The sequence below is a fragment of the Alosa alosa genome, chromosome 7, assembly GCF_017589495.1.
Source record: "Alosa alosa isolate M-15738 ecotype Scorff River chromosome 7, AALO_Geno_1.1, whole genome shotgun sequence".
Lineage (NCBI taxonomy): Eukaryota > Metazoa > Chordata > Actinopteri > Clupeiformes > Clupeidae > Alosa > Alosa alosa.
Genome location: NC_063195.1, coordinates 16985294 through 17039600, shown reverse-complemented (window position 1 = coordinate 17039600; position 54307 = coordinate 16985294). Strand labels below are relative to the sequence as shown.

General features: G+C 41.2%; 4 protein-coding genes across 7 annotated transcripts in view; 2 read left to right on the top strand and 2 right to left on the bottom strand.

Annotated features, from left to right (window-relative positions):
- sh2d3a (SH2 domain containing 3A) overlaps positions 1-629 on the top strand; it is a 19031-nt gene extending 18402 nt beyond the window's left edge. The window contains exon 15 of the mRNA XM_048248981.1: positions 417-629. Coding sequence (XP_048104938.1) covers positions 417-598 — 182 coding nt within the window. The 3' untranslated portion in view covers positions 599-629. The remainder of the gene's footprint in view (positions 1-416) is intronic.
- A 2400-nt stretch (positions 630-3029) lies between these two features.
- trip10b (thyroid hormone receptor interactor 10b) lies at positions 3030-27091 on the bottom strand. Of its 2 annotated transcripts, XM_048249457.1 has the most exons (16): positions 26753-27091; positions 16773-16888; positions 16417-16467; positions 15729-15876; positions 14894-14956; positions 14520-14624; positions 14033-14161; positions 12453-12530; positions 12046-12114; positions 11333-11494; positions 9635-9658; positions 8002-8111; positions 7520-7652; positions 7320-7387; positions 6907-7043; positions 3030-6044 (listed from the first exon to the last, which is right to left on the bottom strand). In XM_048249457.1, the coding sequence occupies exons 1-16, from the start codon at positions 26774-26776 to the stop codon at positions 5902-5904; spliced, it is 1560 nt and encodes a 519-aa protein (XP_048105414.1). In that variant the 5' UTR covers positions 26777-27091; the 3' UTR covers positions 3030-5901. The 2 variants fall into 2 exon arrangements, with proteins under 2 accessions (XP_048105414.1, XP_048105415.1); XM_048249458.1 differs by lacking the exon at positions 9635-9658.
- On the top strand, positions 25968-33004 carry LOC125298648 (microfibril-associated glycoprotein 4-like). 2 transcript variants are annotated; one of them, XM_048249485.1, is made up of 6 exons: positions 25968-26236; positions 28239-28366; positions 28623-28808; positions 30389-30485; positions 31130-31297; positions 32214-33004. In XM_048249485.1, exons 1-6 carry the CDS (start codon positions 26212-26214, stop codon positions 32477-32479), a joined length of 870 nt encoding a protein of 289 aa, XP_048105442.1. In that variant the 5' UTR covers positions 25968-26211; the 3' UTR covers positions 32480-33004. The 2 variants fall into 2 exon arrangements, with proteins under 2 accessions (XP_048105442.1, XP_048105443.1); XM_048249486.1 differs by lacking the exon at positions 25968-26236 and having other exon boundaries at positions 28206-28366.
- A 21267-nt stretch (positions 33005-54271) lies between these two features.
- The window catches only part of LOC125298650, a 16067-nt gene continuing 16031 nt past the window's right edge, over positions 54272-54307 (bottom strand). For both annotated transcript variants that reach the window (XM_048249488.1, XM_048249490.1), the window contains one exon: positions 54272-54307. This exon is cut by the window's right edge and continues 58 nt beyond it. The gene's annotated coding sequence lies outside the window, so the exon portion shown is untranslated.

The following is a 54307-nucleotide window of genomic DNA, read 5'->3' as shown; positions in this document are numbered from 1 at the left end:
ACACAGCCTGCTGTCAGGTAACACACACACACACACATACACACACACACATACACACACACGGTCTGTCAGATAAGCCGCACACACACATACAGACACACCACACACACACACCCCAACTTGACGACGATTGAATGACGATTACTATAAATAAATATCGTTCTCGTTAACATGAATGTCAGCGTTCACACATAAACTATAACGATAACGACACGAAGAACAATATCATTGGGGATCACTTTCAGAGCGATTTTCAGAACGATAAAAAGCTAATAGCCAATCAGAACCCATCGAATATTAACTGTCAGATAAGGCACACACACACACACACACACCACACACACACACACCCCAACTTAGCATTAGCCTAGCATAGCCGACCCATTCATTTTCATTATTATTTCATTTTATTGCAGCCGGCTGGGAACCAATCCCGGAGCTCCTGGAGGCATTCCGGACGGAGTTTGCGCTGCGCCTGTTCTGGGGTCAGGCGGGAGCCGAGGCGGAGCGCCAGCAGCGCTACGAGAAGTTCGACAAGATCCTCACCGTCCTCTCTAGCAAGCTGGAACCACTCGAGGTGCCCACCGACACCCTGTGAACTGTGCCCTGTGACACTCCTGGCTGGTGTGGACGCCCCCCATGATCTTTGGAACTTGGATCGTTTCTGGGTGGATCTTTCCGGAACCCCTTCGGAGTGGTGTTCCTGTTGGTGTATGCGTGCCAGTGCGCCACTCAAACTGACTTGGAATCAGCCACGCCAGGCCACTCCGTGGTGTTACTTGTAAGCTAAAGCAGCATCTCTGATCTGGCCATAGAGGAGAAACATACCGTCTGTACATTCATAGTATACACTCTCAAACGTGTGAGGCTTGCGTCTCCTTTTGACTAAATAACTTAAAGGGTGGGGCTGGAGAAAGTTTGTTGATATTTGAGCTCAACAGCCAAACAAATAGACATTTCCCTTCAACAGAATGTGATTTGGCTTAGAACTGCTTGGTATATTTAAAGTTTTTTTTTTGTTTTTGTTTGTTTAAACCATCAAAAATGATGTGGAAACAGAATGTGAATACACTGTTTTGATGTGATGTCATAAAGGCCTTTGTTCCATGTTGCCCAGACATCCACTGAAGGACACATGGTCAGGTTGGATTTTATGCTCATAGACTCATGCAGAAGTCTTATGTCACAATCATGCTCTTAGATCCAACGCTCTTAGATGCAACATCACAAGAGGGGAATTTCACTCCCATAACAAAACTGGCAAGGCAATTAATCACTAAATTACACTAAAGTGTAATCTAAATAGAAATCTGAAACAATATAATTCCTTTTTGAATTAGAATGCAGTTCTAATAAACTGTAAGGACAACACAAAAATGAAAACATGTTACTGCGGGAACCCATATTTGTTTTCCGAGCTGACCTTGTCGTCATGAACGCAGCCTTGGCAGGAGGTTACCTCTTGACTAGTGTGTAAAAGGTCAGAACTGCTGACAGTATATGGGGAGTTTAAATTAAATTCAGGCAGTACCACTCAAAATGGAAGTGGGGGAGGTGGGTAACCAATTTGCGGAGGCAAATACATGGTAGGAACCAATACATGGTAGGACTTTTACTACAGCTCTGCAAATTTGTTTCACCCTGCCACCATTTTTGTAGTTCTTACTTGTGCACTTTGTTTCCTTTATCCCTTCCTTCTCTTTGGGCGGCATGGGGTGTCTTGTCTGCTTGACACCCACCTGTGCAAGACACTGTCACGGTTTCGACACCCTTGTTAAAGACCCTAATAGCCAAGCATACCTATCTCCTGCCGTACTCGAGGCCACCTCAGAACTGGGGGGTAATTCCAAGTGCGTGCATTGTAGGAGGTTTACCACTGAGTTAACTTACCCAGGTTTGTCACTAAACCACACACTTGGAATACCCCCCCTGGAGCTTGTGAATATAAACACCATTGTGTGTCAGTGTGGGCATGGAGTATTCAGTGTACAGTGTCTTTATCTTTCATTAGGGTGTGTGATGATGCACTCTGACTGACTGGATGGGTTTGGCCACATGCATGCTTTTTGGGGTAATGTTTTGGTGTGAAATGTCAAAAATGTGTTTACATCTATTTTGGCGTATTTGTGTGTGTGTAAGTGAGAGAGTGAGAACTAAAGTGTGTACAAAGATGTGTGTTTATTTGTGTGTGTGTGTGTGTGTGAGAGAGAGAGAGTGTGTGTGCAAGTGTGTGTGTGTGCAAGTGAGAGAGTGAGAACTAAAGTGTGTACAAAGATGTGTGTTTATTTGTGTGTGTGAGAGAGAGAGTGTGTGTGTGCAAGTGTGTGTGAGAGAGAAAGATGAGTGTGGGGAGAGGTGCAGTACATTTCACAATCCCTCTGTCATTAGTATTGTTTATGATTTACTGTGAAACTTCATGTCAAGGTTTCATCACTGGAGGGTTTCAAAATAAAAGCTTGTTGTAAAGAACATAATCATCACACTCATTAACTTAATCTATGACATACACGCACATGCACACGCTAACGCACACACGATTAAACATTAGACATTTTATTTACCATGACAGTTTATATGTTACATAAAAAAACAAGGGGAAATGACAGCATCCATTTTGGCTGTAGACCCACTATGTACATTACAGTAGTGTTTCTAAGGCACAGTGACACCTCTAACAGGGAGCAACACCCCCCCTCTGGCTCAAAGACCATCAGCGCAAAAAACACAGAAGAAGACAGACACTACAGAGGAAGAAACATAAATCACATAAACACACACACAAAATTACCTCATATTGAGTTAAAAGCAAAAAAAAAGAATCTAACACCAGAATTAAAAAATGGAATACGGAAAAAAGGCATTAAACCATGAACCAAAATGATCCTAAACCCAAAGGTCCCTTTCCAATACAGAAGTACGAAGGACAGTTTATATTAGCTATATTACTATATGATATATCAGAGTTTCTGGAAGATATATATATATATATATATATATATATATATATATATATATATATATATATATATATATATATATCAAGATATATATTACAAATTTGATAAATACTATAGCAATATGCCATTTACACACACTGCACAGCAACTCTTTACAGGGCAAGTATGGATTATAAACATTCACACACTCATTCTCACAAACTCACACATTTTAAGATGGAGAAAAGAAATTACTTGGCACACACACACACATACAGAATGGACATTATGGAGATATGACATTTAAAAAAATGTTAATCCCTCTAATAAGAAGTGATCAGTTACACAGTATCAGATTGAGCAGATAAAGTTACTTTAAAGTTCAAAGAATTATCATTTAACTAGAGCACAGCCGGATATACCTTTCGATACAAGATCTCCTATAATGACGTTCAATGAAAGCTAACAGAAGAGGTGTCGACTATTTCAACATATGTAGTACTAAAGAGATAGTCCTAAAGAGTGTTGAAAAGAGATTATTGTGAAACTGTTTAAAGGTATTTTTGTTCAAAGTATTTGTATGAGATGATGGATCACTGGCAGTCACAATGGGCATACTATGAGGCAAACCCAGGCCTTTCCTCAGCTTGTAGATATCTGTATTAGATGAGTATACCAACAGATTTAGATGCACTAAACACAAAATATTACATTTTTATTTACTTACAAAAAAAGATAGCGGTTAATGCCAGTCAAGCATAGGCCACTGCATATGATGCTATTTAATGTCCGTAAATGCCGAAATGATTGTCTTCATGATTAAGCATTAGCAATATAGCATGAGTGAGAGTGGGGTTGCTAATGGATATTCCCACCGGTGTTGTTCGGCCGTAGCCAAGTTGCTTTCATGCCGGCTCTTTTCAATACAGTCCAGTTGGTCTGCGCTGATGGAGACGCACCTGGAAGACCTCCCGCTTGACTGTCTGTTCCTCCTCGTCATCTGACATTTCATATATTAACTCAACAGTTATTTTGGGGAAATCAATCTCTATTTTTTCTCCAATTGCCAAGGCTAGTCGCTTTTTTAAATTATGTAACTTAATTATTTTGATTTAATGGTTATGGCTACATTGTGTCAAACGTTATGTTGAAATGTCCAGGGATATTCCAACTCATTGAACGTCTCTCTGCCAATCATAAACAAATAAATAGTTCCATAGAACCCATTTGTTGTATAATGTTCATTAAATGAATAATGTCATTATCCAATCATTAACATATCAAGCCATAAATCTGAATCTGACTCACTGACAGTGATAAGTTCACAGATGTCCATGGTAATTAATGTTAGTTAAAGAAAACCGAATGTAGATTATTATAAACAAATATATGGTGCATGCATTTTAGAATGGGACAAACGTTTAGAATGGAACAGTAACCCTAATGGGGTTCACAACCAAAAAGCTGAGTTGAGTAATAAATAATAAATTAGATTTCTACAGTGCTTTTCAAGGTACCAAAGGTCGCTTTACTCATAGGGAGAACTGCAATGTCCACAACTGAAGCACTCCATTCGTGGAGTGTAAATTAGGTTTAGAAGATAGGTGTAATTTTTACGAACGTACGTGCCACTATCTTGTCTGGTGTAGCCAGATCCATTGATTATTTGCGTTAGCTAATTGTGGCAGCAGATGTTCCGCGAACGGAACGCTTCAGTTACTTGCTCAGTGTAGCCTCCCAGGTAGACGATAAGCCTTGTAGAACTTGTAGGTACTAAAGGTTCTTAAAGAAGCTCAAAGAGGGGGTATTGCAAATGGGGAGATGGGCTTGAGTTCTGGGTTTGGGCAGCAACACTGAATGCTTGGTCCCTATAATGATGTCAAGATGAATCGTGTAAGCTGTTAGATTTAAAATGGTGCTCACTGGCGAATACACAGTCTGATGTTTATGTATTTGGCTAGTTGATGATTTTCTCGGAATTGGAGACATTGTGGAAAGTCTTGTGACTTATCTGAGGTGCGTGAGGAGATGATCTGAATTACAATATTTGGAAGAGTGAGAAGAATGCTGCATTCTGCACAACTCGTTAGTCGGAAATCAGACTTCAATTTTGACTTCAAAGTTGGGGTAGATCGACTTGCCCCGAGTTCAGAAGTAAGAACTCTGACTTCGTGTGGCATTCCATTGTACTTTTTTCCAGAGGGAGGTTGGAATTTTACAACCTCAGTTTGTTTGGAATGAAGGTCCAAATATAGGTACCATCTAGGTCTTTTGGTAGGCTACTGGAGTTCAGTAGTATCCATAAACTGTGCGTGCAGTTTTGCACTGTAGTTGCACAGTGCAGAAGGAAAAGTTAACTTTAAAGCTAATGGCAGGTATACAACTTGTAGTCAGGTACAAGAGTATACCTGCCATTAGCTTTAGAGAGTTTCGTACAGTGAAGTAACATATCTGGAATATCTTAAGCCATGTTATCAGCCAACTGTCACTTAACTTGAGGTAAGCAGTATGAATGAATGCTTAACTTGAGGAAAGCAGTAGGATTTCATTTTAGGCATGTTAGCCCAATATTAAGTGTATTTCAATGTAGCCATAAGCTGGATGGATTCCATGTTACAGGACTGATTTAGTTCCGTTTCAGGATCTTTTCGAGACCCCAAATGTTTATTAATGAAAATGTTATGCATAACTCATGGTAGGTCTATAATGGGTTTTTTTTTGTCCATCCAATGTAAAAGTGATTTTTTCTTGAGGGAAATGTTAGCATTAAAATACTAATCCTTGCTAGCCCAGTGTCTGAAATCTAAAATCCTAATATGACGTTTGAGGAGGGAGATGTTAGCACTAGCATGCATGCTAATCTGGCAGTCCTACAGACAAAAGGTGAGCCACGATGCATTAGCATTAGCATTAGCATTAGCCAGGAAGCCGTGTGCCCCGTCCCCTGGACTCCCTCCTTCCCTCCTCAGTTCATATTGATGTAGGACGCGGGCACGTAGCCCTCGTCTCCGTTGGAACGTCTCACACGCATCCAGCCGTCGCCCTGGTCCGACTCCATCACACTGAGCTGCTCGCCCTCTTGCATGCAGATGGTGCCGTCGCTGGTGCCTGTGGTGCAGGTGGGGGTATTACATACAAGTTAAGAACAAAATTATTCATACCCCCTGGAAAATATTGATTTAATGTTGATTTTCTCTTGACCAATATGTTTGTTCTGACTGAAAATCACACTGCCACATGCCAAAAGGTTGTAAGACAATGTGGTAGAAACATGGAATCAAAAAAGAAGTTTTTCTTTGTATCTTTTTTTAACATTTCAACTCATAAATCGTATATTACATAACATTGCGTATTTAATTAATGAAGATTTAACTACAAGAAATGTCTACGAATGACACAAAAATCAAGTAATAAATAGTGTTAAGAATTACAGTCATGAGGGAGTGAATTAAGGGAAAGTAATGCCTTAGTTTCTTTAAGTAATGAGCAATTTGTTAGACTACTTGTACTTTTTTTTTTGAGTAACGACTCCAACATTAGTCATGTTCATGTCCATGACTGTTTTTGTGTGCATAATCAGGTTTGTGTCTTTGTCAGTGTCAGTCTATCTATACATCTGCTTGTGTGTGTGCGTGTGCGTGTGTGTGTGTGTGTGTGTGAGAGCGAGTGTGAGGGTGTGAGAGAGAGTGTGAGAGAGAGTGTGAGTGTGAATGTGTGAGTGTGAGTGTAGTGCCAATGTGTAAGTGTGAGTGTGTGTATGTGTAGTGTCATGTGTGAGTGTAGTGCCAATGTGTAAGTGTGAGTGAGTGTGTGTGTGTGTGTGTGAGTGTGTGTGAGTATGTGTGAGTGTGTGTGAGTGTATGTGCATGTGTGTGTGTGTGTGTGTGTGTGTGTGTGTGTGAGAGTGTGTGTGTGTGTGTGTGTATGACTGAGTGAGTGAGTGTGTGTGTGTATATAAGCTTCTGCTCACCGTCAAAGTGGTACAGGGCAAAGCACTGGCCCAAGGGCACCTCAGGCTCGTCGTCATCAAACTCCTCATAGAAACCGTCCTCGTACACCCCAGGGTCTTGCAGAGTGGGGCCAGCAATGACAATACTACCAGCGGAACTGAGGAGTGTAACGCCACACACACACACACACACACGCACACGCACACACGCACACACGGAAACAGATGTTGCAACTCATGGATAAATATACACTCAGAGACACAAAAAGATCAACTCATGTGATGTGAGATGAACTCATACTGATGTGTACCCAGGGGTAAACAACACAAACACACACACACACAGACACAGATACACAGACACACCGACACACAGATACACACACACCCCCCTAAATAAACAAACACACATACACACACAGATGGACAGCTACCTGTTCAAGTTGTTGTTGATCTGGGAGTTGATGTTGTCCAACACTCCACCTGCCTCATTCAGCCAGGTCTATGGAACAGTCACAATGTTCACATTAGTGACTGTAGCGCGTGTGTGTGGTTGTGCGTCTGTCTGTGTGTGTGTCTGTCTGTCTGTGTGTGTGTGGTTGTGTGTCTGTCTGTGAGTGTGTGTGTCTGATACCTCATATTTGGCCAGTTCTCCCTTCAGCCTGCCCACGTTTTGGGCCGTCTGATGAATCTGGGGCTCCAGGCTGGAGGGGTCGCCCAGCGCAGAGTTCTTCTCATACACACCCCGCATCTTCTCCAGGGCCTCACTACGCGCGCGCGCGAGAGAGAGAGAGAGATGCTTTGGTCATGCCAATAAAGCTCAATTGAATTGAATTGAGAGAGAGATACAGAGAGAGAGAGAGAGAGAGAGAGAGAGAGAGGAGAGAAAGTGAGAGAGAGAGGAGAAAGTGAGAGAGAGGAGAGAGGGGGGCAGCAGAGAGAGGGGGAGAGAGAAGAGAGAGAAAGAATGGGGGGGGACAGTACGATTGTACTTCCTGACTAGGAAGTAGAGTAGGGAGGAGGGAGTGATTCATCTTTAATTGGCAAAGTTATGCCAAACCGCAGCCATGGCGACTGTTGACGAGGGTGCTTGCATGTAACCGTGGCGATGCCCACCTCTGGTCCATCTCCTTCTGGAGGTCTTTGGCGATGTCGTCCACCTTCTGCTGCAGGCGCTTCTTCCTCTGCTCTGGGGGCAGGTGAGAGAAGTCCTCGGCTGCAGGGGGCTGTATGAGCATATACACACACATTAAACACATATTACACACGCACCTGCACTTAATACATAACACACACACACACACACACACACCTGCACTTAATACATTAAAAACGCACACACACACATTTAACACATACCGGTAATACACACACACACACACACACACCTGCACTTAATACATTACAAACGCACACACACACATTTAACACATACCGGTAACACACACACACACACACACACACACACACTCTCACTTAACATACGTAATTCACACACATATAACTCACCTCCCTAACCCCATACACAGGCACATACACTTAAATACACATACACACACACACACACACGTTTCATGATTCAATTCTGTATTACAGGACTAAGTACTCACCTGCACACGCAATGGTATAAACACAAATGGGACACAAAAACCCACACACACACACACACACACACACACACACAGGTGGACAATGCGGCTTCAGAGAGAATCTCTAGATCAGCTCATTAAGGGCATCACCTGCCTTAAGTGCACAGGCAGAACGAATACATGATGGGACTTTCTCTTTCTGAAGCCAGATGGTCCATCTATGCAACCTGTGGAAACCACAACAGACCACGAGAAACCGCGAGACCAAACCACCCGAATGCCTTTGTAAGTAATGCCAGCGGATCGCTAGGCTCCTGAAGCCCTCTTTCAGTCACAGCGTGATCCCGCCTCGTGTCGTTCACTCCCAACAATGCTGCTTGCTTACTGGTCACCAAGGCTGCCAATCAGACTACACCCACCACCCCAACCCACCAATGGGTCGCCAGAAGTGCTAAGAGGGACAGCAGCATGCAGCATGTTAGCCAGGAGTGAAGACTATGAGGTGTGTAATTAAGCAACAGAGTACAGTTCACTTACACACAGTAGATGAGGGTGTCAATCGAGAGTTAGAATGCGGAGAGTGCGGAGAAATGGAATTCTAAAAATCTGAACACACCAGTGACCCCAGTTTTTATTCCCCCTTTTTTTTTGATTGGCTAGATAGAAACCTTTTTTCCAAAATAAAAGTCCTAGTTCTGAGGAAAGCACAGTGGGTAGGTACTGTGTGTGTGTGTGTGTGAGTGTATGTGTGAGTTTGTATATGTATGTATGTGTTTGCGTGTGTGAATGTGTGTGAGAGATGTGCATGTGTGTGTGTTGTATGTGTGTGTTTGTATATGTATGTATGTGTTTGTGAGTGTGAATGTGTGTGTGAGAGATGTGTTTGTGTGTGTGTTGTATGTATGTGTTTGTGAGTGTGAATGTGTGTGTGAGAGATGTGTATATGTGTGTGTTGTATGTGTGTGTTACTATATGTATGTATGTGTTTGTGTGTGTGAATGTGTGTGTGTGTTGTATGTGTGTGCGTGTGTGAATGTGTGTGTGAGAGATGTGTATGTGTGTGTGTGCTGTGTGTGTGTGTGTGTGTTGTATGTATGTGTTTGCGTGTGTGAATGTGTGTGTGAGAGATGTGTACGTGTTGTATGTGTGTGTTACTGTACCGTCGACTTGTCTTCTCTAGAGTTCTAAGGAGGCAAGAGGAAAGAAACACACATCCATCTGGTAAATTTTGTGTGTGTGTGTGTGTGTGTGTGTGTGTGTGTGTGTGTGTGTGTGTGAGAGGGAGAGGGTGAAACACACATCCATCTGGTAAGTTTCCTTGTGGTGTGTGTGTCTGAGAGAGAGAGGGTGATAGAGAGAGAGAGAGAGAGAGAGAGAGAGGGGTGAGAGAGAGAGTGAGAGAGAGAGAGAGAGAGAGGGTGAGAGAGAGAGAGAGAGAGGGGTGATAGAGAGAGAGAGGGATGATAGAGAGAGAGAGAGAGAGAGAGAGAGAGAGGGTGATAGAGAGAGAGAGAGAGAGAGGGTGATAGAGAGAGAGAGAGAGAGGGTGATAGAGAGAGAGAGAGAGATGTTTTGCCATTTCATTTTATTCCCCCTTTTCGTCATGTTCTACTGTGAATGCTTTGGCAAAAAAACAAAAACACATTGTCATGTGAAGCAAATTTGATCTGGAGAGAGAGAGAGAGAGAGAGAAAGAGAAAGAAAGAAAGAGAGTGAGAGAGCGAGTAAGGAATAGCTTCATACAGAAATACAGTGACCTAATTGACTTGACCTACAGTGAGTTGTAATTTGAAAGAGAGAGAGGCAGAGAAAGAGAGCGATTGATGGTGGTGGTGGTGGTGTTGAGAGAAGTATATCTCCCTCTACAATTTCCTTTTTGTACAATTTTAATCTCGCTGTATCGACTGCAACATTTAACCACCCCACCCTACAAACAAAACCTTTGATTGAACAAAACCTCTCGAGCCATGTAACTGCGTAGACATAGGACAGCCAAGCCATTCAGTGAGATGGAAATATAACGCGTTGCATTATAACAAATATTACCACTCACAAACAAAACATGACTCATTGATTGGTGGAGATTCTGAAAGCATGCCAACTCTCAACCAATCAGCTGGCGCCCAGAAGCTCTCAACCAATCAGCTAGTGCCCAGAAGCTCTTTTCTGCCAATGGGACTCTGACCTACGTGGCTCACCGTCCAGTGAAAGGCAAAGCGAGAGGTCCTCCCCGATTTGATTGGGCGACGCAGGGACTTCAGGCAGTAGGACAGGGGGGCGTGACTAAATTTGGACAAAACCTGTCCGTTGGGGAGGGAGTGGGCGGGGCAAGGAGGTATGTGAGGAACGGGTGGGAGCTGGAGGAGAGAGGGAAGGACAGATGACAGGAAAGATTATAAAGACAGTATAGGTCTGAAGAGAAAGAAAACTGATAGGAAAGAAAAGCATTTCAGGGAAAGCACTTTATTCTGTGCAGGCAACCACCCACACAGTTGATCTTCTCTCTTTCTCTTTAAACCTCAAACAAATGCATGCACACACACACACACACACACACACACACACACATTTGCACCCCCTCCCCTCCCCACCCTACCCTTTCAGGTTGTGTACGTGTCCAGACAGACTTGGGTAACTGTGGGGTCTTGTTGAAGAAGGTGTGCAGGAATGTGTGTAGGAATGTGTGTCTATCAGACAAAGGCACATAGGAAAATCACACACACAGTAACATGCTTGTAACGAGGGTATATTTGTCTATTATCTGGCCTTTACCGTTTGTATGAAGGTTTAGGAGCTGGATGTGTCTGTGAATGTGAACGTGCAAATGATTGATGTGTTTGTGTGTGTGTGTGTGTTACCTTGTGCTTCCTCTTGTTGAAGAAGTCCTTGATGCGGACTTTGGGCATGTTGAGCGTGTTCTCTGAGCTGGCAGCCTTGATGCCCTGGCTGTAGTCCTCAAACTCCACTTCAGCAGGGGGCACCAGACCCGACTTGTGCTGCTCGATGAATGCCTGCGAGTCCTGACAAGCCCCCACCCACAACACAGATGTAGTAGTACACACACACACACACACACAAGTATGCACACACATACACATGTAGTACACACACAAACACAAGTATGCATGCACACACACACACACACACACACACACACACACACACACACACACAACACATGTATGTTATATTTGATACAGCTCTATGAAGACCTGTGAATCCTGACAAAAGGCCATTCACACCAAGAATGATAATGATAACTATAAACAAATATTGTTCTCGTTGATATGAATGATGACGTTCACTCATAAACTATAACGATAACGACATGAAGAACGATATCGTTGGGGATCACTTTCAGAGCAATTTTGAGAATGTTAAAAAGCTAATAGCCAATCAGAACCCATCGAATTTTAACCGTCACATTCATTAACAGAAGGAGAGACTTTGTTTATCAGTGTGAACGCTTTTATCGTTATGGTTATAGTTATCGTTATCGTTCTTGGTCCCCAGAACACGTTCCTCTCTCCGTGTGTGTGAGAGTGTGTGTGTGTGTAAGTAAGTGTTGTACCTGCTTCTCATTGGTCCTGCTGCTGGCCATGTTGATGCCATCGAGACATTTGGTGATGATTGGCATAACCTGAAGATATGAAAAACATGCTGAGCACCTCATTTACTTTTATATATATGGATGGATATATATGAATGTAATATATATATATATATATAATTACGACACAGTAAAGAGACAGACAGGAAGCAAGTGGGAGAGAGAGAGAGAGAGAGATGGGGTGGGATCGGGAGAATGACATGGTGCAAACAATAAAGCTACTTAAAACACTGATGGATTTAACAACCAAGGGATGTCTAGTTCAATTGGCGTGTGCGCGCGCGTGTGTGTGTATATATATATATATGTTTCGGCTGTCCTGTGTGTGTATGTGTGTGTGTGTGTGTGTGTGTTTATTTTTGACTCACCTGTTTCTCAGTGTCCGCAAAGTGAGCATAGGCCTCCGATAGCTTTCTGATGCGCCTCTCGTCCAGGTCTTGCAGATTCTGCACACACAAGCACACACACACAATAATATGCATGCACACACACACACAATAACATGCATGCACAAACATACACATCATATTACACACATGCATATGCACCTGCTGAGGTGTATACACACACACAATAAACTGACTAAGTTTGTGCATGTGTGTTTGTATGAATGTGTCTGTGTGTGTGTCTGTGTCAATGATCTGTATATGGACATAGCCTTTTATGATAAAATGACTACATATCAACCACTCCTTGCAAAGATATGCTATGCATGTAAGATCAGTGACTTAAGCTATGTATGTAAGATCGATGACCTAAGCTATGTGTATAAACTGACTGAAAAGAAAATCTAAACAGCTGTGGAAATCCTGCTCCATATCAGTTGTGATAGGCAGTCTTTTGATCCCGTGAGGGAAATTTGGTCTCTGCATTTATCAGTTGTGATAGGCAGTCTTATTTAAGCAATAAGCCCCGAGAGGCCGTGGTTACACTGATTTTACAACAGCTAAGGGGCGTTGTTAGGAAATAATTTCTAATTATTAGTTAGGAAATAAATTTCAAACCCCCCTTAGCTGTTGTAGAATCAGTGTAACCTACGACCTCTCGGGGCTTATTGCTTCTTTAAAACTGTTACTATAAATACCTGGCAAAGTTTCATAAAGTAAAAGGCACAGCAACTAGAAATATAACCAGTTATTCCTAGATAATTATTCCTACGCCAAGAAATTATTTCCTCTATCTGAATGGTTGCCAAGCAACGATGAGATGCAGCTACTTTAACTTTTGTATCAAGTTGTGGTAGCACAGTAATATGGAACGAAATGCGGTCAAGGTGTATGTTTATGCTGCATTTTACAACGGCATCGAACGTGATTCAGCCAATCACAATCAAGGACCGGAAATATCAGTTTTAGAAAAGTATATATACACTCTTTTGATCCCGTGAGGGAAATTTGGTCTCTGCATTTATCCCAGTGTGATGTAGGCAATGCTTTATGCTGTACCCTTGAGTGTCAAAGCTGTGTCATCTCTGAGAATATTTGAATCCTTTCTGTAAGAAATTTGATTGGTGTATTCATATAAAGAATTCAAATGTGCTTGTATGTGCATGTGCATATATGTGTATATTGAGTGTGTGTCTGTGTGTGTATGTGTGTGTGAGTATGTGTGTGTGTGTGTGTATTGAGTGTGTGTGTGTGTGAACATGTGAGAGTGTGTGTGCATGTGAATGTGTGTGTGTGTAGGTGTGTTAATTCACATTGAATATGCCGCTGTTGTTGAACAGGTTCTGCTCATTATGACAATATGAATATGTGTGTGTGTGTGTGTGTGTGTGTGTGTGTGTGTGTGTGTGTGTTGTGAATGGCAGTGGGTGTGTGGGTATATGGGTGGTGATTTAGAGTGTGCAAGTGTTTAGGAGTGTCCATGTCTGTGTATGTAATTGTGTATGTGACTGTATGTGGGTGTGTGTGTATGTGACTGTGACTGTATGTGTTTGTAAACTCACATTGAAGATGTTGGGGATCTCGGTGTAGTAGAACTGGTTCTGCTCTTTGTTGTACTTCTGAAGCTGAGCAGCGTAATCATTCTTACACTCGTCCGCCGCGTGTGTGCGCATGTGTGCATGCTGCTTGGCCTGAAAACACACACACACACGCACACACACACACACCCACATGAGAAAGTGCAATTAAATCACAGAAACGAGAATTTAGGAAACAAAACTCCGAACTTTAAGTATTCTCTCTACATCTTGGAGTGTAAGATCAGCTGTAATTTGAGCCTATGTGTTTTATCTGTTGGTTTGTGTGTGCGTTTGTTTGTGTTTGCATTTGTGCATGACCAGTTTGACCACAAACTCTACAAGAAGTGGAACTAGAAAAACTACTTCTGCTAATCACTCTTTGTCTGAGTTAGTGTCTAAACGTGTGTGTGTGTGTGTGTGTGTGTGTGTGTTTTATAGTCTGTGTGTGTGTGTGTGTGTGTGTGTGTACCTTATCTACGTCTGCTTTGGTGGAGCTGCTGTCCTGCTCTGCTCGCTCAGCCTGCTGGTTGGCCTTTTCAGCTTCCTTCCACTCCTTTTCAAAGCGCTTCTTACTCTGCACGCACACACACACACACACACACACACACAATGAAATAGTACATTTAAATATAACACACATGAATTACGCATATAGATACGACTACATACCAAGAAATAAAACACACATACTCTCTCTCTCTCACACACACACACGCAAGCGGACATACACATGCACACATACACATGCACACACACCTTATCTGCGCCTTGGACATACACACACACATTACACACACACTCACTCTTGTGGCCACACACACCCACCTGCACACACACACTTACACTCTCCAGCTGTTTAAATGTGCTCTCCAGGTTCTGTTGGGCTTTCTTGGCGTCAGACAGGTGCTGAAGACCAGAGACAAGAGAGAGAGGAGGATGGAGAAAGACACAAAAAGAGAGAGAGGAGGATGGAGAAAGACACAAAAAGAGAGAGAAAGAGTAAGATAAAAATAGAGAGATAACATCTGACACTCACTCACCACCCCCCCCCAATCTCTTGAGCATTTAGTTTTACTGTTGTGAAATTCAAAGGTTCTTTGTTCTGTTTCTTTGTTTTCATATATACAGACAGAGCGAAGGGAAAGAGAGAAGGAAAACAAGAGATGGAGAGATCTTCTAGCAGCATTATTACCACACGTTTCCTTTCTTTCATTCCATTCTTCCATCTCTCTCTCTCTCTCTCTCCCTCTCTCATCTCTCTGCTGCATATATCTCTCCTGAGTTGAGTAATCAGTATGTCATTTCCCTCCGTCTCTATCATCCTACTAACATCACTTGTTTCCTCTCATCTTAGATCAATCTATCTATCTATGTATGTGTGTGTGTGTGTGTGTGTGTGTGTATGTATGCATCTATCTATCTATCTATCTATCTGTTTATTTATTTTCAGACTAATTTTCTCTATGTATATGTCATCTCAATAACTTTATTTCCATCCATCCATCTATCATTCCTCTCTCTATATCTCATACATATCTGTCTGTCTTACACTCTTCCTCTCTCTATATATCTACATATCTGTGTCTTACACTCTTCCTCTCTCTATATCTCATACATATCTGTGTCTGTCTTACACTCTTCCTCTCTCTATATCTCTACATATCTGTGTCTGTCTTACACTCTTCCTCTCTTGCTTGAGCTCATGGAGGATCTTGGTGAGCTCGACACAGATGTTAACAGTCATGTTTTCCGCCACGACCTCCCTCTGCCCGGCGTAGTCATTCAGCTCCGTCAGGATGTCCTGAAATGCCTGGTGATTGGTGAACCTGCGGGGCACACGGCAGTAAGGCCTCCTGTGGTTGGCTAGCCATTGCAAACTATGAACTGAGTTACAACTGGATTGGTTAATCTCTCTCTCATGATCTTACACACACACACACACGCACACACACACACACACACACCTTTCTGTAAACGTCTCTCTCTTGCATACACACATGCAAATTATCACAATAGGTTCCAAACACACTACAGTCTAGCACACAAGAGAGGGATGAGAGAGGGATGTGAGAGGAGGAGAGTATGAGATGAGAGAAGGATGAGAGTGGAGGAGCATAAGAGTAGAAAGGGATGAGAGAGGAGTAGAGTATGAGATGAGAGAAGAGAGGGATGAGAGAGGAGGAGAGTATAAGATGAGAGAAGAGAGGGATGAGAGAGGAGTAGAGTATGAGATGAGAGACGAGAGGGATAAGAGAGGAGAAGCATAAGAGAAGAGAGGGATGAGAGAGGAGGAGAGCATGAGAGAAGAGAAGGATGAGAGTGGAGGAGGAGGAGGAGGAGGAGTATAAAAGAGAAGAGGATCTCACTTGAACTCTGCTTCATCTTTACTACCTCGCCGGTACTTCTTAGTCAAAGACCTGTTGACACACACACACAGACACACACACACACACACACAGACACACACATACACACACAGGGAAAGTGAAAAAAGGGAGTTTCCAATGCAAGCCTGTACCGTTGCAATACAAGCCTGATGTCCAATACAAACTCTTGTACTAAAAGTCTGTCTCTCTTCACAACTCTTGTCCCTAGTTTTGTATCAAATGTATTTAATTTTTAGAATGTATTTTAGACACATGCATACAGGTGTACGAGATTCATTCTGAACTAACATGCTAAAAATCTTTAAGAGAGAGAGAGAGAGAGAGAGAGAGCTTACCGGAGTTGTTTTGCGTAGTTTTGCTCAATCTCGGTTCTCTCTTTGACAAACTTCATATAGCGATCCATCAGGTCCAAGCCTGATAGTGTGTGTTTGTCAATATTATCATACTGGTCCTGGAGTAAAACACACAAACACACACACAACAAACAGGAAACATAATAAACAATTAATAAATAAATAAGCACACAATAGTCTGTGTTTGGCTGTCCAAGGCCACCACTGCAGTCATGGTGGGCTCCAGCGTTAAATCTTAAGCCTTAAGAACTCGGTCAGAGTTGCTCCAGAGATCAGACAACAATAGCACACATTAACCAGTCATCTCATCGGTGTGCGTTTCCTGATTGTGCTGTGGGACCCTCTCCCCCTTCACGGCCATGTGTTGATTGTGTTCAGGAAATATTTTGTCCAGGATGTGACTCACTTGTGGCAGGACATAACCTATCCAGTCCCTCCAGGAGTTAGGGATCATGTGATTTTGTTCATTTCAAAGTGTTCTCCATTTGCACTTGGGGGTCAGGTCAGGTCAAGAGTCAGGTCAAAAACAGTTCCTTCTTTTGGTCTCCTGTGTCATAACCCAAAATATTGAAAAACAAATTTACCACAACCACACCTTCCTTGTCCTCTCAAATCTCACCAATCATGCAAAGCGTAAACAGAGATTGCTAAAGACAGAAGAGGAGAAAAAGACAGAAGAGGAGAGAAAAAGACAGAAGAAGAGGAGAAAAAGACAGAAGAGGAGAGAAAGACAGAAGAGGAGAGAAAGACAGAAGAGGAGAAAAAGACAGAAGAAGAGGAGAAAAAGACAGAAGAGGAGAAGAGGAGAAAAAGACAGACCGCTTCCTTCAATCCTTCCTCCTCTGTTCCACCTCAAGCCATTATCCTGACTAGCCAATCAGATCAAATATCAACAAGCTTAACTCTTTTGGTGTCTGTAAATAAATTCTATGTACATTTTATCAAGCCTTCATTGAGAGTCTATTGACATTTTCTTTTATATGTTGGTTTAATGGACTGTCTGTGAAGGACAAAAAGAGCTTGAGCGACATTGTCAAAGTATGCTCAAAAATCACTACCCAGTCAGAAGATCTCTGTTCTCTCTGGAAAATACAGGTGGTTTAGAAAGCAGAGAGAATATCTTGCCAACCATATCATGTACTCAGTAATGAATTGGTGATCATGGAGTCAGGTCGGCGCTACCATGTGCCAATGCGTAAAACTAACCGCTATGCCAACTCATTCATTCCCTCTGCTATTAGATTGTTAAATGAACATCATATAAAACTCTTAAAAGAATGCACATAACTACAACAATACTGGTTCTTGGACTCTGCTGCTCTGTTCCGTCACTGGTAGGCGAAGTGTGTGTGGGTGTGTGTGTGTGTGCGTGTGTGCGGCTGTGTGTGGCTGTAGACAGGTGATGACTGCTGCAGTACTTACTTATTTATATTTCTTAACATTGCATACATTTATACTCACAAAATAGGGAACAATCAAGGTACACTGCCACTGTGACATGTTATTGCAGCAATAACTACTTAGAACTTGCATAGAATAGAATGTCAGTTCAAGCAAAGTTAAGTCTAGGAGGGGAGGACGAGGGAGGGGGGTCAGGATAAAGAAGATGGTAGTGGTAAGTGCTAGATCAGTGGTTCTCAAACTATGGTACGGGTACCACTGGTGGTACGCAGACTTTCTCTACTGGGAGTCTCCAAGGTGTTTTGTTTTTATAAAGACTAAATAGCCACTTCAAATTATATGTTCCTGAGACCGTACGAGTGGCAGAGCCCGTTCATTGGAGGAGTGCAACAGTCGTAGGTAGGCCTATATCATATCTGCCAATACAATCACAATATCTGACATACACTTAACTCATTGAATGCCAAGCTGTTTTCGGGAGCTTTGTCCTAGAGTGCCAGCAATCTAGACCATTGTTGATGATTTTTGTACAGCCACAGCATATTCTGTGTTATAACTATGAACACATACTGGCTACATAAAATGGCTCGATTAAAAGGTGAGACTTTAAGCTCTCGGTGGGTGCAAACCGTGTATTTCTACACGCCTCTGTTCCTGAGAAATCCCAAGCTAAACAGTGGCTAGTTTTCATCAAAATCGCTGTTTTTTTCTAGAAATGGAGATATAACGTCTTTCTTGAAATATGAAGTGTTGCCTGTTACTTACTTCTGTAAACTTTCCGGGAAGTGATCAGCGAGACCTGGCGAGACTGCCACCTAGTGATAGACCCACGAAAATGGCCTGGTTTTGACCTGACGTCCATGCGTCACTAATTCGACCCAAAGTGGCAACCGAGTTAATAAAATGTCCAGATTGTGCGTTTTCGATCGTCATATATTTAATTTCCATTCATCACAGAGTTCCCAAAATCACATAAGGTGTGTTAGAGTGTCTAGTTTCGTAATAAAATAAAAAAAAAAGCTAAAAACGTAATATTACGTTTTTGGCACACAATGAGTTAAATTATGTTAATTGGAGGAGTGAGACAGTCATAACACATGTCTGTATGACTACTTTATAGGCAAGCAGTAGCGTTTGCAATTTAATGTGGGTAGAGGTAGCCAGAGGAGCTAGATTAGCAGTGGGGTACCATGTGCCCTTTTGGGTTGATGGAAGCTCAGGCGTGCCACCGCATTCTAGAATTGGGGTGGGCGATATGGACAAAAAATAATGTCGATATTAGTTTTGTAATTTTGACAATAACGATAATTAGCGCCGATATCCTTTGAAAATTGTTTGAGTTTCTTTCCAGCTTCTTGTAGTAACAATAACATTACAATAATAACCAATAACCTGTGACTTTTCGACCAAATCAACCAATGCATTGTCACTATGACACTGAAACAATTCCAATTCTGTCCCAACTTGTGTGTGTGTGGCAGTGCTACATTAGTTGAGAGTATCCCAAGAGAAAGTCTGAAGCTGAAATTCCTTGCAAACCTTTACTGTAAAACTAAGCAGACCAACAAAGTACATCTGTTATTTCCTTCGATGTTTAAGAGCAATCATGTAGGCTAGCAATATATATAGTTAGAAGAATAGAAACAAATGTGTTAGCCTATGGCTAATGTATAAGACACATAAATACGGTTAGCATGTTTGATAAAAGTTTATATTTAAAGCGAACTTCAGTCCACTAGGTTTACAACTGACTTAAAATACTGAAAGGCAAACGTTTTTCTCCATATAATACCGTGTAGGAAAAAATGTCACTGTTTAACTCATCAATGCCACCTGAACTAAGTAGCTGCACAAAATAAACATTGGGCTATAGCGTACGTGTGTCCGACCATGTGACTTGCTCTGCTGCAGCCAATGGTACCTCCTTATTTAGTCAATGTATGGGGCTTCAATGCGTAATTTCGAGTGTTTTTTTGTTTTTCATGTAAAAAGTAATTTAAATACTCGATAATGTCAATTTGCACATTGTCATTTTGCACATCAATCACAGTCTTATGTAGACGATATACATCTTGCACACCCCTAGTCTAGAAAAATAGAAGAAACAAATAAATACATTTGAAAAATATAAAATATACCTATTACTATGAGGGTTGTTATACAATGCCATGATAATAATGTTGGGCATATCTTAACATTATATTTCCCATGATAATGACTGGGAATAATAGTAGCGTGATAGCTTTCATATAGCAGAAAGCCCCAAATACAATTTTTACACACTGTATGCTCCATCGCGAAGTGCTTGTTGCTAAAATAATTATTAGGATTAGCTCAATGTATTTTTACATTTACCGTAGTATTGTCGATGGGTTTAATAACACATCAAGGGTAATGGTATTTGGGGAGCCTTGGCGTGGAAAAGTTTGGGAACCCCTGGTCTAGATCATCTGAAAGGGTTTAACCACACAGGCTGGGAGGGGCTGGTGGGGTCATAGTATAATCAGGGTATGAATTAAACATGCGCCCTGTCACAGTACATCGCTGGACAGAACAAATCCCAAACGCTGTCACATTTGGCTTTTCACTGTAAGAGCAGCTGAATGCTTTTGGCAAAATGGCAAATGATGTGTCTATACACTGGTTATAGACTTCATGAGTATAGATAGTTTTGAAAGTGTAGATACAATCTGCCTCTGCCAGATACTGTCACACACACATACTGTAATATGTGGCTTTATGAGGACACTGTTTGACCTTTGACCTTATTCAGTCTCTATTATGAGTCAACATGCGTGTTCAAAGTGGAGAGAGGCTATCTGTCATCTGTCACCAATAAAAGCTCACCGAGGTGAACTTGTAACCTATAGCAACCTTCTAGATAAATGTTAAAGTCCAATGACAACTTCACTCACTCCTAGGAGATTCCTGCGACTACACAGGTATTGGATTATTTGGCTGCCCAAGGAAAATTTGCATTGTGCTTTGGTATTAATGTCCATATTGAAGCTGTTCTCAATAAAGCTTGACAAGTGGATTTGGATCGATTAAATGATTAATTGTAAATGATTGAAAGGGGGAGTAAACTAAACGCTTCCCTATTACTGTATCACTCCATAACTTAAAAGTAACTGAGCATTTTTGTCACTCTCCTAAACTTGGGCTTGAGTGTCAGTGTGTGTGTGTGTGTGTGTGTGTAAGCAAGATCATGAATCAAGTAATTCCCACGCCTACTTCCTCCTGAGAAATTGATAACCATGCTGACCACAGCTATGTGATGTTCATCTGTTGGCCTTACACACACACACACACACATTATACTAGTTCACCTCAGAGGTTAAGGCGAAACTTTCAGTGTTTGAAGAACTTCCCCTCAGAAAGTGACAGTCAAGACATAGGCATGCATGTGTGTAAGTATACACACACACACACCTGCTCGTTGGTTACACTAACACCAAGTCTCTCTCACACACTCACACACATATATAGTACCATCTAGAATTATTGGCACCTTTGGATGACTAAAAACAGGTATAAAAATAATCTTTTGGTGATTTATTGTACTCTCACAATCCACCCTTGAAGGAAAGCAAATTTATTCTGAGAAAAAGAAAATTATCATAAAGAAATAAATATGTTTAACAAAAACACATTGCTCAGAATTATTGGCACCCCTAGAAAAATCTTATATACAAAACCTAACAGAAGCGTTTTCCTATCTAATTTCAACTTATTTAAGTTAATCAGAGTGTCTGTGAACTTACAGAAGTAGTTCATGACTTTCTTTTTCACCAATGTATGAAAATAAAGTGACAAAGGCTAAATCCTTTAGTCAATTTTCAACAGTGGAAAGACAAGAGAATACACTAAATTAAAGAAAAAGAAAGTGTGTTGACATTTGTAAGTCGGGGAATATCTCTAAAAATTAGATACTTTGTTGAAAATGCCTATATTTACAGTTAAGACAATGATTGAAAGGATCTAATCCACTGGAAATGTGACAAGCATGCTTGGACAAAGACCCATATCTTGTCCCCACATACATTATGGAGGATGGAAAGAAAGGAAAAAAAAATTCACAAGAACCACTGTTGTCACCCCCCAAAAAAAAAAAAAAAAAAAAAAAATTGACCTCAGTGCTAATAGATTATTTATTATTTAGAGGGCATGCCAGGTAAAAGCCTGTCTAGTCATTTAATTACCAATGTAAATGGCAGGAGTTACTGAATGGTACAGTGACTTTGTCTGGAAGTGTGGTTGTCAGGTGAAATGAAAATTGTGCCCTTTGGCTAGAAACACTTTAGGTAGGTTTGGCATACATATAAAGAATGACTATACTGAAAAGAACCCCATGCCTAATGAGAATTATGGTGGAGGGGCTGTGATACTGTGGGGTTGTTTTTATTCCCAAAGGCCTTGGGAACCTAAGGTGCACGGTATCATGAACACCAAGAAAAACCTGAACATTTTCAAAGGAAATCTGTCAATCTCTGCCAAGACACTAAAAGTTGGATTCATTTGTTTCAAATTTGCGCATTAGACAATATAGTTTATGACAAGGATAGGCCGATGGTAAGCCTATAATTATGCTGGCAACAAAACAAAATGGTTCATAAACAATATTCTTTTTTCTAAATGCGTATCACCATGGCGACAAAGAAAGAGAAGCAGGCTATGATTTGAAATGTAAGCTGACTGTTTGCCAAATTTGCCAAACAAAATATGGGAGAAATGACGTTTCATTCTCTCTCATGCTGTTTCATTCGTCCCGAAAAGGAGGGAGAATGAAACATTACGCACGTCCCACTTTTGCATAAATAATTCCTGAACAGTTTTGGTCAGGGCTGAAAATGCAATTGCATTTGACAGAGGACAGATAAAGGTTGCTTGCTAGTGACAAAATATTAGCTTTCAGTGTGGTACGCTCTCTTTGTAAATTACGTTTGATTAAAACGTGTTTCATCCGTCCTGGCTATCCCCACTATTTGGATCTTATCTCACTCAATGAACAACATCAACACTAAATGAATGATCATCCGTAAGCTTATCATCGGATAGCCTAGTCATATGGGTAGACATTCTGTGTGTTTGAAATAATTCATTCCATAATACTTTCCATCTTTGCAGAAGAAAAGTTTTGTGTAAAGGAAATTAAAGGCCTGTCTCATATAGACGCCTGTCTCAAATACTAGCCGGTGCAGTTTGGCGATTTGGGAAAAATAAAAGCCTGGGCTATATTTGAAGTTTTTATATATATATATATATATATATTACACACTGTATAGTACATGATGATGGAAGATGCCCTCAGACGTAGATCTCTCTGGCGCGCCAGGATTTTGGCCGGGTAGCGCACCACTCTATTGTTTTTCAGCTGAGCGCGACAAACCGGAAACCGGAAGATGGACTAGTTCGAGGGCAAGCGAGAGTTGCAATTCGGAGGACCGTTTTGTTACAGTCCTGAATTTTTAATAGTTTGCTGGATAAGTTAACAAAGCTACCAGCGGGAGTCACAACACATGGAATTAAGAGGAAAGAATAGAAAAGATTTATTTTCAACCAAAGGATATCTACTGAGACCTGAACAAATTCTCTTTCCACTTTAGGAAATTAGACAAACTCAGCCAGCTACTAGCTAGCTAGCCAGCTAACTAAAATGTTTAAATCATTCAAATTTCCCTTGGGATGACTAAAGTAGGCCCATCTATCTATCTATCTATCTATCTGCACACACCTTGGAAACTAGATGGTAATGATGATGGTAGTTGTAAATAGCAAAGTCTGAAGTACCATCACAGAGGCTAGCTGGTGTTTTTTACTGACCAATGCTTCTGACAGCTTCTTCTACTGTGTAACGTAGGTAGCAGCATTTTCACAACAGCGCCACCTCTGTTCAGGAGAGTATTGCAACTAGTGTCGCGACCACCACGCGCGAGTAGGCTATAAATGGTTACGGCGCTCTCGTGACGTCACATTATCGCACTACCGGTCGGGTTTGGCGAGTATGTAGGACGCTTAACTAGTGCTAACTGCTGACAGTACTCCTGCTGTCCATTCAAACGTTAAAAAAATGCCCCAAGATTAGTGAACTCAAACACAAACCCATTTCATCTATCAGGCCTAATTCAGACTGGTGGTGCCCGGTGAGTGGTGGGACTGACAAAACAAACACACACACACACACACACCAAGCTGAAACAACATTGCCAGTGAGCTCAGCCGTTTCCTACTACTATGCTATGGAAACAGAACTGCTGTGACATAGGGACTAGGGATGTGATCATGGTTGCACACACCGCACCCCAAGGTTGTGTGTGTGTGTGTGTGTGTGTGTGGGGGTGGGTGAGAGAGAGCAGTAATGTCATCTATTGCTGGGGGTTCAATTTTGAGAACTAAACTGTTGTCATTTCTGTGACTGGCACATTGTTTGATATTGTGTGTGTGTCTGTGAAAAAAGGAGAGAGAGAAAAGGAGAGAGAGAGAGAGAGAGAGAGAGAACACATACACAAGCTAAAGGCAGATATTTCTCACTGCTTACACTCTTAGAGAACATACAAAAGAACACATAATTAAACTTTAACTCAAGCTAAAGGCAGATATTTCTCACTGCTTACACTCTTAGAGAACATACAAAAGCAGAGACATATTTTTTCAATTAAACTTTAACTCAAGTGTACACCCACCCATCCATCCACACACACACACTTACATCACTGGTGAATTGTCAGTGTTGGCTGACTTGTGTGGGTGACTCCCTCTGATCCTTGGGGACTTATACACTCCCACACACACACACATGAGTGTATACATACACATACACCAAACCTGGGGAGAGAGAGTACACAGAAATGTACACACACAAATATACACATAAGTGTATAGAAACACAAACATGTGTACACAAACATGTGTACACACACAAACAAAACACATAAGTGTATAGAAACACAAACACACTCACATACATACACACACAAACACATACAGAGAGAGAAAAAATGTGCACACACACAAATAAAAACATATAAGTGTATAGAAACACAAACACACACTCACACTTGTACACTCATCCCATCAGAATGTCCATTCTCTAAGACCCACATTCTTCAACACACCCACATGAGTTTGTACAGAAACACACACACCCACACACAGTCAGACTCAACCATTTAGAACCCCCCCCCCTTCCTTCCTTCTTTCAGCCTGTCTCCTGCACGCACGCACGCACACACACACTTTCATGATGTCCAGTCAGAGGACATTGACTCTGTTTAATTTGCTCAGTGAAATCAAACCCTTCTCCACACACATGCATGCATGCTACACACACACACACACACACACACGAGTATGTCAGGCAGACAGGTCTGAAAAAGGGCCACCATGTCACAGCTGTCCACAGGGGATTCCAAGGCCTACTTCACACACAAAACCAGGCCCACCATCCACTGACGATGGATGCCCATTCTCTCTCCCACTCTCTCTCTCTCTCCTCAGAGATACAGGCACACTACTCCTCTTGCTCCCTCACCCCCCACTCTCTGTGCTGCTACAGTGTTCTAATTCTTGAGAGTTCTATATGAGGAATCTAGATCAGTGAAAGAATAACACCATGATGGACTCCTCTTTTCCTCTCAGAGAAACACATAACAAAACATCTCCCTGTTCTGCTTTCCATTGCATGTGTTTGTGTCAGTGGTGTGTTGTGTGTGTGTATTGGGGGGTTACACTCACCCAATAACATGTATGTAGCAAGGTAATGGTGATAGTCTGCTAATAAATTAATAAATTGAAGTTTGGTTGGCAGAAAGACCCTGTCAGCCACACCCAACACAGATTCCTAAAGGTGACTGACTACAGGTAGCCTTGGCTTTTTACTTGGGACCCCCCTCCGTGGGAAATCGTTTGGTCCACTCAAACTGGGTGAACCCAGCTGTCACATACACCATTAGTCAGAGGTGGGAAAACAGGCTTCAGTGAAAATCCTTCCTTGTACTGGTTCTACCTGGACACACAGGAAATGTCACTTCAACTAAGAGTTGTGGGTAATTATAGTTATAAGTTTCGCAAATGTACAGGACTTTTTGAAGCTGGGTTTCCCAACTAGCAGTTCATGTCGGAGTCGTGTTCACGAGTGTTGGCCTCCATCCTCAAGAACTAAGAGTCAGATTCGAGTTAGGCTTTCACATAATAGGCCAGCCACTCAAAACACGCAACATGGGCTACCATGCAAGACGAGACTGCAACTTCGGTTGCACAACTTCTCTAACCTCTCGGCTACATGATCGATAGAGAGACTCAGCCATTCACTGCTGTGCGTAGTAGCCTATAATGTTCACAGGTAAATGCGAGCCAAAAAAGGCTATAGGACTACGACCAGGTGGAGAAGCCGGAAAACCTGTTTGACCATCAGGTGAACTGGTTGACAAATTACTATAGCTCACACACTTGGCAAATTGTGTTTAGAATAGTTTTAAAACACCACACAAATGCGTTGCCAAAGTCAGCGCAGTTTCTTTGGCACCGTTCATGTCGCACGCAACAAATTAATTAAAACTTACCCACAAATCTGTGCCCCACGTCATGTTTTCAAGGTTTGTTCCCAACGCTTTTATCCTGAAGACTAAAGACGAGAGTGGAAACAACTTCGACTACTGTGGTTGATAAAGAATGCGTCAGGAACAGATTTGTAACGCATCGCCAAGAGGGGAAATCTCCAGCTCTCTCCCTCTCTCTCTTCCTCGAGGTTTGAGTGCGCTCGACTGTGTTACTCCAAACGAATCCAATTATCTTTCCGTCTCGTACCCTGAAACAAGTCACGTTTTTTTTTTGTTCTCGTTTCTCCAGTCGGAAGAGGGAGGTATTCCCTTAGCTCTTCCTCGCGCTGTTCTACTCACCTCTCCTCAAGAACACTACTGTGCCTTAAAGGAGCCGCGGCAGATATTTTACAGTGCGCAAAAGTCTAAAAGTTATTTCCTGCCTCGACCCAGTTAATACAGTAGTAACCTGCCTGCACACAGTCACATACGTGAAATATTAGTTATTTAGGTAGCCTACAATGGGTTAAGGGTTTGGGTTTTCAAGTTTTTTTTTTTTTCTCAATAGAGACATTTCCTGAAATTACGTAGGCCTACACCACACTCATCTAGGAAAGCCTACAATCGAAAAATATAAGAAAGATATATATATTTTCTGTCTACAACGAATAGCCTATATGCCACCATCTGCAAAATATTAATAATAATAATAATAATAATGACAATAAAAAAAACTTAACTCTAATGTCACACACCTACCTCTATTATATTATATTATATTATTAGAACTGCAGAGCTGCTCCCTTTCTTTTATTTATTCATAAGGCTTTGATAGTCAGATGGTCCCATGCAATCCCTGAATCAGCCAGTGGATCAGTTCGACAATCCCACAATGTTAAGTTTGACATTACCTATCACACCCTATGTAATACAATCAAGACTGTAATAACCATAGCACGGTACACAGCCTTATCATGTAATAAAAGCTGCTGTAAATTATTGCAGGGAGACCAAAGTCTTGCATGTGTTGATATGATTGGTTATTTAGTGGGAAACAGTGACACACTGTGGCAATGAGAAGCATATACACCCTGAAGTGCTGCTTCACACGTTTCATGATAATGTATGTGATGTATTTGTGGGTGTATGAGATGTTCTGATCATTCACTAGCCAAAGAAAAACAAAGTGTGATGATTAGGGAGTGTGTGTGTGTGTGTGTGTTGACTAACCCTTTATTTCATCACTGATTGGAAATGTTGCCAGTGATAGCCAAAAACCAGGCTGATTGGACCCCATCCCACAGCTCCACTAACCAATCACATGGTCTCAATGCCTGACATGTTATTCCTTCTTTTGTGAAATCTGAGTCGACCATTATGTGCAAAAGAAAGAGAGAGAGAGAGAGAGAGAGAGAGAGAGAGAGAGGGAGAGGTATTTATGGGTCTGGGTGGGATATGTTTGTTTTGTAAGGTGTAGTTGAAGAGTTAAACCTGATCACCCATTCAAGAGACAACCAGAGACCAGAGCGGACAGAGAAGAGGGAGACAAAGACAGAGAAGAAGAAGAAGAAGAAGAAGAAGAAGAAGAAGAAGAGGAGGAAGAAGAACAAGAAGAAGGCCATTTCCAGCAAAATGAGGGTAATCACAGACAAGTTTATCATTTGTTAGGTTAGATAGATTTGGTGGGGAAGGGTTGTTGAATGTGAAAAGATCACAACAAAATGTTTGAAAGTGGAATGAGGAATGTGTTACCACTGACATTGTAATGTGTAGTGATGTGTAATGTGTAGGTGTTTTCTGGTGTATTCTGTCATACAATATGCACAAGTTCTCATAATCCTATGCAAGTTTATATATATATATATATATATTGGAAAGTGTGTGTGGTTCTCAGGTTCTCGTTCTCCTGCTCGGCCTGGTTCCTCTCTCTCTCGGTTCCATGTGCCTGCCGCTGGACTGTGCTGACATCCACTCCCATGACAGCACCAAGCCCAGTGGGGTGTACTCCATCTTCCCTGGGGGGCCCGTCTCCCCCCTGCAGGTCTACTGTGACATGGAGACCGATGGGGGAGGATGGACGGTGAGTTGCCTCAGCTTGTAGTCTAGTGGCAGGGAGTTCATTTCTCATATGGAATAAGCAGGGTTGGGATTGTAATGCAATAGGTTACAAATTAGTTTCCCTGACAACAGGTTACAGATTACTAGTTACCCTGATAATAGGTTACAGATTAGTTACCCTGATAATAGATTGTAGACTACTGCGATATAAAATGTAACAAGTAACCTGGGGCGGAGCCAGAGGGGTGGCTCCGTGTGGCACAGGCCACCCTTGAGATTCGATTGGCCACCCCAGGTGCCACCCCAAATCTAGTCTCACGATTGGCCATTAACATGGTATAAAGGCGGGACCTTTCTTGATGCACTTGCAGCAGTGTGAAGTGTCAGACGTCAGAAATGTAAATTGGCAAACACACTTGCCTTTATTGGCCTGCGGCACAATTGAACTGCAGAGCGAAAGGTTTTCCCGATCAGGAAATACTCATTAATCACATAACTTTGTGTAGGCTTAACAGAGGTAGCCTAAATATCGGTGCCTATGGCGATGACAGCTTTAAAAAAAAAAAATTTATTTCACTTGTCTCGCTGGATTGAAGGCAGAATGTGGGCCAATACACTCCTTCATACCAACCTCAAGTTTCTTGTTCTTAAGAAACTGATGATTAATTATATAATCGGAAGACATGGAACCGGTTATGGTTGCCCTGCAACAAGTTACCCCATGTGAAAATTTAATTAATAATTTGCCCAGACTTGTTGTGATCATAATATTGAGATTCAGGAAGATGAAATTGCTCTCATACACAATACACTCCTTCATACCAACCTCAAGTTTCTTGAGAAAATAAACAAATAGACAAAAAGCAGGTCAAATTATTGTAACAGCTACAAAATAGATGGCCATAGAGTGGGGGAAATCTCTTGGATGAGTATATTTTGTGTATCTTCATTTACAGTAATATAATAAAATTGATTATATTTTAATGTCCCCATGATGGAATTTGTTTTAGAACAGCATAGCCCAGTGACAGACAACTTAGATAATTAACTTTAATATGTTTGTATTACATTTTATTCAAATACAGAGACATTTTATGTGAGAGTAAGGTATTTGTGTTTTTGTCCTTCAATTTATGAGTATGGTGTTTGCATCTGGTTTCCCTAATGTATTTGTGCTAATTTCACATCTTGAGCCTGTTTCTGTTTATCTGGGTGTTTTGCCTCATGCCACCTTTGAATTAATCATTGCCTCACTAGTGCCACCCTTGTTAAAAATGTCTAGAATCGCCACTGCAAGTAACATAACTATTTAGATTACTTCATCAAATGAATGTAACTTATTGCATTTAATTTCCTTTTGAATGCCACACTAGAGTCAGGGAAAATTCAAAGAGAATAGACAACTATATAACATTAATAATTTGAACAAATACTGCCAAATTAATGGAGTCTGTCTCGACAGAAAACACATACCAAGTAAAAGACTGAATGGTGTATTCTCTATATATGCGGCTATATGCGGCTTTATATTAAAACATGATAACATGGTAATCTAATGGTAAATAGTAAATACTCTTTCTGACTGTTTTTTCTTTCTCCCAGGTGTTTCAGAAAAGGATGGATGGGTCAGTAAACTTCTACAGACCCTGGGATCACTACAAGAAGGGCTTTGGTGACCTAACTAGTGAATACTGGCTAGGTACGTAGTCAAATACAGGCTACATGCTATGTTGCTGAACACTGCACATATATTGAACCACAAGTATGCACATACACAAATACATAAAACATACACAAATACATTAAAACACAATGAAGAACTAGCCACTTAAGATAACAGCCAATGGAGTTTTTTTCACCCACAGCAAAAACAGCTGGCACAAATTAAACTTGTATATTATGAATTATAGCAATGCATCCAGCATCATCCTCCTTTAAAAGTTGATAACTTGAGTTTTTCATAACAGCTAGTAGTAACACCTAGCCAAAAGAAAAGATTAATTATACATAGGGGAGAGTTGGATATGGTGGGGCTGCACACAATTCAGGGTCAGTTGAGAAAAACCTGCCCTACTCTGGTTGGTTGTTGATTGGCCATTCTGGGTAATCCCTTATCTGTAGACCTAGGAATTTACATTACAGTTTTCTATTTATATATCCAAAGCGAATTACATGTGTCAATTATATTACAAGGGGCCACTGTCCCCGGTTAGGTGCCTTGCTCATGGGCACAATGGTGGAAGCCAGGTCTTTTCAGGCTACTGCAGACTAGCCCAGCTCTTTAGCCACTACGATGATGACGTCTTCTCTAGTTGGCTTGTTTGTGTGCCTACCCGTGTGTAGGCCTGGACAACATCGTGCTGCTGACCATGAGGAAGAGGAATGAGCTGAGGGTGGACATGGAGGACTGGACTGGGGGAAAGGCCTACGCCCACTACGCCTCCATTTCTGTGGACCCAGAGCAGTTGGGCTACACATTACACCTGGGTGCTTTCACCACTGGTGATGCAGGTGAGGGTCACAGCAGGCTGCACCAGCAACGTAACGGAAGTCTTCCATTTGTGGAGGAGCATATGCTGAAACAATTACCATCCACTATAATCAATGAATCAATGACACTGACTACACCAGATGTGATGGTGACACGTACATTTGAAAAATTAGACTAGTCCTCTAGTATTCTATTGCATATTCAGCGGATGGAATGTTTCAATTATATATATAGGCAGGTCCACCTTTCCTTAAGCTGCTATCATTTAACATTCACCTTATTCACCTGGGGGCCATTTGTAAACCAAAATGAGGCTGAGGGGTACGAAAACCAGGAAGTTTATTAGATTCGAGTCTATTGCACTGACCTACAAATTCAAAATGAATGGATTCTGTCATCAGTTTGACTTGCACTATAATGCCATTGAGAAGCTTCATATGCCTGTATGAAAACTAGTTGACCAATCAAATCATGTGCTTAATATGATGATAGACAGATGAGGGTTCTTTGTTACACATCACCTGAGCGTGCTTTGGTTGATTTTGATGTTGTTTTGTTTTGTTTACAACAAAAAGGCTGTTGCTAGAGAAGCTAAAGATCAGATGTCGCTATCACATCTGTTGAACAAGATATTGGCAGCGCAATAGCTTTAAAAAACTAAGAGAAAACAGCAATTAAGGAATTTGTCGAGAAGAAAGATGTTATGGCAGTTCTCCCTACAGGATTCACGGTTCTTCGCTCTTATTGGTTAGGTCTGTCCAATTGTGTGCCGAGGAATTTTTTCCATGTATTGGTTAAAACACGTACGCCCCATAATCACGTTCTGGTGGTGCAGTATCAGACTCAAATTCTGAATTGAGTATGGCCACGTCAGGCTAGCACAGAAACCTACCTGCAATGTAAATGACAAAAAAGTAATGACATCTCTCTCCTCAGGTGATGCACTGAAGAATCACAATGGCATGAAGTTCACCACCTTCGACAAAGACCAGGACACCTGGGATAAGAACTGTGCCAGCTCCTTCATGGGCGGCTTCTGGTACCTGAACTGCCATGACGCCAACCCCAACGGGCTCTACATACCAGACTCAGCTTCTCCTCATGGGCCGGTGTACGTCAGCTGGGACACCTGGAAAGGGAACACATACTCACTTAAGACTATTACAATGAAGATGAGGTCACTGTCCCAGTGTAGCAATTAGATGTCCTAGTGTGTGTGTGTGTGTGTGTGTACAGTGCTGTGGTCTAGGAAACCTGGTGAAGAAACAGCTTTCCCAGCACAACATGACATAGCTAAATATTTTGTCTAGCTAAATCAGTTGCAGATTGGCTTGTAAATATAAGCAAACTGCAGCTTGCAAGTGTACAATGAACTGGATTGTATGCACGCATACAAACACACGGCACAGACACACACATACACAAAGCGAAAATAATACACTACTGTACAATACTGTAAACCTGGATAGTCAAAATAACTCAAAATAATCATTCATAACTGTTATATAAAATGCTTAAAGAGCAACTCAACTGTCTTGAGTATTACTTAGATATCCATGATAATTTACATTACCACCAACTTTTAAAAATAGTTTTTATATAACTTTGCTAATGCTAGTTGTGATAAAATACCAATTTGGAAAATGTGTCTTTAGGTTGTAATGTACAGTAATGTATGTATAAACCACATGGTGGTGTTTTATCCAAATAAAAAAGACACACACTGATATTGACATACTGTATACTGTATAGCCCATCCATGTGCATTAACCTCATAGTTGAGGACATTTGTAACATCAATAATCTTCGGTTATTAGAAGGGAAATTACTGGTATTCTATATTCCCACAGATGGATCATAGTAACACTGAACCTACATACTAGTAACACTCAACCTAGTCAACATACACAAAAGATCTAAGGTAACATAAATTAGTTGTCAAGAGTGTAAGTCGTTTTCAGGAATAGATTCTCACCATCCTTTGCTAAAATGTTTAAATAATAAAGTTGTCAGGGTGTGCAGTTGGCAGCATTGGCTGTACTAAAATACTGATGCAATGTTGGACATGGGTAGTCTCTTAATGGTAGCCTTTGGCATGTGCTGGTGGGTAGATCCAGTTAAATGTTGGTAAATGCTGGTAAATAGGGTCAGGCTAGGCATTGTGGAGAAGTCCGTTGAATAATCCTATATGAGACCTATTTAACTATTTACATAATTTATCTGTGCTATCAACGTGGATCTAATTACTTAGTTAGGTAGCATTGATTAAAGACATCCAATGTAGAGATATTTCCTGAAATGACATACTGTATATCATACTGATCTAGGAAAGCCTACAACTTTTAAAGAAAAAGATATATATCATACTTAAAAAGAAAACAGTATCTATGCACCATTTTAAAACAAACAAACAAAACATATATTATATTATGTTATATTGTATTTTAACGGCCTTTCTTTTATTTGTTCATAAGGATTTAATAGTAAGATGGTCCCATGCAATGCCTGAAACAGCCAGTGGATCATCTCAGTACTCAGCCTTATCAGATACTCAGTCATACTAGTGTAAATTACAACAGATATGTTCAGATTCAGATTCAGAAAACTTTATTAATCCCATCAGTGGGCAATTAAGTTTGCAGTCCCGGTCTCCATCAATCTACAATAAATAGTATAAATAAATAAAAAGAGTTATGTAATATAAAATATAGAAATACAAGACCTAAAGAAAATAAAATAAATAAGAAGATAAAAGACATATACATCTTAACACACACATACAGTCAGGCACCCTGTCCTGTCAGTGATGAACAGCGCTCAGTAAATCAAAATGTTCAGTAGTGTACTCTATCCCTTCAACCTTATTTAATAATCTAATGGATGTGGGGATGAAAGATCCAGAATACCTTTTTGTTTTTGTCCGGACAGAATAATAGCGCCTCCCAGAGGGCATTAATGAAAATTCACCACCTAAAACATGATCAGGCTGACTGATGATACTTTTAGCCTTTTGGACTGCCTGTTTGTTAAACAGAGCACTCAGACTATTTAGCTGTGTTCCAATAATCTTTGATGAAGTGTTAACAATGCTGCTGAGACTGTTCTTGTCTTTGACTGATAGGCTATTGAACCAACATAAAAAAGAAAAAGTTAAAAGACTCTCAATAAAAGACTGATAAAAGTTACGTAAAATGGTTTTAGAGACACTGAAGGAGTTAAGCTTCCTCAGCAGATGAATTCTCTGTTTGACAATTGTCTCAGTGTTTACATGAAACTTGAGCTCACTGTCAAATATTGTACCTAAGTACTTGTAAGAATCAACGATTTCCACATCCCCCCCATGTATGACACTTGCTATTGGTTCTGCCTTTGTCCTCCTAAAATCAATTATGAGCTCCTTTGTTTTGGCTACATTTAAATCTAAAAAATTATTGTCGCACCATTTCACAAATGATGTCAACGCTAGCCCATGACTGGAATGTGGACCTTGGAATAAAGATAGCAGTGCAGTGTCATCTGAAAACTTGACTAGGTAGCTTCCTTGTTGGGAAGACCTGCAGCTATCTGTGTACAAAATAAATAACAAGGGAGAGAGTACACATCCTTGCGGCGAGCCAGTATTTGAAGTAATAGGTTGGGACAACTGACCATTTACGAAGACTCTCTGTGTTCTATCTGTTAAAAAATTTAAAAGTAGCAGCAATAGTTGATTCGGTACCTGAAAATCATTTGCTAGTCTCTCGATCAGGATATGTGGCTGCATTTTGTTGAAAGCAGAAGAAAAATCTGCAAATAAAAGCCTAACATGGGACCCAGGCTTCTCCAAGTGTTTATTTACTGCATCTAAAATAAAAAGTTTTGCGTCATCAACACTTCTACCAGTTTGATAAGCAAACTGTAATGGATCCAGTTTTCCAGTGACCAAGGACATAATTTCTACTTTAAGGATTTTTTCAAAGATTTTCATCACCAAGGACGTAAGAGCTACTGGCCTAAAATCTTTCAACTCCTTGGGTTTATTTAGTTTAGCTAGTGGAATTATGGTGGAGCTCTTCCATATCTGGGGAATATGGCCTTCTTTTGCACACATATTGAAGAGGCAGGTGAATACTCCACTTAGTTGGTCTGCACAGAAGCGTAATGTGCGCCCACAAACAGCATCAGGACCAGCAGCCTTCCTAATATTGACCTTCTTAAACAGGGATGTTACTTGTTCCTGAGATATCATTAGGTCATTGTTAGGAACCAAAGTGTTTCTCAACATAGAAATATTGTCAGAGAAGTCAGATCATTCAAAACGTGAGTAAAATAAATTAAAAGCATTAGGAAGATCACATGACTCAACCCCTTGAACAGTAATAGGCATTCTCCTTTCGGCTTGTTGGTTTAATGATGCCATTGACTTGATTCCTCGCCATGTGTTGATATGATTGGCTATTTAGTGGTAAACAGAAGCACATACACCCTGAAGTGCAGCCTCAACCACTTATGGTGTACCTACCTGCAAAATGTCCAATAAATCCATTGGTCATCATTATCATCACATAAAATCACATAATGTGGTGATAATAAAGATGACCAATGGATTATAACATGATGACATTAATGATGATTGACAATAATGATGAGAGAGATTGAGTTAAAAACCATAACAAAGACACCTTATCACATACATAATCCATGGTGTAAACTTCAACAAGGGCACCATGTCTTCTTGCATGTGTTGATACGATTAGTTATTTAGTGGGGAAACAGTAACATTCTGTGCCCACAACATGCACATACACCCTGCACTGCAGTCTTTCCCATAATGCATTTATGCATGTCACTGACACTTTTAGCAATTTAAAAATAACAATTTATAATGGCAGGGGCCAACACTGCTACACTGTGCTACACGCTGGGGGCATAAACATGGGGGTGGAAACATGGGGGCATGAACATGGGGACTCATGAATATGGGGGCATGAATATAGGGGCTCATGAACATGCCTCCAGAGTGTAGCACTGTAGCTGTATGTCTTCTTGCATGTGTTGATGCGATTAGTTATTTAGTGGGGAAACAGTGACACTCTGTGGCCACAACATGCACATACACCCTGCACTGCAGTCTTACCCATAATGCATTTATATATGATGCATTTGGATGACACTTTAATCCAAAGCGAATTACAAATAAAAATGGCAGACACCAATTTAGGATTATCGTAAAACTTCAAATAATAGCAGTCAATAGATGCCTGTCTCTTTTAAACGGCTGGTGTGGCTACAGGTTTGGGTTAAAGGCTGGTTTCAAATAGAGGCCTGGTCTGTTTTTTTAGTTTCGGGTTGTAGGCCCTATATAATCTTCTAAAACCCGTCAGATTGTCTGTTTAAGACAGTATGGTGCAGACTCACTCAATGAACAACACTAAATGAATGATGACCCATAATTGTCATTGGATAGCCTAGTCATATGGGTAGACATTCAGTGTGTTTGAAATAATTAATTCGATAATATTTTCCGCCTTTGCAGAGGAAAAGTTTTGTGTATAGGGAATTAAGTCTCTATCCTGTCATCAAACATTAAAAAAGCACTATAGGCTACATTATAGGCTTGTACAGTTATATGCAGAATAATAGCAGTGTGTTTAAAAAAATTGAATAACACAGTGTACTGTGGTTTGAATTCAGTGCATGGGGGCCACAGACAGTTTGTCCAGCGACCCACATGCACCGAATTCAAGCCACAGTACACTGAAGACAGTAAAGCATGGTGGTGGTGCAATTCATATTATGGGGATGTTTCTCATACTGTGGTGTTGGACCTATTTATAGCACACCAGATATCATGGATCAGTTTCAATACATGGAAATATTTGAAGAGGTCATGTTGTCTTATGCTGAAGAGGAAATGCCTTTGGGTGTTGGGTGGGTGTTTCAACAAGACAATGACCCAAAACACACCAGTAAGCGAGCAAAGTCTTGGTTCCAGACAGTTATGGAGTGGCCAGCCCGATAGAAAACTTGTGGGGTGACATCAAAAATGCTGTTTCTGAAGCAAAACCCAGAAATGCAGAGGAATGGAATGTAATTCAATCATCCTGGGCTGGAATACCTGTTCACAGGTGCCAGTAGTTGGTCGACTCCATGCAACACAGATGTGAAGCAATTCTCAGAATAGATGTGATGTAGCCTAGGCCTACTGTTTAATACATGGGATCACAAGAGTGGCTCCTGAATCAGACGTTTCAGTGATTTCACTCAGATTCTCAAAGGCTTAATACTGTCGCGATCGAGGCGCCTGTCCCATACCTCAAGTATTTGAATGAATGCAGTAATCTTATCTGCTAAGTGAGGTAGGTGCTTGTCTTTGCCTTGTAACTGGAGATTTAACTCATTGAGCTTTCCAAATATATCGCTAAGATAGGCCAGCTTCGTCAAGGAAAGTTCATTAGTGAACGTGCTTGCAGATTCAAACATGCGCTCTTCCTCCAAGAAGAGGCAACTCTGAGCTCAAACACGCGCGACAGCACTTTACCTCAGGAAAGCCACCTTGCCTCGCTGTGAAACAGTAGGCTACAGCCTTTTGGTCAGCTCCCATCTCCTCGCAAAGTGCGGAGAATAGACGCGCTTTTAAGGGCCGGGTCTTGATGAAATTCACCACTCTCACAACCTCGTTCAAAATCTCATTCAGGTCGGGACTAACTAAGCTGCCTTGAGTCGAGCGCTTTCCTATGAATAACTGTGTCCATTGCGCATCGGGTGTTACCTGGGCCTAGGCTACAGATAAAAAAAAAAAAAAAAAAAATACCCTCCTGTTTTTCACGTCAGTTCGCGCCCCACCTGGCATGTCTCCTCGACCCAGTAGCCTAGTGGGTTGCGACCTTTGAGAAACGCTGATGGCCTACTTTACTGTCTACGTTCATATAGCGTGCACAGGACAACCTCCGTTTATAAATATTCACAACGCTAAACTCCACCCGACTCCACCCATGGAAACTCAGAAACCATATATCTGGTAACACCTGTAAATCTAGTCAACCTACAAGCAAAATTTGGCTGTAGCGTAGTGCTCTTGAGTCCAACCAAGCCGTCTGGAGGGCTTCGGAAAGTAGCCTAAGTTACAAATGTGGCAGGGAAGAGGTAATTTTGAGAATTTGTTGCATCGACTACGCCACCTAGGGGACGGGAGGCCGGCCCCTAGGACAAGGAACTAAACTAGATTAACCCCTGAGGGTAATTAGAGCCGGAGACATGCGTTGCATCAATAATATTTATTCAAACAGGACACATTAATTATTACAGTTGCACAGTAAAATACAACCACACAATTGACACTCTGGCTGAAATGTCCGACACAGTGACCAGGGGGCTACTATATGAGCACTGTAGCTATGTGGTTGACTAGCACCTTGCTATTGGGCAAGTGACCTGGTCTCAGGGGGAGGGGTAACTAGAGCAGGGCAGATGCAATAAATAATTATTATAATTATTATTATTATAATTAATGTTATTATTATTTACTATAGGGTTCTAGAATAAATAAAACAGTGTGTTTGAAATAATGGAATTTGTGCTCTCTCATGAAGCTGGGTCGATGAGACATGGGGAGGGTGGGTCTGTTGATCGGGGGAGGGGGTGGCGCCACGAGTAGTTCAAAAACAGGCGTGGGACTTTCATGTACTTCGATCAGGGGTGAGGGGGCGTGGCACTGTGCCAATACCACGCCCCCTCCCCCCTGAGAAACAAAGTCTCACTCCTTGCAAACATCAAAACTTGAGAGCCCTGCTTACCACAGCGAGCCGGACTACTGCAGGACAGAGGGGAGGGGGTCCAGAAAATACACCCCATGCATGAGAGAAACACTGCAATCCAAGCAGGTTTGGTGGTCCAGCTCAGCACAGATCAATGGTTGAATGGGACAGCAACCCTGGTCACAGCATTGGGATTGTAGACCGGCATGCATACACACAAACATGCACATGCACAGCAAGCAGGGTAGCAACACAGACATACTGGGGGTTATCCCAAGCCGGGGAAGAATAGCAACCCTGGTCACAGCATTGGGATTGTAAACCAACACACACACACACACACACACACAAAGCAGAGTAGCAACACAGGCAGAACGGGGTTTATCCCACAACCAACAGAAAAAAGTACAAAGAAGTGCATGCAGGTTAGGCCAGGGAAACGGCGACACAGCACTGCGTAGCCCAAGCATGCATTGGAACAAACAAAACAAAAGTCCTAGCACCAGCCAGAGCCAGTGGCTAGAAAGATCACAGACTAAACAAATATCCTAATAATTGGACATGACATTACTAAAGTAATAATGACAAGACAAACACTAAAAGGAGACAAAGCAGCAGTCTCTTAGGACGTGGGAACAGCCGATGAGTAAAGCCTGCATATAGGCCAATCTGTAAAGCACAACAAAAGCTAAAATTACAGTTAGCAGCTTGTTCTAAAAATAGACTGCACAGCGTTGCTTTAACATACATACCTCAAAGCTGGCGATCCTATGCTCCACTTACAGGTACGAGGAGGAGAGACAATGCACTCACCACCAGTGTTGGTCAAGTTACTTGGAAAAAGTAATTAGTTACGGACTACTGATTACTTATCCAAGAAAGTAATCCAGTTACTTTACTGATTACTTATTTTCAAAAGTAATTAGTTACTTAACTAATTACTTTACTTAGTTACTTTTCAAAAACACACTAGCTATACACAACCTGAATACGCTTTTTTAAAACTTGGTTTTATTAGTTTCAATCAACTTTTTGGTGTGTATACTCCTTCATTCGAATAGATGTAAACACAGCAATAAAATAATTAAAATCAAAGTCTCTATTAACATTTACATCTTTTAACAGCTGTGCAGAGAGGAGTAATGCATTTACCAAAACAGAAAATGCTGTTGCATGCCACATCTAGGCTGTTCTAATGTTAAAGAGTAGGCCCTATGTGTTTGAACTGTGTGTGTGCAGTGCTGCTGCTGGCTATTTTGGTGCCCAAAGCACAAATAAAATGATGACAGGTGTCACTTGCGCTCAAACCTTATCGGTGCTCACAGTCCAGGACTAAAGAGTCAGAAAGACTGGCTGGGCCACTTCAGAGAGACTACACCCAGGGATGACCGGAGCACTCAGAGAACTTTTAAACTTTTTTATTAAGGTGCACAAACCACTGACGTTTCAACGCACTGCGTCTTCCTCAGAGTGAAACCATACTGGTAACATTGCAGAGATAATAAAATCCATTCTCCCCTCCCTCTCCCAAGACATTGGTTAGTAGTGATGGGTATTAACAGTAATCAACCAGTACAAGCACTCGTAGAAAGAAAAGTAAGCATCAAATACATCATTGGTCAGTGTGAATCAGAAGTAGAGAATAGTCAAAATAAATCAAAATAAAAAATGACATTGCTAGAGAAAACAGGAAAGACATAATTCTTCATTTAAACCATGGGGCTCAATTGTGTTGAGTGTATGGATCCAAAACGCTTCTCTTTGAAGTAGCATTCTGACAGCTCCTTGTCACCACAAAGACACAACAACATGGAATACACCACTGGAATACATGCTGAAAGCGGAGCATCTGCAACAAACTTCCCAGAACCTCAGCAGGCAGATGGAGACTCTGGATCAATTTTCAACCCCAACCTTCTTGATTTCCCATCACCACCCCACCCAATCACGTCCCCACCCAATCAAACTCCCCAGGCCACACAAACCCCCCTAATCTCCCATCACCATCCCCACCCCTTCATCCCACCACCCACTCAAACTCCACAGGATCCCCTGAATACCCATCACCATCCCCACCCAAGCACATGATGTTCCCTGCAAGAATGGAGAGACTGCTACCAGTAGCCATGCAGAGTTTTACTAGCCCAAGATCATTAGCACCAAAGAAGCGAAGGGCACCTCCACCCCCTCGTCCTCCCCCTCCCCGTTTAAAAGAATCTCTTAAGCAGCAGCAACCTCTTAGTTCATTTTCTAAGCCGGCATATAGCATGGAATGTGCAGTGGAAAATACAGATGGCAGCAGGAGGGGACAATTATATGATGACTGTATTGCATGATATTCTCAGGGTCCCTGCGATATAAATGGTACTGACAGTAGTTTTGAGAACATGCTGGGACCCAGTAAGCCCATGACATTCTCTATTCCTGTATTGACAAGAAATAGAACACAAATGCATCAAGCTTATAGGGTAAACCAGTCCAATCTCCTACCCGTACCACATCAACCTCAGATTTCCCCCATGGATCATATTTCCCCAACACTTACAGCAAAACTAGCACTCCTAAATATCAGATCTCTTTCAAACAAATCATTCTTAATTTATTATCTAATTTGCACACACAACCTTGATTTTTTACTTTTAACTGAGACATGGTTAGATCAAGCAAACAGTGCTGCTACTCTCATCGAATCAGCTCCCCCAAACTTCAGTTTCTTGAGTGCTACCAGAGCAAATAAAAGAGGTGGGGGATAGCCACAATTTTCAAGGCGTCTTTTCAGTGCAATCAGTCGTCATTCGGTGACTTTACTTCATTTGAATATCTGTGTGCATGCATTAAGTCTTCTCCTCAGATTTTATTACTGACAATTTACAGGCCTCCAAAACATTCAGCTAAAGTTTTTCTTGAAGAGCTAGGTGAACTGCTATCAGTTGTTTGCATAGAGTTTGACTGTCTTATTATATCAGGGGATCTAAACTTGCATGTGGATAATCCTGAAAACAATTATGCCAAGGAATTCATTGCACTAATCGATACATCTCCCTTTCTCTCCTTATCTGATAATTTCTGCGTGTTCTTTGATGTGTCTATGTCCCCACACACTCAAAACACAGCTATGATGGTAAAAAGGAGAATCATAAATGATCAGACAAGTGCTCTCTTTGAGCAAGCACTTTCACTAAAGTCAAGTCAACTGTCAGACTCTGAAGACTTATTTGATCACTTTAATGCAAACATGGCAAACATTATGGATGACATTGCTCCATTACAATTCAAGAAAGTTAAGGACAAACAGAAAGCACCATGGAGGCAAAATCCAGCAGTTAAACTTCTAAAAAGAGAGTGTAGGAAGACTGAAAGAAAATGGCGTAAATACAAACTTCAGATCCACTATGAAATCCATAAAGAGATGCTCCGCACATATAACTCTGAAATATGCAAAGCAAGACAGTCTTTCTTTTCTAACATTATCAATAGAAGTTCAAATAACACTTTCGTATTCTATTTTCAACTGTTGATAAGTTAACAAATCCCCCTCACAATTAGCACCTGAACTTCTCTCAACTAATAAATGCAATGAGTTTTCATCTTTTTTAAAGGTAAAATTGACAAAATCAGACTCAACATATCTGCTCAATTACAAATTCAACAACCTGAACTTCCAGCAACAAACAGAGGGAAACTAAACTTGATGTCAGAGTTCAGCTTGATAGACTACTGAAACACTTGAAAAAGCGGTACAGAATCTCAGCCCTTCCACATGTGTCTTAGACACTCTGCCCACCAATTTCTTCAAAACTGTTTTTCACCTCATAGCGGCGGATGTCCTTCAAATTGAAAATGTATCACTGCTGTCTGGCACTTTTCCTAAGTCACTGAAAACAGCTGTTGTAAAGCCACTTCTCAAGAAGAATAACCATGCTAAACAATTACAGGCCCATATCCAATCTACCTTTTATTGGCAAAATTATTGAAAAAGTAGTCTTTAATCAATTAACCACCTTCCTAACATCAAATGGGTATTTTGATTACTTTCAGTCTGGTTTTCGGGCAAATCACAGCACTGAAACAGCTCTCATTAAAGTTTCCAATGACATACGCCTCAACACAGATTCAGGTAAAACATCAGTCCTAGTGCTACTGGACCTTAGTGCAGCATTTGACACTGTTGATCACAATATTTTACTACACAGACTAGAACACTGGGTTGGATTTACAGGCATAGTTATCAGCTGGCTAAAATCATATCTACAAGAAAGGAGCTTCTTTGTTGCCATCGGAAACTGTACCTCAACACCAATGTCCTTGACCTGTGGTGTTCCCCAGGGGTCGATCTTGGGGCCACTATTATTCAACCTCTATATGCTCCCACTTGGACAAATCGTTCAAAAATAATTTGATTTCATATCATAGCTATGCAGATGACACACAAATTTACTTAGCTCTATCACCAAACAACTATGGTCCTCTTGAATCTATGTGTCAGTGTATCAGTGAACAAATCAACACCTGGATGTCTCAAAATTTTCTTCAGCTGAACAAAGAAAAAACTGAAGTAATTATTTTTGGTAAAAATTAGGAAAGACTTAGGGTTGCCACTCTCATTGACACAAAAGGGTTGAAGGCAAAGGATACTGTTAAAAATGTTGGTGTATTAATTGACAGTGATCTAAATTTCAACAGCCACATGAAAGCGATAACTAAATCAGCTTTTTACCACCTCAAAAATATTGTCAAACTCAGAGGGCTGATGTCAAAACATGACTTAGAAAAACTCATTCATGCATTTATCTCCAGCAGGGTTGATTACTGCAATGGACTGTTCACAGGCCTTCCTAAAAAGACTATTAAACAGCTTCAGGTGATACAAAATGCAGCAGCTAGGACTCTAACAAAACTAAAAAGAACTGACCACATTACTCCAATTCTTAAGTCCTTGCACTGGCTTCCAGTAAGTCACAGAATTGACTTTAAAGCACTATTGCTTGTTTATAAATCAGTAAATGGAGCAGGACCTAAATACTTGTCAGACATGCTTCAGCAGTACACACCTTCTCGTCCTCTCAGGTCCCAGGTGAAAAACCTGCTAGTAAAACCTACAGTTAGAACTAGTTCCTCTATCACATCCCCATTAGATCCCCCCCTTTTGCTACAGACGACGGACGCTCCGTCACTTGCTTCTGGTTTCAAAGGCAGCTCACTAACGCAAGTCGGAAACCCAGCAGACCGTTACTCAACTCATTCTTTTAGGATTGGTGCAGCCACCACTGCGGAAAATAACGGTCTGTCCGACAAGCCCTCAAAACTCTCGGCCCGTTGGTCCTCCGACGCCTATCACTCATATCAGATCAAATCTCTGATCTGAGGAAAGAGAACCTTGCGCACTCCCATTGAATTTGCTCAGCGTGGTTCTGGCCATAGAGTCCTTCATCTTCAAACGCAATTTTTGGGGTGTATGGCGGAATCCTGCCCAACTCCTGCCTGCGCAGTCGACTCCGGCACGATTCCGCGAAGCCCTTCAGGACCATGGCCAGAGACCTCGCCAAACATGCTTTTCTATCATGCTTTTATGTATTATGCTTTTTATGTCTTTATGCAAATTCAGGAATGTGAACTAGTGAAATGGCGTTTTACAAACGGAAGTTCGAGGAGCGTGGACGGAATTTCCCCACGCCCTTCAATCAGTCAGGTTATTTATTTGCAGTCTACCTGCCGAAGTTACAGCATCGGTGTTACTCCGCTCGCAACCCACCACCTCCCCTTACGCCTCCCGTCTTCCATGTTTAAAGGATAAGGGGGTGTATGGCGGAATCCTGCCCGACTCCTGCCTGCGCAGTAGACTCCGGCACGATTCCGCGAAGCCCTTCAGGACCATGGCCAGAGACCTCGCCAAACATGCTTTTCTATCATGCTTTTATGTATTATGCTTTTATGTCTTTATGCAAATTCAGGAATGTGAACTAGTGAAACTGCATTGGCATTTATTAGTACATTTGGCTTATGTGAAAAAAAGTGCTTTAGGTGAAGTGAGCGAATGAACTTAAAAGTGTCTACTTTCAGTTTGAAAGGGTTGATAGTGTTAGAGGGACAAAAAGATAGACCCTTACTCATCACTTCAGTTTCTGCTTCACTGATGTGTAATCCAGAGATATTAATTACTGTCTGTGTGGAGGCGGAAAGTGAGTGCGTGGAGAGCGTTGGGTTGGCTCCGCAGGAGGCCTTCTACTTTCGCCCCCGCGAGTCCCTCCTCGTCCTCTTTGGCGTGGAGGCTTGGCGTTGGATAAAAAAGCTCTCGTGTCTTGGTGGCTGTCGGCGTCACCCGTGTATGGGGAATCCCATTCGCTCGCGGAAGTGGAGAGCCGGTCACTGGGGTGTGGTTGCCGCGTAGCGCGCGGTTTTCGGAAACTCCTCACCTCTCCTTTCCAGTCATAGATCTTTCCTTCGGCATAGTCCTTAGTATCCCTCTCGTATTTCTTGATCTTGTAGCTTTGAAGTTCCTCTTGGAAAGTTTTGAGGGAAGCGGTTATTTTAGTGGAGATGGTGTTGAATCTGCGTCAATTTGCGCCTTCATCTGTGTCTCCGTTTTTCGGATCGCCATGGTGGTCTTATCCCTTTCAGTCTTGGTTTTCTCGATGAGTAGAAGCATCAAATCCAGGGAGCATTTGTTCAAGATCTGTTCCCACTTGTGCATGAATTTGGAATCATCTAGCCCGAACGAGGGCATTTTTGTTCAGGCGAAGCCCGCGAGGAATTCGCTTAACTCTCCAATATTCAGAGAGTGTGATTGAATGCCAGAGGAGCCTGATGTCTCTTCTTGAGGTCCTCTAGCTCTCTGCTGAGGGAGAGAGTACTCGGCTCTGGAGGTTTGAAGAGAACAGTGGAACCAGACCTCTCAAGTCTCACGCATTGAGCATGAGACACACACATTTCAATGATTTCACACGCTTACACGCCACACATGGCATTTCTCACTCCGAGAAATTATTAACTTGCCCGCACAGACATTTCTAAGGGCTATATTTTATAGGGACACGAACTATCGGCCAATCCGAAAATAGGATTTCTCAACCAATCAGGAAATAGTTCTGTTTTGATGTGGGTCCGCAACGTGGACTCTGCTGGTCCGCGGAGTCGTGGAGTGAAATTAGGCCCGGTGCTTCGTCTGATAATTTGCTGCGCAGTTGATCAAGATACCGCGGAACGACAAAAAAAGAAAACTAACGTTTCTGCTATCGATGTCATTAAACATGGAGCCATACAATAAAGTGGTGGTATGAGCGTTCATTCAATGCAGGCGTCTGCGCGAGAGAAACTGAAACTAATCGATAACGTTGGTATCAAAGCTCCGCTTCAACCTGTTGAATGCTATTTAATTGTTTAACAACGTTGATTTTTGGAACTTCCATAGAAACAGAGCAGAGACTGTAGCCTATAATACATTGTATAGCACTGAGTATTGTATAGTCAAATTTGAATATAACGTGGCCAAAAGCTATTGTAGCCTTCTTTCTATCTGTTAAAGATCAACAGATCAGTGATTTACGCCTATCTGCTCACCAAAAAAAGCTGGTATTGTGTTTCCTGAATCCTTACATTCAGGCATTCAAATTAAACTTCATTAAAAAACCTCAGGTCAAAGAAGTTTGAGAAAGGCTGGTCTACATAACCTGCATCAGATTGAGGTTTGCAGTGATGCGCCTGAAGGCACGGGTTAAGGACCCAGTCAGTTACGTCACAATATGCACATTTGTTTAAATTCATACATACGTAATCACCATGACCAAAATTGTACTTTTTTTTTACTTTGAATCTTAAAAAAAAAAATATTGACCTACCTACCGACCCATTTTTTAAAAAAATGTTTTGGCTGTTACTGCAAACAAGAATATTTTTAAGGATGGCCTCATGACTGTGAAAATGGCTGACATTGAACCACAGTGCTTTAAATGAGAGCCCCCAGTATCAATTGAAAAAATATAATGTCCGCAACACTGCTTTTGACTCCCAATTATTTAATGCAACGTTTCGACCTTGCTGGGTCCTCTTCAGCAGAGTATAGTTTTCTTTTGTCCTGCACCTGCCAGAAGGTGGGATGTGCGCACAATAGCTGTTTGCTGAACGTCTAGCCACCAGTATCAGTCATCAAGGCATCAAAATCTGCCACAAACACTTACAACACACAACATCACTCATAAACACACATTATAATTAATGTTATTATTATTATTTACTATAGGGTTCTAGAATAAATAAAACAGTGTGTTTGAAATAATGGAATTTGTGCTCTCTCATGAAGCTGGGTCGATGAGACATGGGGAGGGTGGGTCTGTTGATCGGGGAGGGGGCGTGGGCACCCAGTAGTTCAAGCAGGCGTGGGACTTTCATGTACTTCGATCAGGGGTGAGGGGGCGTGGCACTGTGCCAATACCACGCCCCCTCCCCCCTGAGAAACAAAGTCTCACTCCATGCAAACATCAAAACTTGAGAGCCCTGAGTGGAACAGTGAGTGCGGAGTGCTACTTCAAAGAGAAGCGTTTTGGATCCATACACTCACAGTTGAGCCCCATGGTTTCAATGAAGAATTATGTCTTTCCTGTTTTCTCTAACAATGTCATTTTTTATTTTGATTTATTTTGACTATTCTCTACTTCTGATTCACACTGACCAATGATGTATTTGATGCTTACTTTTCTTTCTACGAGTGCTTGCAAGGGCGCGGGAAGGGGGGTGCTGAGGGTGCTGCAGCACCCCCTGCTGGCAGGAGATAGATTTAAAAAAAATATTATTAAAAATAATAAAAAAATAAAAAAAATAATATTAAATAATTACTAATTCGCTGTCTGACATTATTTATATTTTTGTATGTGAAATGATGATAGTACAGCGGCTAAGCACCGGAATCGTTCAGTTTTTGCAGAAAGCATGAAACTTGGCACAGTTATACTACTACCCCTAGTGATCAAAAATTGAAATGGACCCCAACACATAGCGCCCCCTAGTGGCCGCCATCTTGAATTAAAATATGGCTACCATTCTTAATAGAATTGTTGATACAACTTCAAAATGAAACCAGATAAAAAAGTCTTTTAAGTTCTAACACTCAATTTTTGGGGTCAAGGAAGCTATTGACATGATTTCCAAACAAACTTGATGTTGGCCATTTTGAAATCCAATATGGCGGATACCAAATGTGAAAATATAGACCATCTCTATTGTTATTCATGATAGAAATATCATTCAAAGTTTGAACAGTCATTTTATAACATGACAACCTCAATAATACACGAGGCATCAAGTATAATCTGGTAAGATTCCAATATGGCCACTATGTGTAAGAAAATAAGCCAATTATTCTATATCTTGGTTAATTGAAGTAACTACCTACATCATCAATAAATTCTTATTCTACCTTCTTCTCTTTCTGAGCAAACCTTAACTCTTACTATACACTGCTCAAAAAAATTATACACTTTAAAAAATAAATAACATCAGATCTCAATGGGGAAAAACATCATGCTGGATATCTACATTATATTACATTTGTCTGACGCATTTTTAGCCAAAGCGACTTACAACCTGGGAAACAGTTTAACGCTTTTGAAACAATTCTCTCAACAATTCTAGAACAATTTAAAACAATTCAAAAAGGTAGAGTACAATAGGGAAAAGTGCACCAGTGAGTGCTGTTTTTATACAGTCAAGTCAGGTGGTAAGTGGTAGAATTAGCTAGTTGTAAGTAGTGCTACGAGAGGAGATATTCTCTGAAGAGCTGGGTCTTCAGGAGTTCTAGTAGCTCTAGTAGGAACTGGTAGTGCGTTCTACCAACGAGGAACAACAGATGAAAAGTTTGGATTAACCTGAGCCGCACCGGGTGGCAGAGCTAGACGATGTTTGTCTGAAGAGCGCAACGGTCGGGGGGTAGCATATGCCTGTATGAGGGCATTCGAGTAGGTGGGAGCAGTAGGTTTAGCTGGGAGGACCAGCAGTTTGGTTTTTGAGAGGTTTAGCTGGAGGTGGTGTGCCTTCATCCATGTAGATATGTCTGGGAGGCAATCCGAGGTCCGTGCCGAGACCAAGGGGTCATCAGGTGGAAAGAACAGATAAAGCTGTGTGTCATCTGCATAGCAGTGGTATGAGAAGCTGTGTGAATGGATAATCTGTCCCAAAGAAGTGGTGTGGATAGCAAAGAGAAGGGGGCCCAGTACTGAGCCCTGGGGGACCCCTATGGTGGGATGGTGAGGTGCGGACAGCTGTCCAAGCCATGATGCGTTAAACGAGCATCCTGTGAGGTAGGATTCAAACTGATATGGACTGGGTAATATGTTAGGAACAAAAGGATGCCACTTCGTTATTTGGGAATGAAAATGATCAATCCACAGAGGACTGAATTCAAAGACCCCCCGAAAATCTAAGTGGAAAAAATGACTCAGCAAGCTTTTTTTTTCAAGCAAACATTTTGCTTGAATTTCAGCGCAGCAACTAATGATGGTACTCAGTAGTTCGTATGGCCCCGACATGCTTGATGGCATCGGGGCATGCTCCTAATGAAACGGCGGATGGTGTCCTGGGGATCTGCTCCCAGATGTGGACATCGCCATCACTGAGCTCCTTGACAGTCGGTGGTACAACCTGGCAGTGTTGTATGGACCAAAATAATAATGTCCCAGAGGTGTTGAATCGGATTTAAGTCAGGAGAGTGTGGGGGGACAGTCAATGGTATTAATGCCTTCATCCTCCAGGAACTGCCTTCACATTCTCGCTACATGTGTCCAGCCATTGTTGTGCACCAGGAGGAACCCAGGGCCCACTGCACCAATACAGGGTCAGACAATGGGTCTGAAGTTTTCATCCTGATGCCTAAGAGCAGTGAGGGTGCAGTTGTCTTGCCCATAGAGGTGTGTGTGTCCTTCCAAGGATGCAGATTATCACTGGTCATGCTGAATGATGTTGCAGGCAGCATTACATTCTCCAAGACATCTTTAGACGTCACATGCTCAGGGTGAACCTGGTCTCATTTGTGAAAAGCACAGGGCGTCAATGGCGAACCTGCCAATTTTGTATTCTATGGCAAATGCCAATTGAGCTGCACGGTGCTGGGCAGTGAGCATAGGTCCTTCCAGAGGCCATCGGGCCCTCAAGCCACCTTCATGAAGTCTGACAGTGTGGTCAGAGACAGTCACACCAGCGGCCTGGAGAGGTCATTTTGTAGGGCTCTGGCAGGGCTCTTACTGTTTGTTGTTGCACAAAGGAGCAGATACTGGTCCTGCTGCTGGGTTAAGGACCCTCTACCATCCTGCCCAGCTCTCCTAGAGCAACTGTCTCCTGGAATCTCCTACATGCTCTTGAGACTGTGCTGGGAGACACAGCAATCCTTCTGGCAATGGAATGTATTTGTGTGCCTTTCTGGAGGAGTTAGACTACCTGTGCAACGTTTGTAGGCTCCAGGTACTGGCTTATGCTACCAGTAGTGACACTAGTGAAAATTCAATCAAGGAGGATAAAGATGGAAAATGTATCATTTGCCACCACCTCTAAAACCATTCCTGTTTTTACAGACCTATCTCCCTTCTTCCTTTCTTGTCAAAGTTTTTTGAGAAAGTGGTCTTCAAGCAAGTCTTGGACTTGCTATATCAGAACAACCTGCTAGACCCTATGCAGTCTGTTTTCAAGAGTCATTCTACTGAAACTGCTTTTCTGTCTGTGACCGAAGCATTGAGAGTAGCTAAGTCCTCATCTAAGTTGCTAAGTCATTAGTATTAATTCTACTAGACTTATCTGCAGCCTTCGATACTGTTAACCATGACATTCTTCTTTCTACACTATCTGAACTGGGATGTCTAGGAAAGCCCTTGACTGGTTTAAATCCTACCTTAAAGAGCACACGACCTCACCACAGGTGTGCCTCACGGATCAGTATTAGGGCCCCTACTTTTCTCTATATACACATTTCCTTGGGTGAGACCATTTGCTCCCATGAATTTGATTATCACTGCTATGCGGACGATACTCAACTTTACCTGTCTTGACCTTTTGGTGTTTCCACCACAAAGCACACCCAAGGACTGGGCACTGAACGCACTAGCAAGTGTCCTAAAAGTGCTGGTTCACTGACTAGCAAGAGCCCTAATGTGTCAGGAGGGAGCTAAACTCATAAGGTATTACATATTTAAATTAACTTCATTGACAGGCATAATCATTTTATGGGATGCAAAATGTTAAACTACAATAAAACAAAATAGACCTTTTCAAACTATCACTATAAGCTTTAAAAGAAACTTTAGCATAAGCTAATTGGCCCCACCCACCTCAATTGAATTAGGCTAACAGTAGGATGTGTTGGACTGGGTTATGTACTAATTTATCTAACTATGACTGGGTGTATGTACTAATTTATCTAACTCTGGGATAGAAGACAAAAAAGCTAATTTCCCAAAAGGCAGCATATGTTTCTTTAAGAGACTTGACAGACACTAGCATCCATGGGTTTTAGCCTCCTTGCTAGCATGCCAGCCTCTAGGGGGCAAATTAGAAGGATTGAGCCCAGGCAAGTGCAGGGTTTAGTCACACAGGCGAAACTTCACACATAGCCTAAATGCACCCCAGTTTTTGACTCGGTGTCAGAATGTATGGCTACTTCCTTAAAATCCAACATGTCTGCCATTTTAATTATGCTATAGACACGTCATATTATGTGTTAAAAACAGCATAGCATTGCATTATAAATGTAGAAAAAAAGGTCACGATAGGGGCCACTAGGGGGCACTATGTGTTGGGGTCCATTTCAATTTTTGATCACTAGGGGTAGTACTATACCTGTACCAAGTTTCGTGCTTTCTGCAAAAACTGAACGCTTCAGGTACAAATCTGGCCTTAGCTTACTATGAGTCAAATAGCAAAAAAGGGTTATGGATAGGTTTGAATATAGGCTACTAAAAATTAACAGTTATAGAGTGAACACAAATATATAACGTGAACGTGAGTCAGTTACTGTAAGAACCGTAGCGTGGTTTCATCTATGTGATAGCAATCAAGTGTGTAGGCCTACGGTTGATATAGGCCTACATATTCTATGCTTTTTACACATTAAAAAAAAACATGGATAAGCTGAAAGAAACTTTAATTGTGTTTTACAGTTTTGCAAAAATAATAAATGCATAGCTAGTAAAATCATTTCACTATCCTAGTCACTAAGATAGAAAGTATTAGGACACATACTTGCTGTGGAGACACACTTTAGGCTATTCAGAAATTATTTGCGAGATCATTGCAGCCTGATTATTAGCCTATATTTAAAGCCTAACATCTCTGGTGTGGTTTTGACGATCAGAAAAGTAATTTTCCTTAGCTATACTGAAATAGGCTAACGATGTCAAGTGCGCTTCTGTGGGGTTAGGGTGGGCGCAGTGGACTCTGAGTGCTGTCGCGGAACATTAGAATTTGTGGCTGCCCAGGACTTTTCTAAAACTTCAAAAAAAACTGGTCAAAAATAGGTTACCGCGCGCCTGAGTGCTTGTACTGGCTAATTGCTGTTAATACCCACCCCTCACTACTAACCAATGTCTTGGGAGAGGAGAATGGACTTTATTATCTCTGCAATGTTACCAGTATGGTTTGACTCTGAGGAAGACGCAGTGCGTCGAAACATCAGTCGTTTGTGCACCTTAATAAAAAAGTTTAAAAGTTCTCTGAGTGCTCCGGTCATCCCTGGGTGTAGTCTCTCGGAAGTGGCCCAGCCAGTCTTTCTGACAAATAAAATGATATTGTAATATATATTATTTAAATGATGATGACAGTCATTTTAGTTTAAAATATTTCTTAAGAAATACTACTAATTTGATGCAGTTTAACTAATTTATAAATGGTGCGCTGTCGCTTTAAGAGCGTCTACACAACTCTCATAATGATCAGCTCCATTCAAATAGGCTATAATACGACGGAGTATTAGGGACACACATGAAGAAAAAAAAAATATTTTGGCCCTGGCGAGATTAAACTCGACATGTCGACATTAAACTTGAAATACAGTTTAAACATAGTGTACATAGCTTAAACTGTAGGCTAACACAAAATATGTGGCATGAATAATAGGTCTACTTCATAGGTGTCATTTCAGATAGATTGCTAGATTGCAGATATTCAGATAGATTGCGTCTTCTGTTAACTCATTGCAGTCATCGTGAAGCGCTGTATCTCGCGGTTATTATATAGCTAGAATACATGTTTCCAATGATATAATGTTTCCATAGTAGGCTACAAAATGTTATTTCACTCTGTTTTACGTGGGTAAGGCCACCGCACATCCAAATAACTGCCCTTCATGACCCACAGGCCGTCACTCTCCATAGGTTAACATGGAACTCATTTTTTTAAAACTGCTTTTCCATGTCTCACCTGCATAGAAGGCTAGAACACAGATATGTATAAGTATATAGGCCTATACTCTTTTGATCCCGTGAGGGAATATGTGTGCATTTACTTAGAATGGGGTTCCCTGGTGGGGAGGACAGCTTCATTCGTCCCTCCATAGACATTCCCCACATAGCAAAATTCAGTTGAATCAACGTTGAAATATGGTTTGGCAGAAATGTTGAAACTACGTTGAAGCCTAACATTGATCCGATGTTGAAAGTGTCCCCTCTACTTTGTGTTGAATCAACATCGGATTTTCAACCATACTGACATTGAATCAATGGTGATTCAACCATCATCTAAATAAGAATCTACATTTAAATTTCAGTTGATTTTATGTTGAAATAATGTTACTTAATCAATGGTGAATCAACCATCATCTAAATGAGAATCTACATTTCAATTTCAGTTGATTTTATGTTGAAATAATGTTACTTAATCAATGGTGAATCAACCATCATCTAATGAGAATCTACATTTCAATTTCAGTTGATTTTATGTTGAAATAATGTTACTGAATCAATATTGGTTCAACCATTATCTAAAAGGTATAAAATTAATTTATATTAATTAATATTATATATATATATATATATATATATATATATATATATATATATATATATATATATATGTATGTATTAAAATGAGTGATGGGCATTGTAGCTTGCAGAACAATCAACATCAACCTCCATTGAAAATACAGTCTATTTAGCAGTAAGATTATGCCACCAACAATAGGACTAACCGTATAATAACAACAGACACATTTTGGATTAATTTAGTTGTATATGGATAAAAACATTTATTAGATATTTTTAAGATTTTTTTTTCTTTTTTTTTTTATGCAACAAACAAAACATGAAGAACAAGGGGGTGATGCTA

What these genes read in the sequence shown, in the direction of transcription:
- LOC125298648 (XM_048249485.1), top strand. Translation starts at nt 26,212, where the DNA reads ATGTCACTTCAACTAAGAGTTGTGG. An exon ending in CCATTTCCAGCAAAATGAGG is followed by an intron (nt 28,367 to 28,622) that starts GTAATCACAGAC and finishes TGTGGTTCTCAG; the next exon opens with GTTCTCGTTCTCCTGCTCGG. An exon ending in CCGATGGGGGAGGATGGACG is followed by an intron (nt 28,809 to 30,388) that starts GTGAGTTGCCTC and finishes TCTTTCTCCCAG; the next exon opens with GTGTTTCAGAAAAGGATGGA.
- trip10b (XM_048249457.1), bottom strand. Translation starts at nt 26,776, where the DNA reads ATGACGTGGGGCACAGATTTGTGG. An exon ending in GCAGGACCAATGAGAAGCAG is followed by an intron (nt 11,495 to 12,045) that starts GTACAACACTTA and finishes GGGGCTTGTCAG; the next exon opens with GACTCGCAGGCATTCATCGA. An exon ending in TGCCCTGTACCACTTTGACG is followed by an intron (nt 6,045 to 6,906) that starts GTGAGCAGAAGC and finishes CCTGCACCACAG; the next exon opens with GCACCAGCGACGGCACCATC.